Here is a 71124-nt window from a genome sequence, read left to right on the forward strand (position 1 = left end):
AAAGAAAGAAAGAAAGAAAGAAAGAAAGAAAGAAAGAAAAGAAAGCTAGTTCTATTGAACATAATTCATAGCCCACATAACTCACCCATTTCAAGTATAAAACTCAGTGGTCCCTGAGCATATTTCAGCTATCACCTCCATCAGTGTTTGTGTATCTATTTTTGTTGCATTGTTTTATTTTTGAGACCAAGTCTCTCTATGTAGCTCTGGCTGTCCTGGATCTATGTACACCAAGCGGTCACCAAACTACCCATGCCCTGCCCACAAGCACATAGATCACCCTAGTAGGCGCTCTGTCTCCATGGATTTGCACTCTCAGGGCATTAATATGTAAATATACATCAGTTATACGACCCATGGTCTCTTTGTAATTGGCTTTCTCACTTAGCATTACCTTTCAAGTTCCTCCACATTATGGCAGATGCCACTATCTTTTTGGGTTTTATTACCAAGTTATATTCCATTGTGTGAGTGTATATTTTATTGGTCCATTCCCCCATTGTTAGACCTTTAGATGTCTCTGGAGACTTACCATGTCTGTAATGTTAGCTGTGTTTGTCACAGTAGTGTCTGTGGGCCATGCATTGGCTCTAACTCCTATCCGTAGCAACCACCCAGGAAGGAAAGTCCCTTTCTACCATAATGACAAAAGAGATGAGACGTGGAGGTGAAGTGGCCATCTAATGTCATACTAATGAGTGACAGAGCTGGGATTCCCAGTGCTCCTCATGTCCCCTGAATCCTCCCTGCCTGGGACTCCTGCTTCCTCCCAATTGGCAATAACGCTGTAACAAGGGGAAATCCATTCACCCAATGGCTATTCACTCTCTGTGCAGGCTGGTTTTACATCAGCTGGACACAGGCCAGTCAACTAAAGGGGAAACCTCAAATGCTTCAGTAAGACCAAGCTATAGGGGATTTTCTTAGTTAGTGATTAGTGGAAGAGGGCCCAGCCTATTGTGGGTGGTGGTGCCATCCCTGTGCTGGTGGTCCTGGGTTTTATAAAAAAGCAGGATGAGCCGGGCATGGTGGCACATGTCTTTAATACCAGCACTCAGGAGGCAGGGGCAGGTGCATCAATATGAGTTCGAGGCCAGCCTGGTCTACAAAGCGAGTCCAGGACAGCTAAGACTACACAGAGAAACCCCTGCCTTGAAAAAAAAAAAAAACCTAAATAAATAAATAAAAATAAAAAATAAAAAAATCAAGGTGAACAAGCCATGGGGAGCAAGCCAGTGAGCAGCACCCCTCCCTGCCCTCTGCATCTGTTCCTGCCTCCAGGTTCCTGTCCTGTTTTCGTCCCTGCCCTGACTTCCTTCACTGATGGACTATGATGTGGAAGTATGAGAGTCAAATAAACCCTTTTCTCCCCATCTTGCCTTTGGTTGTGGTGTTTCATTGCAGCAGTAGTAACACTAAGACGCGCTATAACCTTTAAATGACACCCTGTACATAGCAAGCACAGGTCAAGCACTCTATCAGGTACAACCCAGACTCTGCCTCCCAACCTTTTGCTGCCCTAGGCAAGCAGTCTGACGCTGATCACCAAGAATGGTGTGACCAAGTGACGGAGACTCCATGTTGCCGGAAAGCCCAAGGAAGGGCTTGTAACGATTTGAACACAGTGGGTTCCCAAGCAGAGAGAACAGACTGCCTGCACAGAGGAACCAGTGTACATAGACACGGAAACCAGGGACCTCCGTCTATGGAATGGGCTGTGAGCCTAGTTTGTCTTGTGAGCTTTTAGACCAGTGCTTCTCAACTTGTGGGTCACAACTCTTTTGAGGGTCGCATATCAGATATTTGCATTATGATTCATAACAGTAGCAAAATTAGTTATGAAAAGGCAATGAAACAATTTTACGGTTGGGAGTCACCACCCCATGAGGCACTGAAATAAAGGGGCATAGCATTGAGAAGGTTGAGAAACTCTGCATTGGATGCTTTTTGAGATGAATAGTAAGGCCAAGTCCACGCCCTTGAACTCTGGCATCCATCTTCAGACCCAGGTTCCTAGACTTCTGCGAGTGGTTCTTTTAGAACCTCACCACCAGAAGAAAAGCTGTGCTTTTGCAAATCCCTGCTTTCTCAGAACCCAAGACAGCATGGTAAAGGTACATGAACACTTGTTGGATGACTGGGTGGATGGATGGCTCTCTCAGATGACCCTCCCTCTTCCTGTTGTCTTTTCCCAGCTTCCCTTTTTGCAGGGTAGAATAAAACTTTTGGAATGTTCTAGATTTTCCCATCTCACCCACCTCCATCTCCCTACTTGCCCTTCTCACATCTGGTCCTGAGTAAATTAAAAAGCAGCAATCACGTGCCTCCACTTTCCTTCTCATCATCCCCTCAGGGACAGAAATGATTGACTGCCCCTTGCAGGTGAGGGAGCTGTGACTATGTGGCTGTGGGGCTTTCCCAGGGGCTGCTGACAGAACTGAGGCTTATCCTGAGACCACCTACGTACAGCTATGAATTAGACACATAGGGTATTGACTGAGGCTGAAGGGTATGAAGCAGGGAGAGACTCTGAGAGCTCATATCCCAGGACCCAGGAGCTTGCCCCACACTTGTGCCCCTATTCTGTGTCAAGCTGCCATGCTATAGGATGCAGTCAGACCCCCCCCCACCCTGCACACAGTCCTTAAGAGTGACACCTCCCCACAAACAACCCATGCACATGGGCAAGCACATGCTTACACAAACCCACAAAGGTAGAAGCAATAGTTGCCTTAAATATAGAGACTTTATTGTTGTATAAAATTGTTCCCTTGACAATTTGTTTATTTATTTAATGTGTATGGGTGTTTTGTCTGCATATATACGTCTGTGCACAAGCATGCAGTGACCATGGAGGGACTAGAGCTACAGTGTATGAGGTGCCATGTGGGTTCTAGATATCAAACCCAGGTCCTCTGGAAGAGAAGCCAGTGCTCCTAAGAGCTAAGCCATCTATCTGTCCAGCCCTGAGACAATTACAAATACATACATACATATGTGTGTGTGTGTGTAGTCCTAAGCCAATAAATACCTTCTTTCCCAAAGAGGAGACATTGCTCAGACACACACACAGGTGGATAGGCTGTCCAAAATCTTTCTGGCTAACTAATCAGCTGGTTCCCGAGTCCTTTAGGGTAGCATGACTCTGTGACATATCTCCCCTCCATTGCAGTGAGCTCTGCTGAGGCCTTGTGTGGGGAGTAACTTCCTGCTCCCAAAGTAAGAATTTACATGAGGCTTTGCTTTGGGTCGGTGTGAAGGTAGGCCACTTGGTAACTGACATTCCCTTCTTGGTGAACAAAGGTCCTGGACGGCATTTAAATGCCTTGTTTGTTTGTTTGTTTTAAGAAAAACTATGGCTGCCTTCTACAGCTCTCCTGGGTAGGCAAAGTCTCTATGGACTGTGGATCATCAAAGGCAAGGAATGATCAGGAAACCATCAAGGCTAGAGAGCGAGGGCTTCAAGGATGGGAGGTCACAGATGGTTTTGTCTTCTCAGCACGGTACTCGAGGTACACCAAGGAGGGATGGACCAATGTCAGAAAAATGGCAAGTCCCATGGACACCTGGGGAGACAGGAAGGATGGGTCAGGCCAGTACCTCTGAGTTGCACCATCACTAACAGAATACTGAAGTCTACAGCCTGTTTTCTACCCAGACCCAAGGTCGCCTGAAGAACGTGTGGTTTATTTTCATAATTTTCTCCTCTCTCTTTCTTAACCTTGAAAGTCTAATCCATCTCCTAACTGCGGGACTTACAGGAATGTACCACCACCCATGACTCATTCGGTGTTGGGGACCGAACTCAAGGCCTTGTGCATACTAAGCAAGCACTCCACCAATAAGCCACAGGCCTGCCCATTCTATGAAGCAGAGAACAGTGATCTAGAGGGCACTCAGTGACCTGTACAGGGTCATGTGACACGCTGGGGCGGCATCTGTTAGGCTGCATCTAAATGTTGAGTTAGGGCTCCTGATGCCTTAAGTGTAGCCTAACTTAAACACCTGATTTACACCTTGATCCTTAAAAAAAATTACATTTGTTTGTGTGTGTGTGTGTGTGTGTGTGTGTGTGTCAAGTGCCGCAGAGCACATAGGAGGTCAGAGGACAATGTGTAGCAATTGCATCTCTCCTTCCACTGTGAGTCCTGGGTACCAAACAGAAGTTTCCAGAGTCGGCCGTAAGCGCCCTTCCCACTAAGCCCTCCTTCCACCCTGATGATCTCTTTTTCTGAGGCAAGCAGAGTCACGAGTGGTCAGAACTCTGAATCCTAAGTGCGAAGTACACCTTAGCTGACTATGCCTTTGAGCATCTGAGTTTGTAAAGTCATTTAATCTTTGGCCCTCAACTTCCCGCCCCACCCAAAATCTGGAGAGTCCTGACTACCTCCCAAGGCTATGCGATTAGCATCCACTAGCTATGAGGCCCAAGGACTAATTAAAGTGTGGACTAACTTCCTGTCCTCAGACAAATGCAGGATATGCTGTGGTCATCAGGAAGAAGGCAAGGTTGGCCTGCACTAACTGAAAGCAGGAAACTTCTTAGCTTGAAATTCTGAGAGGATTTTGCATCCTGTCCTGGAGTAATATATATTTATGTCATGTTCACAAACAACTTTTTCTCCAGAACTATCAAAAGCACAGGGCCTCTGGGAAGTGGCGCTGTGTTAATCCTGTGACTGTAGGAAACACCATCTCCAGGCAGTTTTCTGCCTGTGACCCTAATGTGAGAAGTGCAACCCTGAATGTTTGTTTCCACGCTATTGAAGCCTCTACACATTCAGGCCTCCTGAGCCGGCTTAGGGTGCCCCCTGCTGGAGCCCTATGCAATAGGTCCAGCCTGGGTATCCTTTCTCTAGTCAAGGACCCACACACAGGCTGGACAGAACCAGGCTCTGCATGGTACTCACATAAACAGCGTTGCTCTCGGGGGAGACTTTGAACAGGGGAAACTGCAGCAGAGACACGATAGCTGACAAGGCCATCACCAGCCCAAAGAGCTTTCCAAAATGCTCTGAGGGAAAACTAGAGAGAAAGATGCAGATTTCAGTGAGGTTTTACAGCACACACACATACTCTGAGCAGGGGCCAGCTCCCCTGTCCTAGGCCTGCCCTTCACCCACTCAAGCAAGCCCTTCCTTCTCCGACTCTGCTCAGTTCTTCTAACCATAAGACAGAGAAGGCATTCTGGGCTCTAGGGGAACAGAGGGACCAAGGCCCAGGCTGTGCCTGGCAAGGTCTCAAGGAAAATACACACGCAGGTGCTGTCAAAGGAAGCACAAATGCAGTGTCACGGGCACATAAACGGGAAAATGTTCTTCTACCCTTCTCTGGGAGAGTTAGAACAGATAGCAGAGGGTAATAAGAGTCCACCAAGCAGTGAGAGACGCTCGCTGGACACCCACGCCCTGGTGTGCGAATGCGCCACCCTTCCCACCTGTATCCATCTCCAGTCACCACCACTTCCACATGTGGCCTCACCTGGCCACCTTCAGGCCCATCTACCCCCAACAATGCCCTTACTGCCAGCCCACTTCCCTTCTCCCCAAGCTCACTCACGCCAGTGTGAGGAAGGCAGCATTGCACCCATAGAGGAAGGAGCGGCTGATCACTTGCAGGATGAAGGTGACGTACTGCAGCTGGATGACAGGAATGGAAGCACACAGGGTGAAGCCCAGGGACAGCAGAGACGTCAGAGCCAGCGAAGGCACCGTGGAACAGAGAGTTGCAGCCGAGGAGGAGGAACCTGGTGCAGAAGAGGGGAGAGAAATAGGTGCCTGGAGCTGAGCCCAAGGAAACACCGAAAAAGCTAAGAAAGATCAGAACCCTCTAAACAGAACCAGGTCATGTCTCAAGACCAACTCCTCAGTGTTAACAACTGCCCTCTTACACGGCAGTCATAAGTGTCTGCTCGACTCAGTTTCCAAGGGCTCGCTAACTCACTCAAAGATGCAGTAGCCTCTGAGCAGGTGCCACACGCACTCTTGTCCTGTGTAACCCAGAACCAGAAAGGATGGTGGTGATGATGATGATGATCATTTAAACCACAACTGGTAATAGCAAAGGACTGGAAACAATCCAAACTCACCAACAGAGGGGCATAGTACCAATTACAAGCCAGCCAGATAACATAGAGCTGGGCAACAGTTATAAGGGTGAGGAAGGTCTCAGAATAAAGACAGTGTTGTAGAAAAGACAACTGCACAGTTGTGTGAACGGTACTCTGCATTTTATCTAAGAGAGGGGCGCACATAAATACGTGCTTATGTAGGTGATTATTGTACTTTAAAGAAAAGCAACAAAACCGCCCACTGAACGAAACAAGGCGATAAAGGGGAACATGAAGCAGAGATGGAACTAAATATCTTGTTTCCCAGTTTTAGGTTTGAGGAAACGTAAATGCTTAACTCGTGAATGTTTTCAATAAAATTCAAATAGGAAGGAAGGAAGCAAAGCAATCCCAAAATATGAGAAAACAGAAACAACAAACAACAAAAAATGGGCTGGGTCATGGTGGCGCACGCCTTTAATCCTAGCACTTGGGAGGCAGAGGCAGGCGGATCACTGTGAGTTTGAGGCCAGCCTGGTCTACAAAGCGAGTCTAGGCTAGTCAACGCTACACAGAAAGACCCTGTCTCGAAAAACCAAAAAAGTTCAATGAACATAACTCTGTGTGTGTATGTGTGTGTGCATGTGTGTATGTGTATGTATGTTTGTGTGCATGCGTGTATGTATATGTGTATATGTGTGTGTGCATATATGTGTGTATGTGTATGTATATGTGTGTGTATGTGTGTATATGTGTGTATGTGTATGTATGTGTGTGTGCATGTGTGTATGTATATGTGTATATGTGTGTGTGCATATATGTGTGTATGTGTATGTATATGTGTGTGTATGTGTATATGTGTGTATGTGTGTATATGTGTGTGTGTATGTGTGTGTATATATGTGTGTGTGTGTATGTGTATGTATATGTGTGTGTGTATATGTGTGTATATGTGTGTATGTGTGTGTGTGTGTGTATACACAGCATGTGCACATATGAGTATGTGTGTATGGTCACTGAAATACAAGAAAGGCAGAAGCACTCCTATAAGACAGGATGACATGAAGGCAGGAAAGGAAGCTATTTGGGGGAGGGAAGGGACCAGCAGGAGGGAGGCGGGGCAGAGGGAGCAGTAGAGGAGAGAGGAGAGTAAGAATGGTGCATATCGAGCACAGGAAATGCCATAATGAAGCCCATCACCCTGCACGCTGACGTCCAAATTTAATTTTAAAGAGGGTGAGCATACAGAGAGAGAACATCAGTGTGAAGTCTCCAAATACTGTTTCTCACTAGAGACCCAAGACCAGCTGGAGAACGGCCACTCTGAAGTGTGGCGCAGGGAACACGCCCTGTTGGACAGACTCAAGCCTCTCATTGCACTAGAAGGCAAAGGCACTGTCTAAAGTTAAGTCATGTCTGAGAGTCCCACATTTTAGACAGTTTAAGTTCCTAGTGGCCAAAGACAGGTCAGCGTGAGCCTGAGGAAGAGTGGTGAGGGCCACTGAGATGGCTCAGCAAGCACAGGCGCCTGTCACCAAGCCTGGCAACTTGTGTTCCGTTGCTGGGATCCACACTAAGAGGAGAGAGCTGAGCCCCACAAGCTGTTGCGGGACTTTCACAGGTACACCCTGGCATGCACTGTACCCACACCCAACATGAATAAACAGAATAAAAAATTGCTCAGCTAGGTGTGGTAGCACATGCCTTTAATCCCAGCACCCAGGAAGCAGTGGCTGGTAGATCTTCTTGAGTTCAAGGCCAGCCTACATAGTGAGGTCCAGGCCAGACAGGGCTACATAGAAAGAGCCTGTCCCAAAATCTCAAACAAAGCAAAAACAAAAAGCAAACTAACAACAACAGCCATAAAAAACCCCAAAAAACTGGTGAGGGCCGGATTTTGGTTCAGAGAAAGAGCACTTGCTGAGCACATGAGAAGCCCTGAGCCCCATCTCCAGCACAGAAGAGGAAGGTGGACAGAGAAGGATCACGGTTCTCTAACAAAACTGTCATCCCTCAAAAGAAAAAAAAAAAATTCAGGGAAGAGTCTATGTCATGGTATACACATATGAAACTCTCAAAAATAAAGTTTTTTAAGACAACAACAACAAAAAAAGGTAAAGCTTTAAAAACTCAGACACAAGCCAGCCATGTTGGCGCACACCTTTAATCCCAGCAGTCAGGAGGCAGAGGCAGGCAGATCATTGTGAGTTCGAGGCCAGCCTGGTCTACAAAGCAAGTCCATGACAGGTAAAGGCTACACAGAGAAACCCTGTCTCAAAAAATAAAAATAAAAACAAAACACAAAGAAAACAAAAAAGCTCAGACACAAAATAAGACCACTGAGCTTCAGTGTGTATCCAGCTAGACTCTACGGACACAGAAATTCCACTTGTCTCTAGTGGGACAAGAAGTCGCTGTGTCATCCTGAAACTGGTTAAGGAAAGGAGAAAGGCTAGAGGTTACTTCCGCGTGAAGAAGTGGTGGTGTCTTCTGGAGGAACTGTAGCTGCTAAAAGCTGGAGCAGTGATGGAAATAGCGCCCTAATCAAATCATGGCTCTCAAATTGATCACGGTGGCTGCGAAATCATCAGCTGCCTGAGCTGATGGGAAGCACTGTTAGGGATGGATCACACTAAGTTCTGACGCGGCCGATCCACCTGAGCGTCAGAACAGCAGACAGTAAACAGCAGGGGCCCGCAAAGGAACCAGAGAAAGGCCACAACTCCATTTCTATTTACTCTTGCCAAAGGGGGAAAAATTTGAGTTTCCTCCAAGCTTCGAATCTGCCTATTTACAAGAAATGCCCAATCAAAAGAACCCATTCATGAAATACCCAAAGGATGCCAAGTCCAAATGTGGGAAATCTGACAGGAAAAATATCTCGCTTTCTTCAACAAATAAACAAAAGGAGGGGTACTGACGTAAACTGCAAAGGACGGGAGTTGGAGGTGGGGCTATAACTCGGTTGTAAAGTGTTTGCTTAGCATGCACAAGACTCAGGTTTCTATTCCCAGTACCAGAAAAAGGAGGAGGAAAAAAGTCTGTTAGCTGAGCGTTGTGGTGAGCCTGTGATCCCAGCACTTGACAACAGAAGAATCAGAAGTTCAAGGCTATCCTCAACTACACAGTGAGCTCAAGGCCAGCCCTGGTTACACAGTAACTTGAAGGCTAGGCTAGGCAGGATGAGACTCTGTCTTAAATAAGTAAATATTTAAAAATAGAGATACAAAAGACACATCAATTGAATTTTGTCCTGTCAACTTTGTGTGGACTTTGTATGGAGACACTGAAAAAAAAATCAGTCATGAAACAATGTACTGAGGACCACCAGGAAGAAGTGAAAAACAGTTGCATATTAGAAAATATTAAGACCTGGTGCCATACACCTGTAATCCCTGCACTCGGGAGGCAAAGGCAGGTGGATCTCTGTGAGTTTGAGGCCAGCCTGGCCTACAAAGTGCGTCCAGGACAGCCAAGGCTACACAGAGAAACCCTGTCTCAAAAAAAAAAAACAAAAACAAAAAAGGGCGGGGGCTGCTGGAGAGATGCCTCAGAGATTAAGAGCACTGGCTACTCTTCCAATGGTCCTGAGTTCAATTCCCAGCAACCACATGGTGGCTCACACCCAACCACGTGCACTGAAGTCTGGTGCCCTCTTCTGGCATGCAGGGGTACATGCAGGCAGAACACTTGTATACATAAAAAATACAAATAATCTTTATTTAAAAAAAAAAAAAAAGAAATTATTGGGAATTTTCATGGTGATATTTATTGAAGAGAAGTTGTTTTTGTTAAGGAGAGCCTATGAAATAGTTGCAAGTAAATACAGTGCACTGTCTAAACTTGGTTTCAAAATACTACAGTGGGGTTAGGGTGCAGAGGGCTAAGAGGAAGATGGAGACAAAGCAAACTGGAAACGGGGCTCTCTCCCTTTAGCATTTACCCCCCAGCTCACCCGAGTGAAGCATCCCAGCACCCTCTGCGCTACCGACCACACCCACAGTCACATTCTAGCTCTGAGGCATGGCAAGCAGCCTGAAGCTTTCTTTTGCTCTCTCCGGCTTTTCCCATAACCCTCCTGCACTGTGCGCCCTGCTTAGCTCGAATACCTTGCAGAAAGGATCCAGATTCCTGAAGGCCTTACCCTGCCAGCTCTGCCATGCCACTGTGATCTCCTTTTCCTCCCTTCTTTGTCTCTTCCGTCCTGGTTTAGGTGTCAGCCTTCCCTGACAACAGCTCCGCCTCACCCAGGACAGGTAATGCGCCCTTTCTTAGTGCCCATAGCCCGCTGCCGGTTCGTGCTACATGCTCACAGAGGCTCCCTGACTCACAGTAGAGCTAAAATCCAAAAAAAAAAAAAAAAAAAAAAAAAAAAAACCTGTCGGAAGCCAAAAATACCAGCAAGTTGAAAATACATTTAACATACCTAGCCTATGGAGTTATCAGGGCTCAGTGTATGCTAGCACAAATATGCTCAGAACATTTCACATCCAGCTGGGCAAAACCACCTAACAGAAAGCCTACCACTATACAGTACAGTGTTGGATATCTCGTGTGATTTGCAGACAATGAGAGCAGGAACACAGACCGTCTGTGTGGGTGTGGCTTTGCCTCATCATAGAATCGGCGCCCGATCAATCACAAAGCATCCGTACTTTATACATTGTAGCTACCTCATCACCTTTCTCTACCCGATGAATTCGGAACAGCTTAAGACGACAAGATGAGCCTGTTTCATCCATTGCTAAGGCCCCATGACCAAGGATTGGATGGATGGATGAACAAGAGCGGAGAGAAAGGTTAAAGGCAAAGATCAGATGACAGGGGACGGCTGTGAAGATGTCTCCCCCTGGCTACCTGATCCCAGTCTCACCTGTCTTTTTTGCTTCCTTCTGATACTTCTGTTTAAGGCAGTCCATGAGCAAGCCATTCCAGGGGGCACACAGCACCCCAAAAAACTGGGTGATGGCAAAGGCATTTGTGAAGGCACTGACTGGTGAAGGCACAAAAAAAAAAAAGAGAGAGAGAGAGGCAGGGTTGGGTGTGAAGAAATTTCCAGGTTAACTTACAAGACAAGATCCTCCCATCCTGCCTTTCTCTTCTCTAGCCCTCCTCCCCAGATCCTCAGAAACAGGGCCCCCCCTTGGGGTACATAGGTAACTTTGCTAGCATTAGCACCCGCTCCCGAGTCCCTCAGGGCCCCACATTCCTACCAAAAGACTGCTTTGAAGCCCACATACCTTGCACTCTGTCCCCACCAGCCAAGTTGGTCAGTAGAGGGTTGAGGGTACCAATGAAGAGGTAGTGCCACAGCTGTATGATGGACAGCCACACCACATGCAAGACGAACCGGCGAGAGAGCACACAGCTGAGAAAAGAGTGCTGCTGCTCGGGTGCAGAGTTCTCTGCTGGAAAAGGAGGGACTGGCCATGAATGACAGGGAGAGAGGAAGGGCTGGATGAGCTAGCATGGCCCTTGGCAGGAGTCTCAGGCCTAGTTCACCTTCCACTCTTGTCTTCTATGAGCCTCCCAAAACAGCCCCGCCCCCACCCCCCACTGTGCTGTGTCATCTTATCTGTCTACCTTGGATGGCTCTCCTGCAGTTCCTCGGTGTCCTGAAATCTGATCTGTCTCTCCCAGCCTGCTCAATGACACTTTTTGCTTTATTACTTTCCTGATCTTCCTCAGCCGAGATGGTGAAACACGAAGGACAAGGAGGACATTGGGACAAAGCGAGAGCTAGTGATGGGCAGCTACTGCTCTCATCTGCTGTGTCCCCTGCCTTTCTTTCAGTCCCAGAATCCCTTATTTCCATAGGACTCCCTTGTTATCCCTGTCCAGGTGGGAGTGGGAGTTAACTGTTGCGTTCCTCACCCAGTTGACCAAATAACTCATTCTCCCTAAGTGTGCAGGCTGGCTACGGCGCTAGGACACACAGGATGCCCAGAGGCAGCTTGGTTCCACACCTCTGTAACCTTGCAGGTTCGCTTTCCTCTCGACTATGTGAGCCTTCCACTGTCCTCTTTCTTACTATTTTTATTGTTTGAGATGGGGTCTCGCATAGCTGAAATGGCCTCGAACTCCCTATGTAGCTAAGGTTGACGCTGAAACTCTGGTTCCTCCTTCCACTCTGCCTCATGCTAGGATTGAACCCAAGACTTTGCATATGCTAGGCAAGGCCTTTATCCTCTGAGCTCTATCTCTCTTTCTTTCTTTCTTTCTTCCTTCCTTCCTTTTTTTTCCTTAACAAATAAATTTTATTGTGTGTATTTAAGGCATACAGCATGCTGTCATCGGGTACATATAGATAGTAAAATGGTTACCATAGCAAAGCAAATTAACATATCCATCATCTCACATTGTTGCCCATTTTTTTTTCCTGTGTGCCAAGAACAGCTAAAATCTGCTCGTACAGAAAAAAAAAAAAAAATCTCAAATACAATGTAATTCTATTAACTGCCCTGCTCTGGAAACTGCTTTCTCCTGCCCAGCTGCTACTTCTGCCCCTATGACCTGCCTCTCTCCAGTCGCTCCCTCCCTCCTCCTATTTTTACTTCTACAGCAGCTAGCAATGATTTATAATATTTGTAACCAAAGACCCAGAGCAGACAGAGGAGGGAAAGGAGGAAGTGATGGAAAACGGTACAGCTCCAGGAGACATAAAGAAATGGAGACACACATGCCAGCCTTGACGCCCTAGGAAAGGGCAAGACCGGGCAGCGGAAGGTAGATCGCAATGTGGAGAGAGCTGGGGTTTGTGGGTAAGGCAAGAAAGAAGCACTGGAAAGGCACAAAGGCTCTGCCTTCTCTGAAGTGAAGGGATTGACGAAATGCTTTTGGGATCTTCCTTGCCTGGCTGGCCTCCTTCTGAGGCCCTAGGAAGACTTCCTGGAGTTAAGAGCAGACGAGAAGTCACCAAGGTACAGGCAGGAGTGCCGGTGTCTGCAGGGGACATAGGTGAACCAGAACTTACCTTCCTTTGATGAAAGAAATTCCTTTGACTGCAGCTCCCTGGCCTCATGCTCAGCCACTTCCCTCTCTTCCTTTCTGGTGCCAAACCTGGTGCACAAGCTGTAGAGACAGAAGCCCAGGCGGCCAGGCCAAGGACGATGAGCTGGACCAAAACAAGACCAAAGGGAGCAGTGCAGAGAGTGCTCATCGCATTTCGTAGGGAACCACTTTTGAACAACCTTGATGGCCAAGTGGCAGCCTAGGCCAATTAAATCAGAACGTCTACTGGCTAATTGCCAAGTTCCCATTTTTCCCACTTTAATTTTTTTATTGTAGTGGTTTGACTTATTCTCATACATAGACAAGTTTGGGGTGCCCCGGAAGTATGCAAGGAGGGAATGGGTCTTGTAACAAGTCTCATCTCTGGCTCTTCCTCACATGGCTCCAGCTTACCCCTTGGAGCCTCATCTTCTCAGATGGAAAACAAAGGCATGGCTATCAGTGGGGAATGTGGCTGTGAGAATGGAACCAAAAAGCACACGGGGTATAACAAATAGTGAGCAAGCAGCAAATGAGATGCCCCCATGACTCCCGACAACCGACAACGGACATGATCGCAACACTACACCTTCTCTGTCTCCATCCTTGGCAACGGGACTCTGCCTATTTCTCATTGTCATCTAGGCCAGACACATAAACCACTCTAGCCAAGACAACGTAACATACAAAAGTAACACATCAATTCCAAGTCAAAGCCCAGAACCATGTGCAATTTCTGCCCCCATCTCTGAACTCCAGAACCACTCTGTGTATACACCCAAGTAAGCCTGCTGGAGCACTAGCCTGTGACACAGACATCCCTGTCACTTCAAACCCAATGTAAGCGAAGCCACGGCAGACCAGCCAGCTCCCTGCTAACACACAGATGATCAGAGGCAGATGTGATAAGATCCTCCAAGTCTGGCTCTAATGTAAGAAGCAATGGAGAGGTGGCTCAGCCATTAAGAGGACTTTCTGCTCTTGCAGAGGATACAGGCTTGGTTCCCAGTACCCATATGGCAGCTCACACCCATCTGTAACTGTAGTTCTAGCTCTGACATCCTTTTCTGACCTCCATGGGCCCTAAGCACACATATGGTACATATGCATTTACACAGGCAAAATAGTCATACACATAAAACAAAAATAAGTAAATCTTTAAAAAAAAAAAAAAAAGAAGAAGAAAAGAAAGAAAGAAATGCTTAGTATCCTTGTTGGGCAGGAGTAGCTAACTAATACACTCTTCTCCTGTAGCAGGTTTAATCTTCCTTTTTCCCACCTCAGATCAGACAGGGTGTTGGCCAATCATGCTTACCCATAGCTGTAGTTGGGAGGCAGTGGGTAGGGAATATGTCCCCAGGGCATCAAGAGGAAGGTACGCCCAACATGCCAGACGCTGCAGACAGACAGGAAGAGGAAGGAAGCCTTGAGACGGATGCCCCGCTCATAAAGAAGCTGTGGAGAAAACAGCAACATGTCAGAATAGCACAGGTGCTCACAGGAGCGTCACAGAGCGCAGTCAATAGTAGAGAGAAACCAAAGTGCCTCTGGATGGAAGAAGGAATGAACATAAAGTGGTACAGCCACTTGATGGTATGATATTCAGCCTTTAAAAGGGAAGAATATCATGGCACACACCACTTCAGACAAACCTTGAAACATGACACCAAGTGAAGATCGGCAGTCCCTCCCCCCCCCAAAAAAAAACCCCAATTCTGTATCATTCTACTTACAAGAAATTCTTGGGATAGCCAAACTCATAGAAAGTACAATAACAATTGCCAGAGGCTGGAAACAGGGGTGAGAAGCCTGAGAAACTTGTGTTTAATGGGTACAGGGTTCCAACTTTATAATGTGAAAATTTCTGGAGATGGTGCTGGTTGCTCAATAGCATAAACGTAATTAAATTACCCGTACACTTAAAAAATGGCTGTGGTGCCAAGTGTGGCCTCTGATCCCAGCACTTGGGAGGCAGAAGCAGGTGGATCTTTGTGAGTTCAAGGCCAGCCTGGTCTACAAAGCAAGTCCAGGACAGCCAAGGCTACACAGAGAGACCCTGTCTTGAAAAACAAGAAGAAAAAGAAGGAGAAGGAGGAGGAGGAAGAGGAGGAGGGAGGAGGAGGAAAGAAAGAAAAAGAAATGGTTATGGCTCAGCAAGATGGTTCAGAGGTTAAAGATGTTTGCTGCCAAGCTTAATGATCTGAGTTCAACACCCACAACCCACATAGTGGATGGACTCCTTCAAATTGTCTTCTAACCTACACACACACACACACACACACACACACACACACACACACACACACACCGATCGATATTTTAAAATTTTTTTGATAGTAAATGTTACGCTCTATGTAAAGTATAAGAGGCAGAAGCTGAAAGACACATTTCCGAAGCTTGATCAGAGCCTCCTGCCTGCCCTCCTAAGCCGCAAAAGGATCTCCCGTCCTCAGGAGCCTTCACCCAGGGCCCAGTAAGCAGCATGGGAACCACCTTGTCCTGACCCTACCATCTTCTGGGACCTTCTCACATGACTTTCGGAGATCTTTTAGCCTAGAAGTGTTTCTTCCCCAGTGGCAAGAAGTTCTTGTGGGCAGCTCTTCACACAAGAGTTCAGCTTACAAAACATATCTGTGGGGAGCTTAGGAAGGACCCTCCCTGTGTTCTCCTGGGTGACTGACGTAACAAAGGGAACCTCTGAATTCCTCAACTTCCACGTTAGAAACCACAGATTGAGACAAACGTTTTCCTTTCACAGAGGGTGACTCTGAGGTCTGGGGAAGCAAAAATGGCTGCACAGGAAGCAACTGAGTCACAATTAGTTAAGAATTCTACTCCTGCTCCAGCCCTTCCCTCCCACTGCCAAAGAGAAGTCTGTGCATCCAGGTAAAGCCCTACCTGGATAGGGCAGGGAACCTTGAAAACTGCTCTTGTGTAGGCTCTGATTTAAAAAAAAAAAAAAAAAAAACTACTTGATTTGGGGTTCTTTAATGTGTCTACTTCCCTTCCAGCCCACCTACCCTAGATAGGAGAGAAAGAAGGCTAATAGGGGCAGGAGAAATAGACATTTTTAGACTCAGTTCCTTGGGCCGATCCCATTCTTTGTCACCAGGATTCCAGCAGCAAGCAAAGCAACAGAAACAAGCAGCAGCAGGAGCAACAGCAGACACAGCAGCCTCTTCGAAGTCTACTCCTGAGGATCTCTATCTTGAAGCAAGCGTCTCTATCTCGAAGCAAGCGTCTCTATCTAGCAGTGAGCATCTCAAAGTGGAGACAAAGCAGAGCATCTCAAAGATGAGCGATTGAGCTGGGTGGTGGCGGTGCACGCCTTTAATCCCAGCACTCAGGGAGGCAGAGGCAGGCAGATCACTGTAAGTTCGAGGCCAGCTTGGTCTACAAAGTGAGTCCAGGACAGCCAAGGCTACACAGAGAAACCCTGTCTCAAAAAAAAACAAAAAAACAAAACAAAACAAAACAAAAAACAAAGATGAGTGGTTGAGGAGGCCTGGTTAAATAAATCTAGCCGACTCCATGACTGGCTTCAGTTTCTTGCCTGAGCCTCCATTCTTAAGAAATGAGCTCAGCAGTTACTGGGAATCCCACAGATACTGGGAAGGCCTAGCCATCTGGCCTGAGGAAGATAAGGTTTCTCAAGGTTAGTTTACTGCAGGTCTAGAAATCTTTTGTCTTATCATTAACTCATGGCCGCTGGCTAAGGTTGCCCGCATCTTTCCAGTCTGCTCTCACATCTTCAGTTTGAATGCTCCAGTCATATTAAAGGTCACCAAACCCTCCCTTGGAATTCCCTCTGAATGTCTTTAAAAAGAGCCTGCAATCGTCAGTTTGTCTAAATGGTGATCCCTACATGCTGGACTTCTGCAGAAATACTGTTTTTGCTTTTTGCATGCGTCTTTGGATTCCTGGTGGTCTTTGAGGGGTCTAGCAATCTGGGCCTTAACACAATGAACAGCCAAACAATAGGAAGAGATACAAAAGCCAAGTCTCTGGGTTTGTTTGTTTTTGGTTTTGGGGTTTTTTGGGGTTTTTGGGGTTTTTTTTGGGGGGGGGCTCTATCTATCTCCTTTCAGAGTCTATACCAGGATGTTTACCAACTGGCATAGACTGTGCCCCGCCCCCCCACCTCACCCCGACCCCACAGGAGGCAGCATGTGCCCTCTCACAATTCTGTTTCCAGCGGACAAACCTCACACACCCTCACACAAGTCTGTCTGTTTCACATCCCACACTTGTGATCAAAACAAAAATCATGTCTTCATCCACTGCCCTCTTGTGCCACCAACAGAGGGTCTAGAGAGCCCTCGGGACTCAGACCCTGTACCCAGTGTGTTCATGGGGCTAAGTGAGGTTCATGAACCCACAGGTGGCCTAACAAAAGCCTGGAGAGAGCCCCAGGTTGGAGAGTTTGGGACCCAGCATTTTTCACTCATATTGCTCAGTCACTGGGTCCCAGCTTGTTGCCTCACAACTTAAATGTGGTTTCTACAGTGTCACCTATTACACCTTCCTTCCCACTGCAGGCTTCAAAGAGGAAGAACAGAGAGAGACAAGGAAGAAGGCTTTTGTTGTTGTTATTGTGGCAACCGGGTCTCAGGTAGGCCAGGCAGGCGTCAAGCTCTCTGTATAGCGTAAGATGACCTTGAACTTCTGACCCTCCTCTGCCTTCATCCCACTTGTGCTGGGATTGCAAGCATGCTACCAAGATCAATTATGGCGTTGAACTCTAGGCCTTATGCATGCAAAGACAGGTGTTCTAAAAATTGAGCTCGTCCCCGACATAAAGGTTTTCTTTCTACTCTGCCCTCACCCTCCTTCAAGGAGGAAATGTCCCTCAAAGTTCTACTCTACACATCCGCTTTATTTCACTGCAATGGCTTTTACGTCATGCCCACCTCTACCTGGTCACTGGTAGTAGAGACAGAGTTTACCATAGTTAGCTTAGACCAACCAGAACTTATCCCACGGTTTCCAGCAAGATGTTAGCCAGACAAAACTGATAGCAATGACTTAAACACTAAAATCCTTAGCAAAGCCAGGAATGGTGATTCCTGCCTGTAACCTAAGGCAGCCTAAGGCAAAAGGATCAAGAGTCTGAGCTAGCCTCAGCTACAAGAATCAGTCCAGCCTGCCCTATACAGTCAGACACTGTTCTCAAAACCAAATGAGCTGAAGTGAGATACCATGGCACACGTCTATAAAACCAGCACTTGGGAAGCCAAGGAAGAGGATGATGAGTTTGAGAGCAAACTAGACTGCACAGTGAGTCCTGGGCCAGCTTAAGAGGCCTTGTCTTAAATAACAATAACAATTTAATTTAATAAAACAAAAAACAAACAAAACCATTAGCAGAATGGTTGTTAATGGGCTACTAATATCCCTGCCAACACTTTGTTCCCCTGACACTCACGGCTAGCCCTTGGGAGAGATAGGCCCCTGGGTAGTCTCTAACGCCCTCACTAGCCCTTTCCAGAGTGGAAGCATGCATCAGCAAATGCAACCTTTTACAGAGTCCCCAGTTTTCATCCATCCCTAACACAAGGGATAACGTGACCACGTCCTCCTTCCTCACTGAACAAAGAGTATAAGCTCAGTGTAAAGAGGGAGCTTAGTAGTCACCAGCTCGGCTCTAGAAGCAAACAGGCCTAAGCGCCGGTTCAAATACCCTAGTTACCCACACAGAACCTTTGGCAAGTACCATGTTCTCCCTAAGACTCAAATGTGTCACCTGAGGAATGGGGTTTAAACAGTGCCTACCTCGAAGGTTGGCAGAAGTCATGCAGGGCTCACAGGACAAGTGTCGAGAGTAAATAAGGGTTTGAGTGCTTAGTAAAAGTGGATTAATAGCATCATGTGTGGGAATGTGTGTGCGAAAGTGTATGGAGGCCAGAGGACAGCCCTGGGTATCGTTCCTCAGGAGACAGGGCCTTTCACCGGCCTCGGGATCTGCCAAGTAAGCTAAGCTAGTCCCAGAGCTTCACCTGTGTCCAACACCCAACACTGGGATTGCAAGAGCACAGCAGGACTCTCAGCTTTTTCACGTGGGTTCTGGGAATCTAACTCCGGTACTTGTGCTCACACAGCGGGCACTTTGCTGACCAGGACACCAGCCCCAGCTCCTGGCATTTTTTACCTTAATGATGAGGAAGACGGCTGAGGAAGAGTCAAATGCTCCGTTGTAGAGGGTAATGATGGTTGAACGGTGTTTGCCAAAGAGATTTCCAACCTGAAGAGGACAAGACAAACCTCGCCGACTTATTTACTCACCAGACAACTATTTTCCCTCCTCAGCACCCAGCATGTGGCGGGCATGATTAATGTCCCAACCCCCCTTTGCACCCCAACTCCTCCCACCCTGGTTTGGGTCAACAGATGGTGTGTGCCCCTCCCCTGGGTGCCTAGGAAAGGGAAGGGGGCACAGGCTCACACCTGCAGGTTGGTGATGAGAAACAGGATTCCTCCCACGGCGAGCATAGGCATGGCGAGGAAGAGCAGGACAGCAGAGTCTAGAAGCATGAATGGCACAGGGTGACTTCACTGTCGCTGGAAACCCCCAGAAGCTATGCATTCGCCTCTCTCCTCCAAGGTGCCCCAGCTCCCACCACCTTCAAACTCCCAACACCACCACAGCAGCTCCTGGAACTCTTTTCTGCTGGTACACTCGGAGGGCCTGGGGGGACGGTCATGTGACTCTCTAGTCCTTCCTGCTCAGGTGTCCTGAGACCTCCCTGCCCCCTTTCTCTTCAGCAAAGATGGTTCTGTGTCTGTGGCAGGCCACAAAGGCCTGCTCCATCACCTCTGGAGAAGAGGATTCCGGAAGCAGCCTCCAAATCTAGCCTCAAAACCACTGTATAACCACGACCTCAGCTACCTTCTGAGTATGCCTGACTCTCCTCACTTGCTACATAGAAAGGAGAGGCTATCCTGCCTCACCGACGCTCTGTGGAAACAGAAAGAATCCCCCTTGACCTCTTCCTCTGGCTGTGACATTTTGAGCACTTCCTTCATGGCAAGCGTGGCACTTGACATGAGAAATGCTACATGAGTAAGCATGCACCTGGTTCTGAACAAAACAATGACAAAAAACAAGCAAAACCAACAGGGAAGCAACAGGCCTCCTAAGTGTTGGATAATCTCTAAATGACTCAAAGCCACTAAAAATGTGATTTATTTCTTTTATGTTTTATTTATTTGTTTAATGAGATAGGATCTCTCTGTGTGGCCCTGGCTGTCCTGGACTCATTCTGTAGACCAGGCTGGCCTTGAACTCACAAGGATCTGCCTGGCTCTGCCTCCTGAGTGCTAGGATTAAAGTGTGTGTCACTACCACCTGGCTGAAAAGTGATTTTAAATAGGAATAATTTTTCCAATAGGTAATCGAAAGCTTGCTGGTATATTAGGTTTGTGCTAGCATCCTCCTTTTTTTTTTCTCCTCACATTGTGTGTGTGTGTGTGTGTGTGTGTGTGTGGTATGTGCACGTGCATACACTGGCATGTGTGTGCAGGCCAAAGGACAATTTGTGGGAGTTGGTTCTCTCCTTCTACCATGTGGGTCCTGGGACTCAAGCTTAGGTCATCAGACTGGGTGGCAAGCACCTTTTCCCACTAAGACGGCTTGACAACCTCTTAAGTTAACTTCCGTGCTACGCCTGGGGAAGCTCTGGAAGGACGATTTTCGATGACTCACACTGTTTGCCATTCCCTTCCTGTCGTTAACAAATGTACATCTCTCCTAATGAGCTGAAGATTGGAGATCAGTTTCACAATAAAATCACCCTAGCCTCAATGCTTCTCCCAAAACAAAAGTCCTGTTTTATGGAGGAAGAGGGATTTTTTTCTCAGCTGGAGTGGCAGTTTGAATGGGCACAGCCACCACAGGCTCATATATTGGGATGCTCAGTCATTGTCCAGTGGCGCTGCTTGGCAGCGGTTAGGAGGCGTGGCTTGGTTGGAGGACGTGTGTCACTGGGGATGGGCTTTGGGGTTTAGAAGCCCAAGCCAGGCCCAGTGGTGTCTCTCTTCCTGCTGCACAGATGTAGAGCTCTCAGCTACCCCTCCAGCACCGTGTCTGCCTGCACGCCGCCATGCTTCCCACCATGCCGATAAGGGACTAAACCTCCGAAGATTGTAAGCCAGCCCCAATGAAATGCTTTCTTTGACAAGAGCGGCCATGGTCATGGTGTCTCTTCACAACAATAGAACACTGACTATGGTAGCTGGAGAAATGGATTAGTCAGTAAAGAAAGCCCTTGCCCTGGGAGCATGAGGATCTTCGGCTAGCAAGTACAACCTAATCACCAAGCTTAGCAGAATCAGCAAGGTCTAGGTTAAAAAAAAAAAAAAAAAGTGAGAGATGCTGCCTCAAAAAATGCAAGGCACCTGAGAGGCCCAAGGCAGTCTCCTGGCTTCTGCTTAAGTGTGAGTAAGGCAGCCACACACACTACACGCACACTCAACTCTACACATCAGTAAAATGAGAATAAATAGCAGGGGGTTATTGCACAAAGCTCACAAATGTAAACACACATATAAGCAATATAAATAAAGACACTTATTGCTCAAAACTTACAAACATGACTGGGGCTAGATTTGTTTGGACCAATGCACTCAGACTCTGGGTTTGCTAAACAGGGGTGGCGCCCCCATCATGATGCCAGCTGGCTCCAACACAGCTATTACACAACATATTTACAGAGTTTTCATTTCTCAAGCCCCAAAATGAAGCCACCTAATCTGACCCTGGAGAAGAATATTGGGAGTTACCTCTTGGCCAGCCTGAACCACATGCTTCTAGGCCCACTTCCCACCCTTTTTTTTTTTTTTTTTTTTTTTTAATCTGTGGCCTCAGGCAAGTCACCAAGCTCCCATTTCATCTCAGTAGTCCACTTAACAAAGGAAAGGAAAACAGGCAAGACTGGAAAGCCCCGACTTTTTTTTTGCCCTGACTTTTATAGTAATCACTGGAAGCAATTTTTTTTTCTTCATGCAACAGGGCTGTCGATTTTGATTCTGAGTGAAGATATTCTCAAAATTATCATGCGTGTTTAAAAAAAAAACCCGAGAGAACATTTTAATACTGTGTAGACATAGTTCTTTCCTCAGGAGGATTAATTTTTAACAGACAAACAACTCTTGGGGATCCTTTCCAAATTGTGGCTCTCTGTCGAAAATACCACGGGCCCTTTGCCTTCCGCACCTGGGCCATCCATCATCCGGTGCCGCCCGAGCTTGTCTGTCCCACCCACCCATCTGCACTTACCTGCAGAGGTGAAGGCGATGAGCAGTGTGGCACAGGTATAGAGAAATCTGAAATACAGAAGCATCCAATTAAAAGAAGAAACATGCGGACCAAGCCGGAGTCCGCCAGCCTGACGTCCAAGACGAGGTGGAACCTGACTGCACTGTCAGCCAGCAACTCCAGAGGCACGGCCACGTCTGAGAGGCTCAGCCCCAGAAAAGCCCTGATTGATAGACGGAGAGGTAGGCGGCCCCGAGGACAGCAATACGATGGGAAACCTCAGTGGTGGACCAAAAGAACCTTGTATCACCTGCGCGAAGAGTTGATTCCTTTAACTGATGTGGGAAGACCCAAATGGACTTGGGTGGAGCTATTCCACAGCAGGGGAGCCTGGACCACGTGAAACAAGGCAAGTGAGCTGGGCACCACCACTCATCCATCCCCTGCCTGACTACAGATGCGATGAGAATTGCTCCCTTGAGTTCCTGACGCTGTGACGTCACTACCATGACGACAGTAACCTGGAACTGTGGGAAAGAGCTTTCTCCCTTATGCGGCTTTTGTCCGAGTAGTTTATCCCAGTAACAGGAAAATAACTAAGACGATGCATTTTGTTCATCCCAGGGTCTAAGGCTAAGCTGGGAAGTCTTGGATCATGAGCTCAACTGACAGCATGATGTGTTAAAAAAAAAATACAAACAACAACAAAACTCAGAAGCACAGTGGGCAAGGCATAGTCCCTCTTGTCCTGAGGCCAAGCCCTTGGGAAACGGGGCCGATGCCCAGTCTGCAAATCACAACCTTGAATTCTAATTCCTCCTCCACCTATGTATGACTTTGGACAAGGTGCTGCCTTTCTCTGGGCCTTGGTGGCCTCTTCTGGAAAAGGAAAGGGTTAGTTATGACACACAGCCAAGAATAGCTATAAATGTGAACTATCAGAATCATAAACTTAGTAAAAAAAAAGTTATCAAGATGTGTGTGTGTGTGCGTGTGTGTGCATGATGCGTGTGTGTGTGTGTGTGTGTGTGTGTGTGCACGTGTGTATGTGCACACACACACACACTGCTTGTAACCTGACTGCTTGGTTATTGAGAGTTCAGGTGACAACTTGGTGTCACAGTGTCAGAGAGGTTGGACATGCCTGGATCAGACTAATCTAGATTCCAAACTCAGTCAATGAGTTCGCAGCTACGGGTGTGACTTAAAAGTTGTAGTGGCTTGAATGAAATGCCCCCAGTAGGTACATACGTTCATGTACTTGGTTCCCAGTTGGTGGAAAGGTCTAGAAGTCATTGCCTGGTTGGAGCAGGTGCATCATTGGTGGCTAGCTTTGAGGTTTCAAATGCCTAAAACCACTCACAGTATACTCTGCTTCCTGCTTGTGGATCCAGATGTGAGCTCTTAACTGCTGTCCCAGCTGCCTAAGGCCTCGCCTTCCCTTAACCATCACAGAGGCTTGAACCACAAGCCCGATTTAGTGTTTACTTTTATAATTTGCCTTGGTCATGTTTTTTGTTTGTTTGTTTTTTATTTTTGTGGTTTTTTTTTTTTTCACAGCAACAGGAAAGTAACCAATATAGAAGTAAACACTTGCCTGGCTTTACACGAAGCCCTGGGTTCCATTCCCAGCAGTGTTAAAAAAAGAAAAACACAAAGTTCAAGTGATTCCAGGAACAATCCCAAGGTTCCAGGGCCCCCTTAGTGGTGGAGGACTTTGCAAAGACAGATAACAAAAATGGTACCATAAAGCAGAGGAAGTTCAAAGGTCACGTGGTGGGAAAGAAGAGACAACAGGAAATGAAAATTCAAGTTCTCCCCAAAGCTTGAAGTGTAAGGCTCTTGCTCTGCCCTCTCCTCCCTCTCATGACACACATGCTCCTGCTCTAGGCTCTATCGGGGCTCAGCAGACCCCAGCCTATCAGTGAACCTTGCTCTGAGCATTATTGTAATCAGGAGGCGGCAGAACCCTGTAAATGCAACACAAGGTCTCTCACTCCAATCCAAGGAAAACCCAGTTTTGATAGAGCCTCCTGTCTAGTCAGAGGACACCTGAAAGGCCACCATTGTGGTCATCCAGAAAACGATGAGCAGGAAAGAGCAGAAACAAGGCCTGCACTACCTCGCTGTGAGGCCCTGCCAGAAATGAGGCTGGGGATCCCAGGGACAAGGAGAGCAGATAGCATCAACCTTACAATTTGTTACTTTTGTAATCCTGGCCTCTCAGGAAGTCGAGCATGTAACAGGTTAAGACGTTACCGACTGCAGAGGAAGGAGGAAAGGAAAGGGAACCAAGGGAGTAGGCAGAGGGTGGTGCTATGGAAGAGTCCACGCCCGGTGATCCAGCCACCATGGGAGGGTTTCTCCCCCAATCCAGCCTCTGCCCAGGCTTACATGGCTGTAAGGCGGGCCACTGTAGTCTTGAAGCGGTCGAAGATGTAGCCGGTGGGGAAGGTCATGAAGTTGTTCATGAAGGATGCCAGGGTGAAGATGAGTGAGAACTTCTCATCCTGAGCTTTGGAGCCTGGGGACGAAAAGTTCTTAGGAACCCCAGTTTCGGGAGCCAGAATCAGCATCACCCCCAACCTTCCTACCAAGTTAGTACCCAGACAGCTTTGGGGATGGGAAAGCTGGCCATCAAATTGCATTAAAACGTACAGGTCGCTGGGCGTGGTGGCACGTGCCTTTAATCCCGGCGCTTGGGAGGCAGAGAGGCAGAGGCAGGTGGCTCGCTGTGAGTTCGAGGCCAGCCTGGTCTACAAAGTGTGTCCAGGCCAGCCAAGGCTACTACACAGAGAAACCGTGTCTCAAAAAAACAAAACAAAACAAAACAAAAAAACCAACCAAACAACCATTAAATAAATAAAATATAGAGTTCTCTAAAGGCCCTTTAAAAGCTGGTGGTCCCTTCCTTGACACCTCCACACAGAGGGCTAAGAGGGTGCTGACAGTCCCTCCCCTCCCCTCATAGAAAGGCTGGCAAGATGAGGAATGACTGGACTCCTCTCTACGCTTTTCCACCTCCCAGGAGCCAGGCACAGCCTGGTTAAAAAGCCATCTCTGTCCTTACCAGGAGACTCTGTTGAGTTGCTCATGACCAGGCAGTCCTGTGTGCAGGGCTCTACAAAGTAGTTTTCTGCTTTGAACACAAACAACAGTGACGTCCAGCCAAAGAGGACACCCGCAAAACCGATGCATTCCAGCAGCCCAGTCAAGAGAGTGGCCAAGTAAAGGGGCAGGCCCTGTCTGGCCATGGTCTGAGGTAAAGTGGGTCCGCAAATTCTATTCTGAACTTCTGAGGTGGACCACTGCCGGTGATGTGTGGGAAATTCCTTTGGCAAACCCTGGACTTCAAAGAGCCTTCTTGTTCCAGCTGTCTCTGAGTTGATCAGGGAGTACCACAGGATGCTTAGACTGGATCCTGGAAAAGAAAGCAGAAGTAGCCTGGTACAGGCAGCGTGTGGGAAAGGCAGCGGAGGACAAGGGGTCCTCAGAAAACTTTCATACATGACCAGAGAATGTGGCTTAGCCATAGACTATTACCTGGAGTTCATTCCCAAACATGGAAAGAAAAAAACAAGCAAACATACCTCCTCTCATTCACCGTTTCAAACACATCTCCTCTCATTCACTGTTATCTGTGAAACCATCCATGGATGAGGAGATAAGGCAGGTCTCATGGCAAGCCATAGAGGGGGAAAAAAAAAAAACATCCTGCCCACTGTTTGAGGACATCACAAGCTGAGGTAGGAATCCCTGACTTGAAAGTCTGAATACAGAGCATTCGCAGGCCATGAGGGACCATGTGCGCCCACCTACAGGCAAGTGCTGTGTCTAGCAGCTGGAGCTCTTCAGTGCGACATAGCGAAACAAAAACTTCTGCTCCAAGGTCGCCCGCCTGGTTGGTCACTAGACAAAAATATTCCACCGGGACCCTTGCCTAGGACCACAAGCACCACCACCACCCCCAGCCCCCGACAGTCACTAACTTCCACCAGGCCCAGAGGTCGCTCCCCATCCCGCAGCCGCTCCCTACCTAGATCGCTGTCCCCAAAGCCGCACCCGCCATCAGGCCACTGTCCTTCACCATGACCCCGCTGCCCTGCGCTGCACTGTCTGGCCCTGCCCCGCTGACCCAGCCCTGCCCGACCTGACCAGTCCGGGCGGGTGTCCTACCCGCTGCCACCAGCCGGCGCCAAGCCCTCCTGCCCCGCAGTTCCCGCCTGGGCCGGGTTTCCCTCCTCTCATCGCCCCTCCCAGTCCTCTGCTCGCCTCCGCGGGCTCGCCCCCTCCCGCCAGGGTTTGGGGCCCGCCCCCCGTCTCCATCACTTCCTCCTTCTTTTTCTTTTTCTTCTTTTTCAAAAACCTCTTCTTTTTGTTTTTTTTCCTACCTCAACAGCTGTCTAGGCTTCGGACTGGGTGTCTTTTCCTCTCTTTCGACTATCTTTAAGCCTTTAGGTAGCCCTGCCTCTGCCGTCCCTAACCAAGCTGTTTTTAACATAGTTCCAGGTACTGGTCCAGATATAGAGATCAAAGGGCATAGCACGTAGATGCACGTACATCGTGTTTCCAGCTCTTTACCTTGTCCACCTGGGTGGACAGGAACGTACTGTTTCCCACTTACCCATCCGCTCACTCCCCACCCCAAACTTATCCCCAGAGCTAGCTGCCAAGAAAAATACCCAGAAGATGTTCCAGCACACAACAAGAAAATTTGCTCAACCATGTTCATAGCAGCCTTATTCATAATAGCCAGAACATGGAAACAGCCTAAGTGTCCCTCAGTAGAAGAGTGGATAAAGAAACTGTGGTACATATACACTATGGAATACTACTCAGCTATTAAAAACAAGGAATTCCCGAAATTTGTGGATAAATGGATTGAGCTAGAAATGATCATAATGAGTGAGTTAACCCAGAAGCAGAAAGAATCAAATGGTATATACTCACTTATATCTGCATACTAGCCCAAGGGGCATGTCCCACGAAAGCCTTCACTTACCAGAAAACTGGGACAGAGGGGAAGGCATCCTATTGGGACTCTAAATGAGAGACGCATGGGAGAACAGCAAAATAAAAGGATCCAGAGGGTCCTAGAAATCTACAAGTAGAACAATATGATAGGCAGATTTGGGCCCAGGGGTCCCGCTCAAACTAAGGCACCAGCCAAGGACAATACAGGAGGTAAACTTTAAACCCCTTCCCAGATCTAGCCAATGGTCAGAATATTCTCCACAGTTGAGTGGAGAGTGTGATACGACTTTCTCACGTACTCTGGTGCCTCACATTTGACCATGTCCCCTGGAGGGGGAGACCTGGTGGCACTCAGAGGAAGGACAGCAAGTAGCCAAGAAGAGACTTGATACCCTATGAGAATATATAGGGGACGTAATCCCCCTCAGGAACAGTCATAGGGGAGGGGAATAATGGGAAAATGGGGGGGGGGGAGGAATGGGAGGATACAAGGGATGGGATAAACATTGAGATGTAACAAGAATAAATTAATAAAAATAAAATAAAATAAAATAAAATAAAATAAAATAAAATAAAATCAGGCGGGTGGAGTCAGGACCTAGGCGCTTATGAGAAGACATCACTGGAGGGAGCCTTGACTTTCACCCCTAAGGACCCTTTGCTTTGCTCCCCCATCCCTGCTGAAACCCCCAGCCCAGGTTCTGAGAGATGCTTCCTGCCAGACTGCATTGATTAACTATTCATTCATCACCCCATTTTTTATTAATCAAAGACATTTATAATTGCCCATCGGAGCTTGTGATCAGCATGAGGTAACTGGCCTAACCAGCTGTGTTGCTCACTCCAGCCCAGAGCAAAGGCACTGATGTCTTCCTTGCCTGTGCCACAGTTTTCTCCCTTCCTTTGAAAGAGAGCTTCTTTTTTTCTTTTCCTTTTTTTTTTTTTTTTTTTTTTTTCTTTCCTTTCTTTCTTTCGAGACAGGGTTTCTCTGTGTAGCTGTCCTGGACTCACTTTGTAGACTAGGCTGGCTTCGAACTCACAGTAATCTGCCTGCCTCTGCCTCCTGGGGGCCACGCCTGGCTGAAAGAGAGCTTCCTGGCTCAGCCATCTTTCCAAAGGAAAAAACCAGAAAAGAATGAAGATGGCAGGAAGGCCAGCACCAGGAAGTGTTTTCAAGATAACCACCAAAACCAAGTATCAAAAAAGGCGGGCGCTGCCATTGTACACCCTAGCAACTTCAAATCTGGCAGGATCACTAGCTGCCCTGCCTGTCCTCAAAGAGGCATGAGGTGCATATGAAGTCCCCGTAGAGCAGACGCAGCAGGTCAACTGCAGAGGAATGAGGTTTCCAGTTTGTAGTTACCTCTGGCGCAGAGAAGGAGCTTCGGGGGGGGGGGGGGATCCTAAAAGGAATTTGCCTAAGATCATGCCACACAGTGTTTAAAAAAAAAAAAAAAAGCCTAATCCCCAAACCTCTGCCCTTATAACTCACCCAGTCCTTAACACCAGATACTGAGACATTGCAGAAAGCATGTCAGTTCTTTAAAAATTAAGATTTAAAAAAAAAAAAAGAGGGAAGGCTAAGGATAAGGAACTAAAAATACAACAACTCAAAGACAAAAGGAAGCACAGAGCTAGATTTTTCTGTTTTACTGCAAGTCGCAGAGACACTGCTATGAATGCAAGTCCAGCTTCTGCCCAGGGCTCGCTTTCCTGAGGACCTGGTGGATAAGGAAACAGGAAGAGCCAAGGAAGAAAGGAAAAGGTCAAAGCCAAGATAAAGAGAATTCAGAATGCAGATCAGCAGGAGCAGCCAGGAAGGCACAGCTCACAAGCAGGTCAGAGTGCAGGACTCAGGATAAGCCACTGTAAAGTAAGCAGTTCCTCTCTCTCAAGCAGGAGCCCTTGCCTTATACCCCACTGGACTGTGCAGAAGGCTCCGCCTCTAGCAACATGGCAGGCCTACAGACACTGTCAAGTGCGATTCCAGCTAGCTGTTCTGATGCTGCAAGTGCCACAGATGCCACAGGTGCCGCAGGTGCCGCAGGTGCTGCAGGTGCTGCAGGTGCCACAGGTGCCGCAGGTGCTGCAGGTGCCACAGGTGCCGCAGGTGCTGCAGGTGCCACAGGTGCTGGTCTGATCAGCCTACAGCTGCTCTCCAACAAGGATTTTTTTTTTTAAACATCAGAAACCAGTGACCAGAGACCCACAACCCCAGCCTTTCTCTCTCCATCTCCTTCCTTTTTACCCCGTTTGTTTTGTATCATCATTTTTGATTGCTGGGCTCAATGAACACATGCAAAGCACCAGGCTCTGTACCAGTGCCGGAAGTCAGGATCTCCCCAGTGCCTTCCCTCAAGCACCCCTCAAGCCCTGGAGACAAAAAAAAAAAAAAAAAAAAAAAAAAAAAAAAAAAGCCAATTACTACAGTAAGAGAATGTTCTTCCAGGGAGAGGCCAGAATAGCACTTTCAACCAACAACATGGGGCCAGGACAGGGCCTAGACAAAGCAAGAACATTCTGGAACTAAGAAAGACACTCACGAGGGCAGTGGCAAGACTTAGGCCAGAGCACATACCTGGATGAAGGTATTTGGACTTCGCCTGTATCAGTCAATCACATCCTATTGATTTCATCTCATCTTATCTCTCCTGCCCATCCTTGGCTCCTGCCACAGCCAGACACTTATCACTCACTAAGGCTTTATCTACCTCTGTGCTGGCAGCCCATCAGGATTCCCACTTGATAGCACTACTTAACTGATTATACTCTTTCCAGTTAACCAGCTGGTGAGGGCTAGCCTGGGTTCTGGAGATAAAGAACATGGACATCACGTGGCCTTACAATGGCTAAGCCACACAAGACAAAAATGAATGAACTGCATCAAATCAAATCCCTGAGGCTGGGGCTCAGCTGAGTTTTTGCCTATAATTCAGCATGAATCCTGGGTTCTAGTCTTATCACATGGATAAAGGCACTCACCTGTAGTCCCAGCACTCAGACGAGCAAGTAGAAGAACCAGAAGTCCTTGCTACACAGCAAGTTCAAGGCCAGCCTGAACTACATGAGATTCTTTCAGTAAGTAATTAGATGATAGATAGACAGATAGATAGATAGATAGATAGATAGATAGATAGATAGATAGAATGGATGGATACTCCTGATACAGACAATGACCAAGTCCTCGCTCACCCCACCCCACCTTCCAGGGCAACCCCACCTCCCCTCTAGTGATCTCCACTGGGCGAACCCTCCACCTCCACCTCCAGTTGCTCATCCCTGGGGAGGGTTCACAAACCCTTTTTTAACCCCCTTTCCAGATGAATAAGCTGTGAGCCTTTTCATATAAAAGGTTCTGCTTTCTGAAGTGCCAAGCACACAAACAAGCCACTGTTCTTGAAGACACAGAACTGATAGGATGAACCAACACATCTATACACCAGAAAGGGATTTATTAAAGATTTAAAGTGGGTTCCCACCTACAGTAACCAAGAAAAGTCCCTCACCAAAACTTGGGTTTTAATTACTTCCACATGTAGTCAAAGTGACACCCAAGACTAGCCATCTCTTCATTGCCTTTCAAAAATATAGCCTTGTGAGAATCCAAATATTTGGCTTTCCCACCTACTGTCTCAAAAAGTGGTTTGACGGCCTGTTTTGAAATGTAAAAATTCAAAAGGTAAATGCAAACATTTTCCTTTTTGTTTCCAATGGAAAGAAAAACTCCCATTCTCCTGAGATAATGCAAGGAAGAAAGAAAGGAAGGAAGGAAGGAAGGAAGGAAGGAAGGAAGGAAGGAAGAAAGAAAGAAAGAAAGAAGAAAAATCAGTAGCATGTTGACAGGCAATGATTGATCTCCCTGAGTTTCACTCCCCTCATCTATAAAATCAGTCAGGTTCTGGTGTAGATTACAGATGGCTTATGAAAATTGCCCAGTTAGCACACTGACCAATATTGCTGTTAGCAAAAAATTGTTTAATTACAGAAAAAAATCAAGAAGAAATTAATAAAAAAAAAAAGAAAATGAGATTATATTTTAGAAGGACTATAACACTTTAAACATAATAAATAAATACATCTTTTTTTAAAAAGGACTATAAAGTGCCCCCAACCTAACAAAGGAATAAATGGGAGGTGGGGGGGGTCACTGTGCCAAAAATAAGCCAACTGCTTTTAAGGAGCCCCATCCTATGGAAGCAGTCCCCTAAGGTAGACAGACATTTGTGCCTTCCCCAGAGAGAGGGACCATGTTGAGCATCCAACTGACTGTATGTAAGCTACTGGCAGGGAATTGATTCACAAACCAGAAAAGAGAGGAAGAGGAGGGAACCATAGAGCTAGGCTCTTTGGGATCTCCTAGTGCTTTCAAACCAGCTCTGATTAAGGGTAGGGCTGTGAGGAGACCTCCAGGCTGTAAAAGATCTTCTGCTCAGAGGAAGATGGGTGTGAAAGGATGCCCAAGGAGGCACTCCATGGCAGGACCCACAGACCAATCACATCACCTACCTGCCCAGCCCTTGTGGCTACTGTCAGTGACAGCTTCCAGTCACAATCAGTTTTGGGGAGAGAAGCAGGAGCGCCCAAGGCTCGCTGCACCTCCAGAGCCGCCTGCTACGCAGTCCTCTCCACTTAGCTCCTTCTGCACTTGCTGCGACAGTTTACCTGACAGACACGGCCTAAAGGAGGAAATATCTATTTGGAGGCCTGTGGTTTCTGAGGTGTTTCCGTCCATCTTCAGGGAAGGTGCATGTGGCCAAGTCACACATCTCAGCTCATCAGGAAGCAGAGAGAGCTAGACCACAGCTCAAGATGTAGCCTGGCACCTTAGGACCATGACTGCAGTGGCCTCTGAATGCCTGCACAGCTAACCCTTGGCAAGCTCCTCCCTAGATGGCTATCTGCAAGCAGGACACCCCTAATGCCCTATAGTTTCAGGAATTTCCTGCTGAAAGACTTTCACGTACAGTTTGCCTATTTGCTTCCTAACCCTTCGGTGGTGGTGGGTGGGGCCTCAAGGCACTTTCCTATTGTTCAGGTGTGATGTGGCGCTTTTTTATTTTTAATTATGTTCATATGTGTGTGGGTGGACACATGCACGAGAGTGCCAGGGCCCAAAAAAGCCAGAGGCACGGGCTCCTGCTGCCCCTAGACTTCCAGGCAGTTATGAGGCACCCAACATGGGGCCTCTTGATGGTACTGAGATCTTGAGCAGCTTCCTATATACACATTTTCATCCCTTCACTCGCCAAACTGCATTTTCTATATCTCTTTGCTCTGGATCTCATTGTAAACTCGGGTAAAAGCCGCCACAACCATGGCCCAGCTTGGATGCTTTTCAGTCAGGCAACTTTGTCCACCAAATACAAGTTTTTCACTTTTGCACTCAGCCTTACTCAAATGTTTAGATTATAGGCAGAACATAGCCAGATTCCTAACCAGAACATAGCACGAATAGCTTCTGTTTTAATTTTTAGTAAGATGTGTTCCCTCCTGAAGGCTCGTGGGTATATCCCTTACAGTGTGCACCTCTACTGGCACTCTCATCTTCAGAATGCCACCAGAATTGCACAGTAAGCACTACAAATGGCATCCCTGAGGCCCTCTGCCTGCATCTCCACTCTCACACAGTCCTCCTGAAAACTGCTTCTAAAAACCTAAGAACCACGGATTTGGGTTTCTTACAGTAACAGTCCCACCTCCAATGCTGATTTTCTGTGTTAGGTACTTCCCGGGTCACTGTGACAGAAGCAAAAGAGCTGTGTCTGGGTTAACACTCTCAGAGACTATGCTGCATCGAGGCAGAGAAGGCACGGTAGCCATCAAGGCAAAAAAAAAAAAAAAAAGCATGTGATGGAGGCCCCTCACATGAGGATGAGCCAAGAAGCAGAAAGTACTGGTTGGGCTATACTCTGAAAAGCCTCAAGACCTACTTCCATCAGCCAGCTCTCACCTCATAAAAGCTTCAGTCTTCAAATATTCAGCCTAGGCTGGAGGTCAAGCATTGAGGGCATGAGACTATGGGGAACATTCCAGATTTGAGCCAATACATGTGTTCATCAAGCAGCCGTTTACAGGTAACTACATTCCTTGTTTTGGTGGCAATGGTGTGGTTTGATTTGGATTTTTCAAGACAGGGTTTCCCTGTGTAGCCCTGCCTGCCCTGGATCTCACTCTATACCAGGTTGGCCAAGGACTCAGAGATCCTCCTGCCTCTGTCTCCCGAGTGCTGGGATTAAAGGCATCTGCCACCATGCCTGGCTCAAGTAAGTAGATTTTATCAGAGCCAAATGACATCAGACACACCGGCAACTCTAAGAACCAGGCTGGAGCACACTGTAGGAAAGCCAAGGTGTACATCAGTGATACCCTAGCCACTGCCCACCAACCATGTACAGGAGGTCTCACAATGACTGTCCCTGAAGGCTCGTGGGTTAAAGGCGTGGTTCACAGGGCAGCAGTATTGGGAAGTGATGTTACCTTAAGGAGATAGATCTCATGGAAGATCCGCAGGTCTCCAGAGCTGTGTCTTCAAAGGGATTTAAAAGTCCCAGGCCCTTCCTCTTTCCTTCCTGGCCATAAGACGAGCAGTTTCCTTCAGTATAGTTGCAACCAGCTGCCTCACCAGGTGGCCTCAAAGGACTTCCTCCACCTCGGAAGAAAGCTCTAAGCTCTGTGCTAGAGTGAGCTTTCTCACACCCTGTTGCTTGGGCTCTCTTTTGGTTTATTCTCAAAGTATCATCGCCCTGTGTCTCCCAGTTGGCCTCTAACTCCCACCTCAGCTTCCAGGGCTAGCATTCACAGTGGGTGCTGGTGTTCTTGATCGGCCTTTCCCTTTTTAAACAAGGGCAAGATGCTCACACATCCAGATGTAGAACCTGGATTTAGGAGCTGATGCAGGACCGAGGATGGTCGCAAACTTCTGGTCCTCCTGCTTCCATTTCCCAAGTGCATTCATTGCAGAGGTGCAGCAGCCTGGTTTTACCCTGTGGCAGGGATGAGGCCCCAGGTTTTGTGTTTGCTAAGCACTCTACCAGCTGAGCCACATTCCCCACCTTTCCTTTTTATAAGTTAATTACCTCAAGTGTTTTGTTTTAGTGAAGAAGAAAAGGCAGCTCCTCCTGTAGTTGGGCACTGTTTAATAATAACACTATCAGGAGAAGTGTCTTATTTAGCATTTATTATATTGTACCACTGAGTCCCAGAGGGATTAAACAACTTTCCAAGATGGCAGAGTAGGGTACAAACCGGGTGCTCTGACTCAGCCAATACCCTTTAGCAAATTCTTTATCTTTTTTTTTTTTTTAAGATTTATTTATTATGTATATAGATCTCATTATAGATGGTTGTGAGCCAGCATGTGGTTCCTGGGATTTGAATTCATGACCTTTGGGAGAGCAGTCAGTGCTTCTAACCTCTGAGCCATCTCTCTAGCATGCAAATTCTTTATCTTATGTGCGTGTGTGTACACCTAAATGCATCTATGAGCACTACATGTGCACAGGAAACTGCAGAAGTCAGTAGAGATTTGTCAGGTCCTCTGGAACTCGAGTTATAAATAAACGGGAACTGATATTCAGCAATAAACTGCTCAGTCTGACTCCCTTCCGAGATCTACACAGACCGTAAGTTCTGGGAATGGAAGTATCAATGGCTAGTCATAGATATAAAGGGTGCATGCTGCTTTCTGAAAGCATTGTTGGATAAGCCATGGGACCATTGCTGAGGCCTATGTCTTCCAGACCCACTCACAGAGCTGGAGCAACTAAGGTGACGCCATCTTGTCCTGCCCACATTTGTGTCTGCTTAGACTTCTTAGCCCTCTACTCGGCCCCCCAAAGCCACATCCGCCTTGGCAACACATTTGCTATTTCCATGACCCTGACCATGGTCCCGTTATAGTAAACAAAAGAATTAATGTTTGAGCCAGGCGTGGTGGCGCACGCCTTTAATCCCAGCACTTGGGAGGCAGAGGCAGGTGGATCCCTGTGAGTTAGAGGCCAGCCTGGTCTACAAAGTGAGTCCAGGATGGCCAAGGCTACACAGAGAAACCCTGTCTCAAAAAACAAAAAAAAAAAAAAAAAAAAAGAATTAATGTTTATGCAAACAAAACATAAGCTAAGATAGCTGTAAAGGGTAGAAATGAAAAGCAAGTGTCATGTTTCTGAAACAGCGATTCTGCCCCACCTAAGCAGAGATGTCAGGGCTGATCTGTCCACTCACCCTGGGTCCCTCTGGCTAAAGTTAGAGGACCTCACACCCTTAATTGACTTCATTACTGTAGTGGTCTGTATTTTTCACAGGGGTTGTTTCATTTTCAGTGGCCCCAGAGAGATCACACACACACACACACACACACACACACACACACACACACACACACACACACTCCTTTACTCCCTCTGAGACGCCAGGCTTCCCACCATTGTTGCCAGCCAGTGAGTCCAGGATACCACCTCAGAGTGGCCACAGAACACAAGGCCCTCAGCTGTGTGGCTCTGTGGGAGAGTAGGGACCAAATCTCTCCCGATGCTAATGTCTGCTATTTCTATTGGCTTCACTTAACCTGCCTCACTTAGCTGCGATAGGACATTCTGGGACTCCTTTGCCTTAAGCCTGTGGTCTACATTTATTTCTGGCCCACCAATCCTGGATACCCTTGCTGACACTTCTACCTTCTCTGGGGAAACATGTAGGATGGGACTCCAAATAGCTCTAAGCATGACTGCCCATCCTTTCCTACCTCTTCCGACATGTCTTGTCCCATGTCTAGAAGAAAGTTTGCAGTAAAAACCAAGAGAGGACACACACAGATCTGTGGACAAGCATGGGACAAGAAATCAGGGGACCCAGGACTGACTGCCCAACTCTGTCGCTGAATCTCACTAGCATCCTCACTACAGGCCTGGGCCCCAGTTGCTGAACTGCTGCTCTTCCGTGCACAGGCTCATTCTGAACAGGAATCTCTGGTGAGTTTCAGTTGTCTCCAGGCATTGCCCTACCAGCCCCGAGAACAGACCTCCTGTTTGGGAGCTGAAATGATCCTACAGTGACTCAGAAACCGCGAGCTGATGAGCTCTTGCAGATTGTGCACGGAGCTCTTCTCAGCTGCTAAATAAACCACAGAATGGGCTGTGACTGCACTCAAGGAAAGATCCCTCCACTACAGAGAACATTCTGGCCTGCACATCCAAGGGTCAGCACTCCCAGAACAGTCTCTGGGTCCTGAGGATGTACCCAGTGCCAAATGAGACTCCTTCTGGAAACGCCCTCTGTGGAAGTACCCTTCAGGGCATTCGTAATAGCACCAATGACGGCAACTATTTACTAAGTGTCCTTGGCGAGCCTGGCCTCTGGCTAAGAGCTTTGTGTGACACAGTCCGCCTATCTGGAGGCTCTGCTACCAAAGAGCCAACCAACTTCAGCTCAAATACTCAGTGTGAGGGATAGGGGGAGTGCATCCGTACAAAACACGTAGGGACTGTTTGCTTTGTCATTGTGTCCCCAAATAATTCATTGCCACATGTTTTGTTTTGCCTTGTTAAGTCAGAATCTCACATAGCCCAGGCTGGCCCTGAGATCACTGTGTAGCTGTGGATAGGTTGGAAGTCAAGATCCTTCCTTCTGCCTCTGGCTCCAAAGTGCTGGGATCACAAGTGTGCACTATGGTGCCCAGCTACTGTTAGCAACCATTTGCATAACATTTACATTGTGTTCAGTGCCTCGAGCACAGGGGCTGGGGAGATGGCACATCAGGTAAGAGTGCTTGCTATGCAATCATAGGAACCTGGATTCAAACACCCAGTACAGAGCCACGTGCCTGGAACCTCGAATGGGCAGGGCGGAGTCAAGTGGATCCTGGAAGCTCGCTGGCAAGGTAACCTTGTCAAAAGAGCAAGCTATCAGTTCAGCGAGAGACCCTGTTTCAAGGGAGTGAGGTAGAGTGATAGAAGAAGACCCCCCGCCTTCCACTGGCCTCCACATTTTCATATCTACAAACACCTATCACTCACATCAGATGCATGCAACACACACTAACACACTCACACACACGTCACCATCATCGTCGTCGTCAATAGTCTAATGATTTCAAGCATGTGTTTAGCTTAAATGTAAATACTATACTATTTTTACTTACTAGTCCTTTTTGCCTTATGTTTGAGAATTTCATATATGTATACAGTGAAATAAATCCCTTGGGCATCTCCGCGTTTAGAGATCCTGGGTGGGACAAGTCCCGAAATCAGCTTTCCCGGATACTTCAGGACATTTGTAACTGCGCGACGCTCACGCTGTCCCATCACGAGCATTTCCATTGTGAGAACTTCTAAAGATAAGGTCGGTGAGGACCAGAGAGCCGCAGAAGCCTGGCTAAGTCACTCACCCAATGAGTGGAAAGAGACACCCGCTCCAACTCAGGCAGGCCTCAGGGACAGTGTTCAAGCGCCATGCTGGAATCCACCCCTGCTTTGCGGTGTCATCCTCCACCTCCAGGAAGCCATCCCGGGTGCCTGTCCCCACCCACAGGTCCCACACATTCAGCCCTTTTCATAGCATTCCTGGAGCATTTCGCTTCCCCCGCACTGAAGGTATTTCTCCTCCACTCCTGCCCTCCCCCTGCCCCCCACACCCCCCCACCCCCTACCCCTGCCCCTGGAAGGTGAGTTGTTCTGATTAGGTGTAGAAGAAGCAGCTCACAGTAAACAGGAGACTGATGAGCCCGAAAAGCAATTTGTTAATTTACACTGACAAACGGAAGCCCCCAGCGGGCAGGAATTCTGAGGTCGGCTGGTCAGCACAATCTCTTTCAGGAAGGACAGACTTTTGGGAAAGAAAATCAATACCAGGAGGTTCTTTATTCAGTACAAAGTCAGTAAAGGGAGTTGATGGATTGACACGTGGCTGAACCCTGACGCGCCTCCAAAGCCTCCTGCCCTGCCAAGGACCAAAATATCTAAGTCAGAGTGTCCTGGGTGTCATCTCTGGATGGCTCTGGATTTTCCTGGAGCCTATGGGGCACCTACCTTTTAGCATGTCTCCATTGTGAGGGACCCCAGCTGAATTTCTCAAACACTTGTTTGTTTGGGTTCATTTCTGCTGTTTAACTAAACTAACAGCAAGTTCCAAAGGCAACCTACAGAGGAAGAGGAGGGCCGGGGGAGGAGGAAGCAACTGCTCTCCATGTTAGTCCTGCTGCTTTTTCGGGAGCCTGTGCGTTTGCACTATCATTCTAGCCCCGCATTTCCGTATGATGGGGGGTCACAGATGGAAACCCCGCTGCTGGAAGCCAGGCTGCCTATGCTTGATCCTGCAACTGCAGTGTATACGCTGCGGACACATCTTAAGTTGAGGGTCATAGTAGCACCCACCCCAGTGTGAATCAAGAGAATTCGATGACTAAAGACACGTGGGGCGCTTAGAGCTGTGCCTGGCATCTGGGAAGCAATCGATACTTGTTAGTGATGATGAATAATTCATTTCATAGATGAGAAAGCTGAAGCCCAGGGAGATAGTCAGCCAAGATCATGCAGCCAATGATGGGTGAAGGTATAATTCTGTCTCACAAAACTTCCCTCAGCTACCACAGCCTTCCCTCAGACAAGCTCCTTTTCTTTTTTTATTAACACATATTAATTGTACATACTAATGAGACCGTGAATTTCCATACATGCACACAATATGCAGGGGTCATTTCCACACACCCTTCTCCCACCCGCCCCCCGCCCCTCCCTGCAGCAGCTGTTCCCCAGTCTCTAGGAACCACTTGTCTACTTTTCAGAATGACTTTCTTTTCCCATCCATGAGAGAGAACGTCCTGTCCTTGTTTTCCTGTGCCTGGATTGTCTCCCTGGGCATGATGGCCTCCAGTCCCACCATCCCACTGCAAATGGCAGCACTGAGTGTTTAAGATTTGTAGCTCCAGTCAGTTTCTTGTTCTAGAGTTTTCTGAGAAGCTAAGGGAGAACTTGTTTTGAAAAATGAAAATAGCCACCCACCAACCAGAATGGGTAAAAATCTAAAAGAATGAAACAACGGGGTGAGGCGAGGCTGCAGAACAACCAGAGGGGATATGTAGGAGCCGTAGCTGGGTAAGTGTCTGGCAGTTTCCAGTGGCGTTAAATTAATACCCGCTGAATAAGCCAGGCCCAAAGAGGAAACTAGAACCAGTCTGTGTCTGAGTGTGTGTGTGAGTGTGTAACCCTGCACACACATGTATGTGTACATAAGGGTGTGCCTTTCTGTGTGTGTGCATGCATGTGTGTGTATCTGAATGTATGTGTATGAGTGTGTATGTATGTGTCTGAGTGTGTGTGTGTCTGAGTGTATGCATGTGTGTATGAGTGTGTGATCCTGCACACACATGTATGTGTACACAAGTGTGTGTCTGTCTGTGTGTGTGCATGCATGTGTGTGTGTCTGAATGTATGTGTATGAGTGTGTATATATTTGTCTGAGTGTGTGTGTATCTGTGTGTGTCTGAGTATGTAAGAGTGTGAGTCTGTGCTCTGCACACATATGTATATATGCACAAGTGTGTGTGTCTGTGTGTGTATCTGAATGTATGTGTATGAGTGTGTATGTATCTGCCTGAGTGTGTGTGTGTGTCTACCTGAGTGTGTGTGCATGTGAGTATGGGTGTGTATGTGAGTGTGTGTATCTGCCTGAATGTGTGTGTCTGTGTGTGTGTGAGGGTATGAATATATCTCTATTATTAGAATGACTTAAATAAAGACTGTGGTCCAGCTTGTTAACAATGGCTGTCTACCAACAAGAGGTCCAAGCCTATAGTAGTTGTTCAGTCCACGAGGCTGGATGTCTTAGCTGGCCTTCAGTACATATTGAAATGAAGATGTACACTTTAGTGCAAGGGAAGGAATGGACTCTCACTGAGAGCAAGGGCAAGCAGGCAAAGAGAAAACATTTTTCTCCCTTGTCCTTTATATAGGCTGACATGAGAGAGAATGTGGCCCAAATTTAAGGCGGCTCTTCAGGCCCGAGTGACCCAATTAATTAAAAATTCCTCACAGGTGTGCCTAGTGGCTTGAAGGGGGGTTGTTTTGGGGTTTGTTTGGTTGGTTGGTTGGTTTGGTTTGGTTTGGTTTTCAACACAGAGTTTCTCTGTGTAGCCTTGCTTAGCCTGGACTCACTTTTTAGGCCAGGCTGGCCTTAAACTCACAGTGATCCACCTGCCTCTGCCTCCCCAAGAGCTAGGATTACTGGTGTGTACCACCATGTTCAGCTCGTGGCTTGGATTTTTTAGTTAATTCCAAATATAGTCAAGTTGACAACCAAGAATTTACATCCTGTCTCTGTCTCTGTGTTGTATGCTCACAGTGTGTGTGTGTGTGTGTGTGTGTGTGTGTGTGTGTGTGTGTGTGTGTGTGTTTATGGAGATTTGATCTAACTTAATTATGGACATTGACTCAGCCGTCTCACGTGGATTACCTCATACTGGAGCTTCCTCAAGTCAGATAGCCATGACTAGACACAAAGTCAGGGAGATGTAGATCAGGCTACACCCCATAAGCATGAACGGGAACCCCAAGAGGATGGACTGAAGCCTCAAGCCCCTGTCAGGTCTTGTTCCTGCGTTGCATGTGCGGTATCTTGCAGAAGCCAAAGGCCTTCAATGGAAGTCACCTCAGACACTCCTGACTCAAGAGCAGACGCTAAGCAGAAGGGAGCCGGCTATGGCCACATGCCAGTCAGGCCCGCCAGAGACTAGGCAATGTGTGTTTGAGCTACAAAATGACTGCTGCTCCCTTCCCACCCTCCAAATGCCCTCCAGAATCTTCCTTGAGACCCACCCTCACCAGAAACACGCAGGAAAGGAAATTCTACCTCTCCAAGTCTCCGCATTATGAGCCTACTGTCCCTGCCCTTTGGCCAAGCAATTCCCCTTGAGATTCACCTGAAAGAAGCTAGTGTGTGTGTGCCCACCAAGCAAGGGCAGGAGCGTGCTCTCAATAGCTGTATTCAGAAGAGCCCCAGGCCACTCGTCCACCAAGAAGAATATAAATGAGCAAATTGCCTTTATTCAGCCAATGGATACTATTCCACAACACAAAATCTTTCGTTAGTTCAAGGTCACCCTTGACTACATAATGAAAAGAGAGACTAGTCTAGGATACAAAAGACTCTGAAGAAAAGAAGCAATGTCTGCGCAGTTCCATTTGTGTAAAGGTTAAGATGGGCAAAGCTGAGCCAGGCCGTGGTGGCGCATGCCTTTAATCCCAGCACTCAGTAGGCAGAGACAAGCGGACTGTTGTGAGTTCGAGGCCAGCCTGGTCTACAGAGCGAGCCCAGGACAGGCAAAGGCTACACAGAGAAACCCTGTCTCTAAAACACAACACAACAAAAACAAAAACATGGACAAAGCTGAGAGGGGCAGAAGAAGGATGATTAGCTACCTCTGAGGAGAAGGCTTGTCGTCCTCAGCCAGACGGCCTTCAACAGCTATTACTTTCTCTTTCTTGTGACTAAACACCTGACAGAAATAACTCTGGGAAACAGCCACGTATTTTGGCTCACAGCTCAAGAACACCATCCATCAGGGTGGCAAGCACTTACAGAGTGGGTTCCCTTACATTTTAGAGGAACAAGTAGCAGAAAGGAGACCAGGCTTGGGTTATAGCTTCAAAAGGTCACCCTCTTGTTTCCAGCTTCCTCCAGCCAAGACTGTCCACCTCAGCTTCCATAGTGGCCTCCCAAGGCAGCACTCACAGCTGGAAAACACCTGCCCTTGAGTTACAGGCAATACACCTGCGCTCTTAGTTTGAGTTATTATTGCTGTGACAAAACACCATAACCTGCCAAGCCTGGCGGCGCACGCCTTTAATCCCAGCACCAGGGAGGCAGAGGCAGGCAGATTGCTATGAGTTCGAGGCCAGCCTGGTCTACAAAGAGAGTCCACCAGGCCCGGCCCTCTGCAGCCTAATCATATAGAGGTGTTTTCTCAACGGAGGCTCCCTCCTCACTGATGACTTTAGCTTGTGTTAAGTTGACGTAACCTGAACCAGGACACCTGCACTTATGTTCAACAGATCGTGTTAAATTTCTGAGGCAGTGTAAAGAGACAGAAGGCAGAAAAGAGACAGGGGCCTGACCTTCAGCAGACAGGACTGCATTTATTAATGCACACAGTGAGGGGCAGCCTCTCTCCCTCAGAAAGATGAGGAGTCTGCCAGGAAGAGAGGATGTTACAGCCCTTTATAGGGGTGGGGCAAAGGGTTTGACAATGAGGAAACTGTTGCAGCCATAATCTATGTACCTCCCCTGCAGCCTCTCCTTCCTGAAATGGTTTGCCCAAGGCTGACCCAACAGACATTCCTTTCTAGAATGGCCCAGCAAGCTCAGCTGTCATCTTATAGGAATCCTCTTTTATGTCCAAGGCACTCTGTCAGACTGTACCTCTGTAGTTAGCACTCTGAACCATACACAAGGCTTTGGAGCCGGGGAGACGGCTCAGTGGTCAAGAACACATGCGGTCCTTGCAGAGGACCCAAGTTCATTTCCTTTTCCCCTCCACAGGCACCTGCACTCACATGCACGTAATGCACGTACCCACACACAGACATATCTGCATAATTAGAAGTATAACTTTTTCAGTTTTTGAGATGTGTTTTTATGTGTATGGGTGTGTTTACATGTATGCCTGTGTACTATGTGTGTACAGCGCCTATGGAAGCCAGAAGTGGGTGTTAGCTCTCCTTAGAAATGGAGTTACAAACAGTTGTTAGCTGCCATATGGATGCTAGAAATCAAACTCTTAACTGCTCAATCATCTTTCCAGTCCTGTGTGTGTGTGTGTGTGTGTGTGTGTGTGTGTACACACATGTGCCACAATGTGTACATAGAGATCAGATGCATGGTGGCAAGGGCCCTTACTTGTTGGGCCATCTCACCAACCCCCACTCACCTCCTTTTGAGACAATGTCTCTCACTGGCCAATCAGGCTAGACTGACTGCTCAGTCAGTTCTAGGACTCCACCTGTCTCCACCTCCCCTCTGCTGGGATTAGAACATAAACCACCGCAATAGCTTTCTTTCTTTCTTCCTTCCTTCCTTTCTTTCTTTCTTCCTTTCTTTCTGTTTGTTTGTTTTTCCAAGACATGGTTTCTCTGTGTAGCCTTGGCTGTCCTGGACTCACTTTGTAGACCAGGCTGGCCTCGAACTCACAGCGATCTGCCTGCTGGGATTACAGGCATGTGTCGCCATGCCTGGGTCTTCTCTCTTTTTTTTCATGTGGCTTCTGGGGATGGAACTCAGGTCTCTGTGCTTGCATGGCTCTCACTTGACCAACTGATCCCTTGAAAAAATAAGTTCTTGTACAAAAAAAAAAGTATCACATAGAACTCCATCAAACGAGATGTTCCTTCCCAGGAACACACAGAGTGTATTAATCTCTGAAGCAGCTTTTGGTTATAACATGCCAAGCAGATTAATGCTGTCCTGCTGTTGTGGACCGTCCCTCTGGGAGCCGCCAAAAAGTGAAGCCCCTTTGTTCTCAGCACACTTTCCTCTACCACTCAACCGCCATCTCCTGCTATGGCCAGAACTGAACCGGTACCCAAAACCACTGCTCTGTCTTGAGGGGCTGCGTCTTGTTAGGGCTGGAGAGGCTCCCTCTGTGGGGAGGAACTTCTCCAGGAAGAACTCATGGCTATCAGGGGAGGCCTACACTCAGATGACCCAAACTGTTTCAAAATGTATGTCCTTCCCTCCCATCCTTCTTTCCTTCCTTCCTTCTTTTTTTTTTTTTTTTTTTTTTTTCTCTTGTAGCTCAGTCTGAACTCGCTAAGGCTGACCCTAACTTGATCCCCCTTCCTCTACTACCCAATGCAGGGCTTTACTAGCATTAGGAGAGTGAAAACAGAATTTGGATACAAGCTAGATAAGCACTCCACCAACTGCGCATGTCCCCGGGCCCCTTTCAGTCTTCCCTTCTGTATAAATGGTGTCAGTGAGATGATTTTTTCATTAAAAGTGCATGCTGTGCAAGCCTGGTAACCTAAGTTATCTCTATAATGCACGGTGCACCTCCCATAACGCATACACCCACACACACCAATAACACTAAATAACTTTTTATAAATTTTATTATGTTTATTTGTGCAGGGGATTGTGGTGTGTGTGGTGTTTGTATGTGGTGAGGTGTGTGTGTTGTATTAAAATGGAAAACAGTTGTGAATGCTTCTGTGGAAGGGATAGCATCAGGGCAAACTCAAGACCCCACTCTTTCTTTTCTTAGCTTTCTTCTAGCTGAGTCTCAATCTCCACCCTTCAGAGATTCCTGTGGCTGTTTCTTCTCTGGAAGATGCTCTCCCTCCCTCCCTCCCTCCCTCCCTCCCTCCCTCCCTCTTTCTCTCTCTCTCTCTCTCTCTCTCTCTCTCTCTCTCTCTCTCTCTCTCACCTTCTCCCCCCCCACCATTTACAAAGCTCTCTGCAATTTGCAAAGCAAAACACCACGTCCACTTTGCCTCCTCCTCACCCCACTCATCTGAAGAATCCTAGCAGATTCTGGGCAGGTCTGGCCTTGGAGTTCCCTCTGTGCCTACAGACACTTCCCAGGTATGGAAGAAACATCATTCACCCACAGCTGAAAAGTATCTTATCTAAGCAGAAATGACACTTAAGAGGTGCCGCTGCTCAACTGAGCAATAAGGAGGCTCAGACACAGAACCTGAGCAGGCAAGAGGGGCAGTGTCAACATCTACTGCTGACACTCCATGTGCCGGTCAAGCCAGTTAAGGCTAAGTATGCTCCAATCTCGAGGGGCCTTTGGGTATAACACCTAGCAACAACCTCTCTTCCACCTTCCGAAGCCAGACACCCGCTCAGTGGCAGCACGGGTGCTGAGCACAGGAGACCGTAGGCATCCTCAAGGCTCCACCTCACGCACTGGGCTTCCTCCTGCTCTGCACACTGCAGCTGGGGCAGACCTGGCTTATCCTCCCCTCACTTCAGAACCTGGACCTGTCAGGGTTTCTTCCCTTCCCACACAGGATGAGGAAAAAGGTCTTGGGCCAAATCTAGAAGTTTTAGATGAAGCTGCCTACCAGCAAAGAGGTCGAAAGCAAATGAGTTTAGGAGATGGGCTAACAAGATGGGCTGCCACACTGACTCACACAGAGTTGCAGGTGCTTTCTGTGACCCCAACTAGTTCACCATAGATCTTGTCTGCTTTAACTATGCTTTTGTGTTGAGGAGGTGCTTGATTCCTCAATTCTCTCTTTGTGTAAACACACCTGATTTGGGCAGGGTCCTCTAGTCATGTGCTAAAAGAACTGTTGAGTGATTGCTGTGTGCTAAGGACACCACTTCAAAGGACCACAGGCACAGCAGCAGCATCAGACAGGCATGTACACACTGTTATCACCAGCACTTGATGAACAGAGGCAGGAGGATCTACGTGAGTGCAAGGCCAACCAGAGTTCCATAGGAAGGCCCTGTCAAAAACAATTTTTTGAGTGGGGTACTCAGTGAGGCACACCTGTAATCCCAGCACTCGGGGAGGCAGAGGCCGGCAGATCGCTGTGAATTCAAGGCCAGTTTCATCTATAAAGTGATTCCAGATTAGGCAAGGCTACACAGAGAAACCCTGTCTTGAAAAAAATTTTTTTTATTTTGTTTGTTTGTTTGTTTGAAAAATGTTTCTCTGTGTAGCCCTGGCTGTCCTGGAACTTGCTCTGTAAACCAGACTGGCCTGGGGCTCAGAGATCAACCTGCGTCTGCTTCCTGAGTACTGGGATTAAAGGCATATGTCACCACTACCCAGCTCTTAAAATAATCTTTTTAAAAAGCCCCAAATTTCTGTTTATACTCAAATAGGGTAAGGCAGACAATAAATAATAAACCTAAAGGATAGATAATGTATGAAGCATATCAGGAGGTTGTGGGTGTCGCATAGGAATTTTTCCTGTCACTATGACAATGTGCCTGACAGAAGCAACTTAAGGGAGGAAGGACTTATACTCCGGTGTCATCAGGCCATCGTGGTGAGGAGAGCCTGGTGGTACAAGTATGCAGGGCAGCATTCACATCTCGGTGGGTCAGGGCATCGAGAGCTAAAGCTGAACCAGAAGTAAATATAACCTCCGAAGCTCAACCCCAGTGACGCGCTTCTGTTAGCCAAGCCACGTGTCCCAAGGGTATCATAAACTCTCAAAACAGTGACACTAGCCTTGGAACCAAGTGTCAAATATTAGAGGTCTGAAGGACATTTCACATCCGAGCCAGAGAGAGGGAGAGAGAGAGACAGAGAGACAGAGAGACAGAGACAGAGACAGGGACAGGGACAGGGACAGGGACAGAGACAGAGACAGAGACAGAGACAGACAAGGACAGGGACAGAGACAGACAGACAGAGACAGAGACAGAGAGAGTTGGAGCAGGGCATGGGGTTCAGGATGAGGTGGTTCTGTTGAAAAGCAGGCAGTCTGAGTCAAACCTTAAGGGCAGCAGGCCCTGTCATCATAGTGTCACATAGATGCACCTGTCATAATTTCTAGCCCTGGACCTATATTTGCATCATAAGTGGATGGGACTGGGGATTGTGGCTCAGCGGTAACGTCCTGGTTTGATACTCAGCACTGCATAAACTGGCTGTAGTGCTTCCTCCTACCCACAGATCCAGCACCCAGGAGGGAAGGGCAGGGGGATCAGAAGCTAAAGGTGATCTTCCACTATATAGCAAGTTTGAGGCTAGCCTGGCGTACCTGTGGCTCTGTCAAAAGGAAGGAAGGAAGGAAGGAAGGAAGGAAGGAAGGAAGGAAGGAAGGAAGGAAGGAAGAGAAATAAAATAATCAAATAAATGAAGGTTTTGAATATATGAACATTTTTTCTTTGTCTCATGTCCAGGCAAGACTTTAGGGGAGTAGGGTAGACATTGCATTTCACCTCCATTTCCCTGGAAACTCTTCCCCTTCTCTCTTTCTCTCTCCACTGAAGCAGTAATGTTGTTTGTGCTTCCATCTCATTGGGAAAGCCTCCTTGACGGGTCCAAAACAATTGTGTTAATAACACGGTCCTTTCCAAGCGGCAGTTTCATGAGCCCTGACAAAAGCAACCTCCTGTACACTCTCCAGTGGCCAGCTCTGGTGGGTTTTGACTCAAGTAATCCCAGACAAAGGAAGGAATGTCCTCATTCCATGGCTGGGTCATGTTAAGGTTTGAGTAGCAAATGTCTGCCAGAGTCGTGTGCTGGAGGGTTGATCTGCAGCTGGCAGTGCTGTTCTGTGAAGGGATAGAAACGTAAGATCACACGGACAGGAAGGAGGTCCCTGGTACAGGGTATCTTTGGGAGCCATTTCTTGCCCGTCCCTGCCCCCCTGCCTTTTGTCAGCTCCCTGGCTGTTATGATGTGAGTGGCTCTGCTCTAACACATGCTACTGTAGTGCTCTGCCTTGCCAAGGTCCCTGAAGGCGATGGAGCCAGGCCCCGAAGGCGATAGAGCCAGGCAGCCACTAGACTGCAACATCCAAAAAACGTGAGCCAAAATAAATCCTTCCTCATTTGTTTTCTCTGGTATTTTTGCCATGGTTACAAAAAGCCTGACTACCTCAGGTCACTTCGTCAATGTGAAGGGGAATCATGTCTCTCGGCTGTCCTAGAAGTCAACTTATAATAAGGACAGAGCCAATCTGGCTCAGGATGAAGCCACACTGCGGGCAGGGCTTGCATCTTCATGGTCTCATTAAGCCGTTGACTTGACCAATCCTCATGTCTCTAACTCTGGAACTGTGGCCAGCTGCCTTCCAGAAAAAGCAAAGGACAAGGCAGAGAGGATCCTCAGTCATGCAGTGCTATAGGAGTGGGGTTTAGGCCCCAACACCCCAACTACTCCTACCATAGTGTACAGGTACTAAGGCTCCTCCTGAAGCCTGGAAAGTTCTTCATTCTTACGTGGATGACCGAAGCAAGAACTTCTTCTGTTTTTAATTTTAAATGTTAAATTATTAAAGAGATAATACATGCACCAGGTCTCTTTTTTTTTTTTTAAGTGCAAAAGGTTATGCAGTAAAACACAAGTACAAGGTAAGGGTCACAGCCTGGGGATAGAACAATTGGAGAAAGAGTATTGTGAGGCCCTAGGCTTGATCTCCTACGTCCCTCTTAACAAAGGGAGGGGAGGGAGGGAGAGGAAAGGAGGGAGGGAAAGGAGGAGAGGGAAGGAGGGAGGAGGGGGGAGGGAGAGCGGGGAGGGAGGGAAGGACGGGGGGGAGGGAAGGAGGGAGGGAGAGGAGGAGAGGGAAGGAGGGAGGAAGGGGGGAGGGAGAGCGGGGAGGGAGAGAAGGACAGGGGGGAGGGAAGGACAGGAGGGAGGGAAGGAGGGAGGAAGGGGGGAGGGAGAGCGGGGAGGGAGGGAAGGACGGGGGGAGGGAAGGAGGGAGGGCACTCTCAGCCATCAGGACAATATCAACAGCATCCGAAGTCTGTGCAAGATGATGTCGAAGGAGTTGGACTCTCTGTGACCGTTGCCGCTCACACCATGTCCCCCAAACCCACCAAATCAGTGTGGGATTCAAGTAGTCAGCTGTGCAAACCTAGTGTCAGGACCAGTCCCTGGCCTGCGCTCCAGCCCAAGCCATAATGCTGGCCAGCTTTTGTTACTGCTTCCTCTGAGTCCTCCCAGAAACAGTCTCTGCATATAATGGTGCAATGTGGGTATAGCTCTTGTATCAATGTTTCATCCCACTTTTTTCTTTTACACAGGTGGTAGCATACTGTTGAATTGTTCCGTCTCTTATTTTCTTAACGGTATCTTTAGTCTTTTCTAGTGTGTTTGTGTCTGTGTCGTATGCATGCTCCTGTGTTTGTGTACGTGAGGGATGCCTTTGCACACGCATGTGCATGTATGCCAAGGCCAAAAAACAACATCAGGTGTTGTTTCTCAGGAGACATCCACCTTGGTTTTTAGATTTGGAGTCTCTCATTGGCCTGGAGCTCTCCTAGTGTTTCCTGGGGATCAACCTTAAGTCATTGTGTTTACAGAGCAAACACTGTACCAACTCAGCCATCTCCCCAACCCTTAACTTGATATTTTACACTTTTTAAAAATTGCACGCTGGCATGTGTGTGTGTGTGTGTGTGTGTATGTGTATGGTGTGTGTGTGCATGGTGTGTGTGTGCACGGTGTGGTGTGGTGTGGTGTGTGTGTGTGTGTGTGTGTGTGTGTGTGCAGATCTGTATGTGCACCATGTGGAAGTCAGAAGAGATGCTGGATGGATCCTCTGGAGATGAAGTTACATGCCATTGCAAGCTGCCCAGTGTGGACACAGGTCCTCCGGAAGAACAATACGCTCTCTTAACCAGTGATTCCTTTCTCCAGTCACAAATTAGTATATGTAATTCTGCCCCACAAAAGAACATAGATTGCCCCCATTCCTCCTTTTTATAATTTGTATTAAGTTCGGTGACAATTTTGAGCTACTTGCATGTGAATAGAATTTGAGTCTCTAATGTGTCACTGGGTTGTTTGCACAATAAACAGCTACAAACAAGGCTGCGTTGCTCTCAGGCCACAGATATCCACGTGCACATTTCAAGAATAATTGCAGGATCACTTCCTAAAATGTGAATTTCTAGATCAAAGAGTATGTACATTTTAAAGTTAATAGCCATTTATCAAACTAACCTTCAAAGCAGCCATACCAATTAACACCCATACCCATGATAGATGAGAGTGCCTCTTTTCTCCACGTTCTGGGGAGGCAAGCAACTCATAGATCAAGTCTTGAGGGTGCACAGAAGGAACCTGCTGGCCCGTTACATGACCCTTACCATGAACCAGACCCAGGTGCAGATCAGTGAGATGAAGGCCCTTGGGAACCCAGTGGTGCCAGACTTGAACCCTGCCGTTTTGTTTTGCGGGTTTTTTTGTGTGTATGTTTTCAAATAAGGTCTCAAATATCCTCCAAGCTTCTCTGGAGCTCAGTGTGTAGTCAAGGATGGCCTTGAACTTCTAATCCTCTTGTTTCTGCCTCCCTGGTGCTGAAATCACTGGCAAGGGCCGGTGTACCCGCTTGAATACCCGTTCTCTGTGTGATTTGAGCAAATCCTTAGCTCCCAGTGGGCCTCATATTCCTAATGTGTAAAGCATAAGTCCTTTCAAAACCACGTCTGAGCCGGGTGATGGTGGTGGTACACATCTTTAATCCCAGCACTCGAGAGGCAGAGACAGGTGGATCTCTGTGAGTTCGAGGCCAGCCTGGTCCACAGAGCTAGTTCCAGGACAGCCAGGGCTACACAAAGAAACCTACAAACAAAAAACATATCTGGTCATTATAAAGAGCCAGTGCACAAAAGATGTGCAGAAAAAGGGTAGTGGTGCTGCAATCAGGCAAGTGTCCGAACCCAACTTGTCTCTGTGACTGATGTTGATTTCGATTTTTTTTTTTAAAAGATCTATTTATTTATTATATATACAGTGCTCTGCCTGCATGTACACCTGCCACACAGAAGAGGGCATCAGATCACATTGTAGATGGTTGTGAGCCATCATGTGTTTGCTGGGAATCGTACTCAGGACCTCTGGATGAACAGTCAGTGCTCTTAACCTCTGAGCCATCTCTCTAGCCCTGATCTTGATTTGATCCAGGCAAGAACTGGGGAAGTGTTGTCTCTGAGGAAGAGGGTGCAGTTCTGAATGCATCTTGTAAGAGGGGCCAGGGAAGCTCAGGCTGAGGGGAAGGGCAGGCCCTGAGTGAAGAGTGGGGCAGTTAAAGGGGTGTGAAGATAGTAATACTGGAGTGAGACTGAAACTCACTGTGTGACAACAGATTTTACCCAAAGGAAGATACACAAGATCTTTGTTTTGGTTTGGTTTTGGGGGTTTTTGTTTGCTTGGTTGGCTTGGTGTATTTTGGATTTTCAAGACAGGGTTTCTCTGTGTAGCTTGGCTGTCTTGGAACTCACTCTGTAGACCAGGCTGGCCTCAGAGATCTGCCTGCCTCTGCCTCCTGAGTGCTGGCATTAAAGGTGTGAGCTGCCACTGCCCAACAAGGTCACTGATTTTTAAAGCAATGTAAATGTTGATATTTTATTGTGCAGTGAAAAATAGAACCAATCCACTTAAGAAATAATTCCAGAGTCCTTTAGATGAAAAATAAAATCAGGTGGAAGGACTGGAAAGATGGCTCAGCAGTTAAGAACATTCACTGCTCTTCCAAAGGACCTGACTTTGGTTTCCAGGACCCACACCAGACAGTCCACAACTGCCCGAAACACCAGCTCCAGGGTATATGATGGGATTCAAGGCCCTTTTCTGACTTCTGTGGACACACACACACACACACATGTGCTCAGACACACGTGCAGACACGCGTGCAGACACACGCGCAGACACACGTACACATAAATAAATAGAGTGAGTAAATAAGAAAGACACATAGCATTGATCTCTAGCCTTTTTTTTTTTTTTGAGACAGAGTTTCTCTATGTAGCCTTGGCTGCCTCAGCTTTGCAGACCAGGCTGGCCTCGAACTCACAGCAATCCACCTGCCTCTGCCTCCCAAGTGCTGGTATTAAAGGCGTGCGCCACCACCACCCAGCTATCTCTAGCCTCTTACATGCATGTCCCCACACATGAACATGTACACACACATCACACACAACAAAAATAAATAGGTAGGTAGAAAGAAAGGAAGGAAGGAAGGAAGAAAGAAAGAAAGAAAGAAAATGAGAAAGCTAGAAAGATGGCCCAGCAGTTAAGAGCACTTGTTGCTCTTTCAGAGGACCCAGCTTCAGGTCCCAGCACCTTTGTAGTGACTCACAACCATCTGTAACTCCAGTTCCAAGAAGTCCGACAACCAGGCACCCAGGCAGGCAAAACACTTATAGACATAAAATAAAAATAATAATATATAAATAATGGATGGTTTTACAAAGAAAATGCTAATGAAAGAATTTAAATATTTTAAAGGTGATTTGATTGAATTTTAAAACTAGTGATTCATATTAGATGGTATATGAACCACAGCTATCCTCAAAATCATGATGGCAACATATTAGTGCCTAGAGTTCCTTAAATACTAATACATAATGCCAATTTTAGAATCCAACATGAGTTCTATGAGTCATATAGACTAGAGTTAAAGGCCCACTCTTTTGCTTGGCAGGTGGGCCAGCCATGCCAGAACCCAGATACCTGATCTAGAAAATAAGAGTGATGTTTTTATGTCACAAGATTCAGTGATGTCACAAGAGCACAAGGTGCTCACTTCATTTCCCGGAATGTATGAAGTGCATAATAAATGTGCCCAGCCGGGCGGCGGTGGCGGCGCACACCTTTAATCCCAGCACTCGGGAGGCAGAGGCAGGCGGATTGCTGTGAGTTCGAGGCCAGGCTGGTCTACAAAGAGAGTCCAGGACTGCCAAGCTACACAGAGAAACCGTGTCTCGGAAAAAAACTAGTGTGCCCAATTGTAATTACTGTGAGCACAAGCTTAGGAGTTGTATATTTCACTGGCTATATAAGAGTGTGTTATTATAGAACCTATTCAGTTGTGGAAATACATATCAACAGTATCAACAAAGAAGACAGTTAAACAAAAGAGAGAAGTCACCCATCACTCTCCCAAGCACCGTCAATAATTTTCCTTTTTGCATATTCTCCTCTTGACTTTCTAAATGAGTACTTATTTTGTATGCCTGCAATCAGTATTCATGCAAATTTTGTGCCCTGCCCTTTATCAACAAACATGCTATACACGGTTTCCATGTCTCTGCATATCCTTGATTATTACCATTTCTGCGGCTGTATAATATCGTGTTGACTAACTAGATCCGCCATGGTTTTCTTAACCATCTCACTGCCTTGCCTGGAGAAGTGAAAGAGAAGAAGGATGCTAGTGGCATGCCTAGGGGCTTTTTTTTTTTTTTTCCTCCACCTATTGAATTCCGTTCTTCAGACCAATTCCCAGAAGCAAGCTTAGCGGGTCAAAAGATAATAACACTCCCAGGGCTCTTGTTACATTTACTTGATTGTTTTGCAGACTTTCACACTGCTTCCAGAGACTTTTCAGGCACAGACTTCACCCAGCATTGCCAGCGCAGGATGATGATGTCTGTTAAATTCTGCTAATTTAATCAGTCTGAAATGCTACCCTGACTCGGCTTTCATTTCCATCTCTTTGATCACAAACGGTTTGAACTATTTTCCAAGTATCTGTTTGCTCCCTCCCTATCCAACTGGGTGAAGCAGGCAGCCGCATCCCTCACCTCTTTGTCTATTGAAGTCTTTCGATTCATGTGCTAGATTTGAATGAGAGCCTCAGAGTCAACAAAAAAGAATCGTTAGCCACTGAGTCTTTTGAGCGGGATGGTGCATGGTCAAGACTACACCTTAGGAAGATTAATTCTCAGATTGATTGAGGGAAATGGGCTGAGAGGCAGAGACATCTGTCAGCAAGGGATTGTAATGGGGGCCTGGACCATCTAATAAACACCACAAGCAGGACTTCTAAGTGCTGCCTCACTCCCGCCTCCACTTTAAGTTTTCATATTCTGATAAACACCTACATAACTGACTCTTGCCTTAGCAGAGTGTTTGTGTGATAAGTCAGGGACGTTCATGCCGCTTACTTCCGGGTGCATAAAATGGATAGAATCAGAGAAAATGTAGACTCTCAGCTAGGCAAGTGAACAAGTTCACGGGCTAAGGAGACAAGAGCCCTTCATCCAGGAGGGCGTCCAGTCAACACAGTGGGACCCAACTTTTGATTAAGTAAGCAGCCAAGCAGCTCAGCATTGCATGGTGCTTCAGGGGGTGAGTATATAGCTGGATGCAGGGCCTGGTTCTGTGGCTGCTCAGTCACGTCTGCCTTTGATGAAGTCATGTGACTCCTTGGCATCGCTGGCCCCAGCATGTACAGAGCTGGGGTGCAAGTGCAAAAAGAAATACTATTAAGCTGGGCGTGGTGGTGCACGCCTTTAATCCCAGCACTTGGGAGGCAGAGGCAGGTGGATCATTGTCTACAAAGCAAGTCCAAGACAGCCAAGATAACACAGAGCAACTCTGTCTTGAAAAAACTAAAAAAAAAAAAAAAAAAAAAAAAAAAAAACAAGAAGAAGAAGAGGAGGAGGAGGAGGAAGGGGAAGGAAAGAGACACTATTAAGATAGATTGAAAATTCTTTCCCCATGCAACAGTTAAAGCAAGCAAGATTTCCCCCTCAAAGTTACCCTTCCTTCCCAAGCCACAGCCACCATTCCTGCATTCTGAAAAGAAACCTGGTATTAGAAATCTAAATTTGAATTTAGAATGATTGGATTTTGCAGGGTTCTATACCGAAATATACCATGTCCCAGTCTCTTCTGAACTATAGTTTCACCCCAAATGAGTCCTCAGTGACATGCACATAAACACCCCTATCTGCAGATCTAAGGTCCAGGAGAATTCTCTGTTAAATGGCCCCTGAAGCTAAGCTTCTGTTATGGGAACACACAGACAAGAAAGGTGGGCTGGAGAAAAGGCTCATGGGTATCCTCAAAGGAGAGTTGGGCCACTTGAGAAAAATACTCTGTAGTCCCCCAACACCACATGGGGGATACAGGCTCTAGGAGGGCACATCTCCCTGGCCTTAAGCAGTTCTGATCCCAGGAAGGGATATTGACAGGAGAAAGGCCAGATGAGCTCTGAAAGACTCTTCTTGGCACAAGCACAAGGCGGCTCCTTTTTCTTTGAGCTTGTGTTCCATCTGCTAAAAGGACTACAAACAAAACCCTCCCTAACATAATTACTCTAAGTCATCCGATGCACAGAAGTTGGAGGCCTGAAATAAGTACTTAGACACAGTTAGTAACACGAAGTGGATCCTCTGGGACGACAGTTGCAGGTGGTCCTTAGCCCCAGTGCGGATCCTCGGAACTGAACCCTGGTCCTCTTCAAGAGCAACAAGTACTTTTATCCACCAAACCACCTCTCCAGATCCCGTACTTGACCTTTACCTATTTTTAATATATTTATTTATTTGACTTTTCGAGACAGAGTTTCTCTATGTAGCCTTGGCTGTCCTGGACTCACTCTGTAGACCAGGCTGGACTTGAACTCACAGCGATCTGCCTGCCTCTGCCTCCCGAGTGGTGGGATTAAAGGTGCACGCCACCACACCTGGCTCAAACTTGGGTTCTAACTCTGCTTCTTACCCTTAGACTGCGGAGTCTAGTCTCCAGGTCACTCTAGGCTAAAAGCACAAGTAATGACATTACTTATCAGTATTGAGCAACAGAGTCAGAGACTCTGTTGGATTCTTTCATGCTTTGTCTCATTTAGTTTTCAAACAACTCTATGACCTGGAAACTAAAACTACTTCTCCATTTTCTACTTGAGAACCCTGGAGGCTTAGGAGAGTTGAACCACTTGGTGAGGGTTGCAGAGAGAGACATGTACTGTGCACAGCCTCTGTGTTTGTGACCACTGAGCGATTTCATAGTATACATTTACTGAACAATGTTCTAATATTGAAGGTGCCAGAGCGATGAGGCTCTGTCAACTCACTATATATGGGGCCACCAGAGGGAAGACAGGCCCCAGTGACACAATGAGAACAGTCACACTCATGGAGGACACAAGGCCCATTTGTGCCAACATCCCACCTCTCCTGCAAGTCCTTCTAGAAACCTACTTTTCTCCAGACACTGGCTTGCTCAGGAAGTAAGTCTGTACTCATCAACCCCTTTCTAGAGATCTTTGGCTTCCACTGGGACTGCAGACCCACGTAGAGCCACCAGAGGGCGGGCCAGCTCTGTGGCCAAGAAGTACCCAGGGCCTGGCCAACTGTCTAGGCAGAGATGGGCCTGTAGGACCAAGCCACAGTCCCCTATTACACTGTGCCATCAGTCTACTCCTAGGGATCTCCAAACATTTAACTGCAAAAAGTCTGCTTCTAGTGGGACAGCCCGTACCCTCCCCGCAAAAAACCCGATGGCCTCGAAACAGTTATGAGGCCCTTAGTAAAGTAATTCGGTGATCTGTACATTCTCTAAGTACAAATAAGGAAGGGAGGCCTAAGGGAGGGAGGGAATGGTCCGGGGTAGAGAAAGCTGGTGTTTCAAACCAGAGAGAGCTGTCAGGAAGTACAATGAGAGGAGACACAAGGGGTGGGAGTAGCCCACAGGGAAGACCAAATGTACAGTGGGATTCTGGGAAACCGATCCTAGCCACCAACCCACCCACCACCACCAGCCTTGCTCGGCACCTGTTGGACACACTGTATGAGAAGCATTTCTTGCCCTCAAAACGCTGGCACTCTAGAAAGGGAAGTGGTGAGTCAACAGATAAACTACGGGAAACCCGGACACCTGTACATGGTGGTGGCTCAGGGAGCTTGTGACTGTCTAGGGAATCCCAGCTTGGGCTGAAAGGCAGACCCGGTGGTGCTAAGGACCCTCTTCCCTCACAGCTCATCCCAGGATGCAGCTCCCCTTCAAGCTTTAGTTGCCTGCCTGTGCTGGGGGCCATTGTCCCCTCCCACCCCTCTGAGAAGAGCTGCGGCCCAGGGAGTCGATGAAGCACACCTGAGTCAGCCCGCCGCCCACCCGCCCCTCAGCGTCTGTCTCCGCATCTTGTGATATTTCGCTCCCTGGGAGCCAGCCCCATTGCGCTCCGGAGGCAGCTCGGCAAACAAACCCAGCGACAGATTGTGCCGCGGCTCATTCCGGGGAAGGACGCCAAATCCCACCCTGCTACCCCCAACACTCCTTCCCCGCCGCCCCCTCCAGCACTGCCCCCCCCCCCGGGAGCGGGCCCTGCACAAGGAAATGCAGTGCCCTATTCCTGCCTTATAAAAGAGAGATGGGAAGCCCAGATATGCCCCTTTCTGTTTCTGTCTGACCTGGAAAAGAAAAATGCTGGAAAGAAAAATTCAAGGACTGCCAAGCTGCGAGTCCAAGAAGCAACAACAACAACAAAAAGACAGAACCAGCAGGGGGCACTCCAGCTTGAGGGGCAATAAGCCTAGGAGCCACAGGCACCGCCCCCATCCCACCAGGAAACAAGAGGAAAGCACAGTGGGGTGTGTGTGTGTGTGTGTGTGTGTGTGTGTGTGTGGTGACAAAGAAGAGGAGGACACACAAAGAAAGACAGGCAGGGAAGACAGAAGGCATATGCATATTTGGGGAGGAAGGGACAGAATAGAGATGGAGATCATAAAATATGAATAAGAGTTGGGGGAGAAAATTAGAGAAATCGAATGAGTACGAGAGAAGAATGACAGATTATTAAAAGGCGCATGAAATGAATGGGAAGAATATTAGCTTTTATAAAGTGCCAACTGTATGCCATGCGCAGCGTTGGGTACTGGCACAGATAAAGCCAGGTGTCCGGACTAAGGGTTCCTCCACTCCACTCGCGGGAGTGGCCACCCAGTGCTCCCACGCTGTCGCCAGCAGGGTCCGACTGCGTCCAGATGGCCTCGGAACCCGCAGTAAGCACCACCGCAGCAGTCCCCACCCTGCCCGAGCTGCTTGGCAACGGTCCCCAAAGGGGCTCCCCCAAGTATTCTTCACATAGTGGCTCTCAAAATCCGCGCAATCGGTACTTTGGGTTGGTTGGCCAGGGATGGACAAAAGGCGTCCGAAGCCTTTAAAAATAAGGCGCTTAGGTCAGGGGTTGGCTGAGACTGTCAGAGAAGAGGCTAGGAGAGGCCTCTAAGGCCCGCCCCTACGAGGTCCCTATCCGCCCCTCTGTAAAAGGGGGAGAAGTTTCTGTGAGGCTAACAGTCAGCTTCCACTTTTAGGTCCTCTTCTGCCCTCTGGCGAGGGATGAGATACCCCTTTGGGGCATATCACGTAAAACAAACAAACACACACACACACACACACGCGCGCGCGCGCGCGCGCACACACGCCCAAACTTACACCAGTTTGTAAAATCTTTAAGGTACATACGACACACTCCAGCACATATACCCTTCGCCTCCCATCCCAAACTCACGTGCTCAGAATTTCCCACACTGCTCTCGTGTGCCCCACCAGAGCCGAACCCGGCAAACCACACACACACACACACACACACACACACACACACACACACACACACATCCGACAGGAGTAAAGAGCCAGCACTCAGCCACACCTGCCTGAGCATCTGCGCGCGGGCACGCGCCTTACGCTTATCACACAAACTCCTATACACACTGTTATATAGCTGTACAAGCTGTGCTTGGAGTCTGGGAACCAAAGAGAAAGTGAAATCTTGGAGTCTTCTAAGGGGACACAAACGGTCGAGAGGGACAGGACAGGAGGAGGGGCGCTGAGAGGGAAAGTACTCAAAAAACTGCCTATCTTCTGGGAAAGTTGGCAAAAGAAATCCCCACCCCGAACAAGTTTGGGGGGCGGGGTTCTTAATACTACTGTTTGCGCGCGCGCGCGCACACACACATACAGACACACACACACACACACACACACACACACACACACACACACACACACCAGGAAGGGACTTCTTTAAAGGCGAGGCGCTGCGGAGGCAATGGGAACTTGGCATTCCCGATCTCCCCAGGTTGGGAGGGGACCGAGATGGAGTGGGCTAGATGGAGAACTACTCCCGCTTCCTAGTAGCCAACAAAGGGTTAAACCGGCAAGCCGGGAAGCGAGGGAGGAGCCAGTGAGTGCGGGAATGGGGGTGGGGGGGGGAGGGAAGCGCTTCTCCGCTGTCCCCACTCTCCCTCGGCGAGCAGCCGGGATGCACCGACCGACCGACTGACTCCTTGCGGGGCCGAGCTACTGAGCGGGCGCGGACACTGGGTATCCAGGGCCAACCCAGCCCTCTCCATTCAGCTGTGCCCCGCCCCGTCCCGTCGGGGCCGATGGCTCCTTCAGAGGCACGAAGTCCGGGGGGCGCAGGGTAGAGCTCCGTAGCCCCGCCACGTAGCCCGAGGACTACCCGGGTCCTTCAAGAGTCCCGCGGAGTCCCCGCCGTCTGTCCAGCGGGATAAGGGAGAGAGTGGGAGCGCCCCCCCCCCCCCCCCGCCGCCCCCTCTCCCGAGCGTCGAGACAAGATGCTGCCCGGGCTCCGGCGCCTGCTGCAAGGTAGGGACACTGGCCAGCGAGAGGACCCTAGAGAGGGGCGGCCCCTCTCCTTGGGCACGAGGGTGGGGCAGTGAAGGGGGTGGGGTGGGTAGGGAGCAAAAAAACCGCTTAGCGCGGGAGCCGCGCCTCCGCCCCCAGAGCTGCCAGCCGCAGGAGGGCACTGGGCTTGGAGCCTGCGGGAATGTGCGGGGAGCTCGTGACCAAAGGGGGAACGCGGAGGGCAAACTAGGCTGGCTGGGAGGAGGAGAAAGAGGCTCAGGTTCCTCTGTCCCAGCTCCACCTGCTCCGGGGGACGCCGAGGACTCGGGCCGGCTAGGGAAGCGCCGACTCAGCAACTCCTCACGCTCGGTGTGTCTCAGCACTTTCCAGTCACCTGGGAAGACAAGCCATGTGGGAAGGGGGCTGTCTGAGAATGTAGGGGGCCGGAGAACGATTTCCCAATGGCCCTGCCTAGTCGGACAGATGGAGAGGCTAGAAGGAGGCTAGTTCCAAGCACTGAGTGACAGCCAAGGGTGTGGGCTGGAGACTGGGGGCGGGGAGGGTAGGGGTCGGAGGGAGGAGGGGAGTCAAGATGAGAAAAGTGTCTAGGGAGGTAGAGGTGAGAAAGAGGAGGCGGGGGCGGGATAGAGGAGGAATAAAGGTTAGACGACCAAAGAGCTTAGGGGAAACCGGGGTCCAGGGGAAGACCAAGGAAGAGGGAAGAGAAGCGGACCAGTTCAGGAGAGAGAGCTAGAGACTAGGGATAGAGAGCTAGCATGGTGCGGGGGTGGGGGTGGGGGTATAACCGGAAGGGTGAGGACTGGGGCTCTGGGAAATTGGAATGGTGGAAAGAGGATGGGAGGACTAGAAGCCAGCGGAAGCTGGTGATGGAGGATAGATGTAAGGGTCAGGCACAGGAAAATCTGGTTACCAGGGTCGGCGGCAGGGATCCCTACATGGTAGAATGGTTTGAGATGGATTAGAGTGTCAATTGAAGCCAGGGGGAGAGAGAGAGATGGAAGAGAAGCAACGGGGTGCCCAGGAAGGAGACAAAGAGGCTCCTGGTAACACTTGCACGTGGAAAGCCCTCATTCCAAAGCGCCTGCCTGTTCTATGCCTTCTCTCAGGGAGTAGCGGGTGGGGTAGTCCAGCGGCCCTGAGTTCAGGGTCTGGGTCAGCTGTGAAGTCAGGGAAGGGGGTGGGTGGCAGCCTCCTTGGGGCGGGTACCTGGGCTGGCTCAGTGCTGCTGCCGTTTATATCTCCAAGACCCGACGTCGTCGGATCTTGCGGGGCCCCACAGTAGCTGCTTATTTTGGGGTGTTACATTCTGGCAGAGTGAGAAGCTGTTTGCAGCAGCTTTAAACCCTCCAGTCACCTGCACCAGTGCCTCCCAAGGCCCCTGCGTCACTGGTATGCCATCGCCCCCACGCCACTCCCAAGGCCCCCACCTCCTCAGCCTCTGCCCCCTCAGCATCTGCCGGGCAGGCCCCTGGCTCTTCCCTGAGGCAGCGTTTGAGGTATGGTGATGGTGTTTGTATTGGGACTCTGCACCCTCCTAGAGCCAGAGGTCTGCCTACCCGTTTCCTGGGTCATCTCTGCCCCATTATGGTACACCCTGGCTCCTGCGTTGGACCCTGTCCCCACTCCTTCCTCCTCAGTTTCTTATCCCCAGGGGCCTCTGGTCTGCCGCTTGGCACAAGCTGAGAACTTCATGTCAGATCCTGGGTACTCCAAGGTCTGGCAGCCCTTGGGCTTTGACCATGATCCTTTGGTGAATGGATCCTTTTGGCTCTGGGTGCCTTAACCTTCCGGTGATCAATGTCATGTTGTGGCCTCTCTCCAGTCCCTCCTGCAGTCAGATCTGGGTATGCCTTTGGTCACTCACTCACTGGTAACCTCTTCTTGACTCTCAGTTGTGCTGTGCTCTAGAGCAACCTGAGCCTAGAGCCCCTGGAGCAGAAATCTATGGAGAGAGCCTAGGTCGCTTCCCCACCTTGACACTGAACAGCCAAACGGCTAGTATTGTGATCATCCCAAGCCTGAACATGGGGCAACGCACCCCTTTACCTCTAGGCCAGCACCTCATATCCAGGGGATGTGATGGGGGAAGGGGCTCTGAAGGAAAGAGCAGAGTGTGTGTCTTCTGACCACAGCCCAGCACCTGACCTTTCTGCTCTGTATCCCATATTACACTGGACCACATGGTGAAGTCTCCTGCCCTTCCTAGAGAGGCTGAGACCTTTGTGCTGTTGATCTCACCAGGGCCTATGACAGGTTGGGTCCTGTGGATAAAGAAGGCAGCATGCATACATAGAGTCCTGGGCATGCAGTAGGCACTCCGTAGCAGATTGATTCCTTCTTCTCTGGTCCCACACACCATGCCTCTTGGGGGGCTTACCTGCTGACTTTAGAGGGATGAGTCCAGAGGGTGAGGGAGGCCTGCAGAAAAAAAAAAAATGCTTCCTCTGCCGTCACTGCAGGGGAAGGAAGAAACCAAGGATTGTAAGAAGGCCAGACAAGGGGGTTCTACCAACCATAAGCCCTCTTTTTCCTGCTCTCTGGACCTCAGTGATTTCCTGTCTCATAGGTGTTTGTTCTAGATGTGCCTGAGGAGGTCCAGTCCACTTCTGATACACTGTGCCTGCCCGGGACATGCACAGGGGAACCTAGAGTATAGCTATGGTCCTCAGGGGAGGGCTGTGAAGAGATGTGAAAAGCAGGGCTTGGGGGGAGGGGATCTGGGAGGAAGTAGGGGGGTAGGGTAAAGGAGAGGGGAGGGAGGAAAAGGTGTTCTCCCAGCCCCCTACCTTGCCTCTGCCTGGAGTGCCCACTCCAACCCAGCCTGGGGGCAAAGAAGCCCAGAGCCCCCCATCTCCCCCTCCCCCTCGCCTCCTGTGAGAGCCGCAACCTGAATTATGGATGAAGCTCCTTGGGTTACAGCTGCTTTGCACGGCAGCAGCGAGGGCCAGAAATGGCATCAGAGTCACTGTTACGCAGCAGCAGCTGCCGTGGAGCCCCCACCACTACCATCACATCACCGGGGTCCCTCCTCAAAGGGCCTGCAGGGAATACCACTGAGACCGAGGGAAGTGAATGCTGAGAGAAAGGCATGGACTACAGGGCCAGGGAGGCAGTGGGGCCAAAGAAGAGAGACACATGGGAAAAGTGGAGCCAAACAGGGAGTTTGAGCAAAAAGGATGGAGGGGAACCTTGTCAGCCGCTGATGAGCTTGACCTCGGCTTAGAACCTGGGGCCAAGGGAGTAGCCCCTCCTGAACCTGTGGCTTTCTGGGTTTGTCCCCCTCCCTGCTTTGTCTCCTCAGATAGCAGTCAGTCAGCCATGAAAGCTGGAGGAAGAGCCTCCCTCGGAATGGGGGGTTGGGGGGGTGGATTGGCAGCCTTGCAGCTCACACTCTGGTGAGCTTGTGGATGGGGGTGGGATTAAGGGATCAGAAAAGGATTTGGCTCCTTTGGTGTAAAGTCCTTGGTGAGGCAGAGCTCAGAGAGTGACTGACAGGAAGAGTGCCCTACTGCACACCAGGCCAGGCTTTTTCTGGCCCTTGTCCCGTACCACTTTAGTGTGTGACCTTGGGTAAGTTACTTGCCTTCTCTGAGATCCAGTTGTCATTTCCATAGGACTTACGTGACTCTGACATCTCCAGTTCTAAACCCCAGCCCTCCGTGCTCAGGGACCCCACCCAGGGTCCCGCACTGAACTTCCATACCGGCTCCTTCCTGGTTAAGATCAGGGGTGACAGACGTGCTCCCAACCCCCACGTGGTTCTGAAAAACTCAGGAGGAGAAAAGTAATCGTGAACCGCCGCACGGGGGAGGGGTGAGAAGGACCGAGAAACGCGGAGGTGGTGTGAACGAATGGAACAGCCGCGCTGTGTCACTGAATATTACATCACACCCAGCCTACACACGCACGGGGCCCCGGCACTCACACACACGGAGGACCGCCAGCACACGCTCGCTCACTCAAACGCCAGGAGGGGCCATCGACACACACAAGTAGGCTGGGTTGGCCTTGGGAAGTGGCTGAATGGGAAGAGCTGGGGAGCACCCTGGCAGGGGGCACCGGGAACGCAGTCAGGCCGCGTCAGGCCGCGCAGAAGCTCCCCAGGAAGAGATACAAGGACGCATGTCTACCGGGCTGCATGGCACCTTCAATAGTGCATACTCGACTCACGCTGCCCCCTCAACCCCAGATCACAGGCACACCTTCATACACACAGACACCTCAGAGACATCACACTCAAATCTCAGCTCTCAGCCTTAGGAGTTCTGGCACTCAAAGCTACCCACCTCTCAGATGCCTGCCGCCTGAGCCACTGGGACCCCCTCACCCCAAACCAGGCTGTCCTATGTCTGATTTCTGAAGCCAAAGGAATGGCTGGCTGCTGGCCTTGCGGGTGCAGGCTCACCTCTCCCAAGGCAAAGCTTCTCAGGAAAGTGTCAGAGGCTTCATGGAAACTCTGCTTCCCAGAACAAAGGCCAAGCCGGTTATAACTGGAACCTCTATCTGTAGCCCTGAGGGTTAGGGGCTTCTTGTTCCTTGGTGGGGCAGAGAACACAGGCACCGTTCATTTTTATCCCCTGTACCCGCTTTCCTGTCTGCATGGCGAGAACAGCCTATACCCACGCTCTATGAGTTACTTTGGGGGGGCGGGGGGAGTAACGAAGACTTTGAAGGAGACAGGAGACATTGAATGTGCAGAGGCAGAGTTGGTTCTGCAGCCCCTCCCCCCTCTAACCACTTCCTAGCCGGGACAGGCTATGGTTCTTCCAGAGCTTGCAAGGAGACAGGGGGAGGAGGGTGTGGGTCACCAGGACACCCACGGGCCTTCTAGTCACAAAGGGCCTCAAGTTAGTGTCTGGCTTTCTCGAGTGGGTTGGTGTTGCTCCCAGGGGACATTTGGCAATGTCTGGAGACATTTTGATTGTCATAACTGGGGGCAGGGTGCTGCTGGCATCTGGCGGATAGAAGAGAGTGCTGAAGTTTATCACTCTAAAAAGGGTTGTCCCAAAGAACCCTCAGCCCCGCTTCAGAGCAGAGGGAAGGAAACCCGGACCCTTACTTAGTCTTTTGACCCTAACTCCAAACAAGGTCAAACACACAGCAGCGAAAACAGGCAGGAATAAACGGACACCTGGTCCCTCAAACAACCTAGGACACATAGTGCTGTCTGTAAGCCCTCCTGGTGTTTGAGGCTGCAGGCCCACTTGTCCCCAGGCAAACCTGAGAGGCTTTCTGGGGATCCTGACAGAGGGAAGAGGCCAAGCCAGCTCCACATTTATCTGTTCCACTGAGGGCTAGAGGACAAAGGACAGGGTTGGATGAAGGAGGGGGCCCCTCACTCTCCCATACAGTGAGGAACACAGACATCTGTTCCTGACAAACCCTAGCTTAAAAAAAAAAAAAAAAAAAAAGTTTGAAGCCTCTCTCTGTACCTCTCTAACTTCCATTTGCCTCTCTGCCTGTCCATCTGACCCTCTCTGCTCGTCTCCTGACTTGCCTCCCCAGTATGTCTCCCTCTGCCTTGTACAACCCCAGTCTTGTAGCTGTCGACGGGTGAGCCCATGGGGTGAGCCCATGGGGTGCTCGCTTCACATGCACAAGGCCTTGGGTTCGATCTCCATAGACTGTGCGTGGAGACCACCCACCACTGTTACCTCGGTCCTCGGAAGGTGAAGACGGGAGGATCAGGAGTGCAGGGCCATCCCTGGCTAAACATTAAGTTTGTGGGTGACAGAAGACCCTGTCTCAAAAAGGAATGGGGTGGGGCGGGGTGGTTGTGTACCTCGAAGGAGTTTTAGGGTGATGCCATGGGAGGGAGCCCAGCCTCCTGAGCCTGAGAAGCCACATGGAGACCCCTGCCTGCCCACCCGGTGAGCCTCACTCTGCTCTCCCGACAGGTCCTGCCTCAGCCTGCCTCCTGCTGACTCTCCTGGCCCTCCCTCCCGCGGCTCCCAGCTGCCCTATGCTCTGCACCTGTTACTCATCCCCGCCCACCGTGAGCTGCCAGGCCAACAACTTCTCTTCGGTGCCGCTGTCTCTGCCACCTGGTACGCAGCGCCTCTTCTTGCAGAACAACCTAATCCGCTCGCTGAGGCCAGGCACCTTTGGGCCCAACCTGCTCACCCTGTGGCTCTTCTCCAACAACCTCTCCACCATCTACCCTGGCACCTTCCGGCATCTGCAGGCCCTAGAGGAACTAGACCTCGGTGACAATCGGCACCTGCGCTCCCTGGAGCCCGACACCTTCCAGGGCCTGGAGCGGCTGCAGTCACTACATCTGTACCGCTGTCAGCTCAGCAGCCTGCCTGGCAACATTTTTCGAGGCCTGGTCAGCCTACAGTACCTCTACCTCCAGGAGAACAGCCTGCTCCACCTACAGGTGAGCCAGCCGCCTCCCCTAGGCCTCGCCCACCTCCCCTCTACACCTAAGTATCCCTCCTGCCACCTTCCCTGACTCAGTATCTCCATCTACCTGTTTCTTTGTCTTCTTTCTCCGTGTCTGTCCACCCAGAACAGTAATCCTGCTTGCCTCTCCCTGTGTGTGTCTCTCCAACCCCTACTACCTCTGCCTGTCCGTCTCCTGACTTGCCTCCCCCGTGTGTATGCCTCCCTCTGCCTCTTCTGTCTGTCTCCCTTCATGAACCCACTCAGCACACTCTGCAATGTCTGTTTATCTCTCCTTTCTCCAAGAGCCTCCGCCCAAAGGCCTTTGCGTGATCTTTTCCCATCTGCCCCCGCCCTCCCACTTCTCACGCAAGCTGGACAAAGGGTGGAGTCAGTGCTGGGGAGGGGGTTGTCTCACAGAAGTCACACTGTTCCCTGATCAGTGGGTAAGAGCATAAGAGAAAACTGTTACTCTTTCTAGATCCTGCCCCTTGGACCTGTTGTCTCAGGTGTAAAACTCTGTTACATGGCTGGGGGCAAAAAAGATGCTCTGGAGGAAAAAAAAAGAGGCAGGAATAAGAATAATTGTTATTTATTGTTATTGCTATTGATCTAATTATTATTTATTATTGTTGTTATGCCTGACAGTTAAACCCTCACATCTCATTTCCCCAGGAAGCAGAAACAGACCCTCCTAACAAATACCTAGGACCACACTTTCCCTAGTAGCAGAAGCTCTGGCTAGAAGCGGGCACGCCCCACCTGAGCTCAGAAGACACACCCCTACTTCCCAACCAGGGCTTGGTCATCAGTCTGTGGCTTGGAAAATCAGTCCCACCTGATGCTCCTCATCATAGCAATAGTGATGGTAATTTATCAATGTGTTGAGCATCCATATGCTATGTTCTAAATACAGCAGCCTTGGAAACAGTATTCAAATGGAGAGATGGGCAGGAAAATGCATAGTGACTGGGATAATGTGTCTCATTATAGTTGAATAACGGCGATCAACTTAAGAGGCACATAGCAAGTAGACATTGTGTTGGACACTGGGCAAAGCACTTCACAGACATCAACACACTTACAACCGTGTGGCAGCTTTCAAACATGGGCCCCAGTTTTCCTATCTGTGAAATGGGAGCAATATGAGCATCCATTGCTCAGGAGTTTTATAAACACTAAATCCATGAATAATTTGTAGTGCACTTAGACTAGTGCTTGGCATATATAAGAGCTATATAAATGCTTGTTAAAATGCCATGGTTTTTTTTTTTTTTTTTTAATGAGCTTTATTTAACACTGGTCTCAGTGAAGTGCCCCAGCTTGAACTTCATCTTAGAGATCTGGGTCAACTCTGAGGATTATTCTGAGGCCATGGATAGGATCCAAGACACACCTCCTTTTTCTCTTCTTCCTAAATTTGCCGGGAACCACATGGCTACAGAGTGCACTCAGCCACTTCATCTCATGCCTACAGGCCTTGGTAGGCAGAGGTTTCACCACAGAGTGCACAGTGAGGGAGTGCACAGTGGGCATCCTGTGGATTTGTGGGACATAAGTCCCTGAAGCCATTGTCCTTATGATTGGGGTCTTACTGGGCTAGCCACCAAGCTAAACCTCAAAGTGCCTGTCAGCAGTGACAGACATGGCCAGAAGGGACACAGAATGGGAGAGTGAGTGTGCAACTACACAGCCCAGGGGAGCTGGCTCGTGACCTGCCTAGTATGACCATACTTTAGAGGAACAGTGCCGCCAAAGTACAGTTTTTCCTAGTTGTGTTTGCTTAGTTTTGTTTTGTTTTGTTTTTTTGTCGTTGTTGTTTCTGTTTGTTTTGGTTTGGTTGATTGGTTTTCATTTTATGATAAGGTTTCGTATATTCCAGGCTGGCTATGAACTTACTATGTAACCAAGGATGATGGGGACCTTCTTTCTTTCTCTTGAAATTTACTTACGCTGATGTGGATGGGTTGTTTGCCTACATGTACATCTGTGCACCACATGTGCGCAGCACTTGAAGGGGGCCTGAAGAGAAAGGCAGCTTCCTGGAGCTGTAGCTACAGACGGTTGTGAGCTGCCACGTGGATGCTGGGAACTGAACCTGGGTCCTTTGGAAGAGCAGCCCGTGTTCTGAGCCATCTCCCCAGCTCTGACCTTGAACGGCTTAACCCTCCTGCCTCTGATTCCTGAGTGCTGGAATTACAAATATGTACGTGCATGTCTGGTTTACAGCGTTGAGGGTGGAACTGTGGTCTTTGTGTACGCTAGGCAAGAGGTCTACCAACTGAGCCATATATCTCCAGGGCTGTGGGTTCGTTTTTTAAAAACACCTCTCAGCCTCTGTGCGACTTTGGACAAACTGTTCTTTCCATTCTCGTGTCCACAACCTTAGGTTGGCACCTCAGTGATGCTTATCTATCGAGAATGTTCATAAGTAATAAGATGAAATGTTTTCAGCACGTGCCGCACTCCAAGACGCAGGCACCGTAATTATCACAGGCTGAGTCCCCTGACCTGAAGTGCTGGGAATCAGATGTGCTTGTTGCAGACTTTGGAAAATCTGTGTACAGATAATGAGTTATCCAGAAGACAGGACCTAAGTCCAAGCATGTAGCTCACCCACGTCTCCTGTACATCCAGCCTCATAGCCTAAAAGCGACTTCATACAAACGTCATAATTCTGCGCATGAAACAAAGTTTCATGGTGGGGAATTCCCCACTAGTGGCGACATGTTGTTTTGCTGCTCTGAAAGTTTTTGGATTTTAGAAGATTTGGGGTTTCATATTTTCTGATGCAGGATGCTTGGCCTTTGGGTTTTTTTGTTTTGTTTTGTTTTGTTTTTTATGCTTGTAGGGGGTAATAGGTGCGCACGTGTGTGCACTGGCATGCGTGTAGAAGTTGAAGGAGAATTCAGGGCAGTGGGTTCTCTAATTCCATCACGCGGGTTCCAACTATCGAACCCAGGTTGTGGGGCTTGGTGTCAGACACCTTTACAGGCTGAGCCAACTTGCTGGTCTTGACTCTGTTCTAATTACTCCTCCTAAGATCCGGACTTCTTTATCAGTATCTAGAAGCAACTCATTATCTGGCTTTAGGGAGGGCGGCTCCCCTCTCAGAGCCTCCATCTCCTCTTCCTAGTGGGAAGCCATAAAAATGATGCCTTCCACAAAGACAGGCTTCGAGATGCAAGTTAGTACATAGCTCAGAGTTTAATAAATTACTCTTGACCCTCAGGCCACAAGCAGCAATCCATGACTGGGGTCAGCTAAGGCCCCAGCCTAATGAACCTGCAGGTGGTCCCTGGGGTCTTTTGAACTGGAGACCATTTTGTTTTCTGAACCATCTTATCTGTGTAGTGCCGGGCATCAAGGGAAGGGAGCTCCTTCACACCCGGCCCTTTATGGAGAAGAAAAGAGGCAGTCTCTGTCTGTGAAGTGCCTGGTGGAACAAGGCGAGGTGCCGCCACAAGCAGGTGAGGAAACATGTGGCTCAGTGAGATCTTCAGGGAGCAGGTGTGACTGAGGCTGGAGGCCAGCCTGCCCCAGGAGGGCTCTGAGGGAAGCCGCTTGACAGGATGTGGCCGGGCGGTGGCGTGTGCACATGGAAATGGTGGAGGCTCCCATGGCAGGTCTGCTGAGGGCTAGGCACTGTGCCAGGCCGGTTCATTCACCAGCAGTCTCCTCGCTGAGCACCTACTGCATGCCAGGCAGCGTGCAGGGTGCCAGGGATTCCAGGGTGAATAAAAACAGTATCCCTGCTCCGTTGGAGCCCGTTGGAGGGTGGCCAGATGGTAAAGCTGCTTCTCTCCTTCAGTTACTGCGGTGGCTTACTTAAGTGTTTGCAGGCAGGATTTGTGCTCAGGCAGAGTCCTAATCTAAGCCCTCCCCTAACTTGCTGTGCCCTCACAGTCCCATCTATGAAAGACAACGGACTGCTGCTCTGGGTAGCAGGTGCTATGAGGACTAAAGGAGATGCTAACTTGGAAAGGACACAGAGTGGGTGGGAGTGGATGGCGGCAGTGAATTCACCAACCTTAGAGTTGCCAACATAGAATCCTTTTTTTTTTTTTTTTTTTTTTTTTTTTTTTTTTTGTAGTAGGGGAGGGTTTCTCTATGTAGCATTGGCTGTCCTAGACTCTCTTTGTAGACCAGGCTGGCCTCGAACTCACAGAGATCGACATGCCTCAGCCTTCTGAGTGCTGGGATTAAGGGCACGCGGCACTACCAACCGGCTGAGTTGCCAGAGTAGAATGGGCAGAGGTCGGCTAGGCTCTGCAGCAGCACAGGTGTTGAGTGTCTTGTCTCCGGAATTCATGCCCATGTTAGTTGTTGGGCTTTCAACAGGTGGCTCTGGTTCTCTGATCCCTACTCTCTCTAGTCTCCAAATAGAGATAACCATGGCATCTGCCTCATAGTGTTGATGATTAAGATACTATCAGGATCTGTGCCACACAGGGTTTGTTTGGCATTCAGAGAGAACTTGGCAGATCACCTGCTGACGCCAATGACTGTGACACCTGCCATGGATGGGCAAGCACCGTGGGGTGCGGGGTGCGGGAGGGGGTGCCTAGTGCAGAGCACACACACAGAACAGTTTTGCTGAAGGAGTGAGATGGACTCCCGGGTTCACTGACTCAAGATTAGCAAGTGCTTAGGGAACTTGACGATCAGCTGCTCCAAGTCACTTATGGCGCAGATTAAACACACACACACACTGAGGCACAGGCAGGAGCCTGGAGCTGCCCAAGGTCACACAGCCTGAATGGTTGATAAGATCAGCACCAAGGCCAGGTGCTGGGAGGCTGGAGGGAATACAAGATTAAGAAAAGGATGCTTGAGCTGGCTTGGTGGCATGCAAGCCTGTAATCCCAGCACTACTCAGGGAGGCAGAGGCAAGAGGATCTCTGTGAGTTTCTAGGCCAGTCTGATCTACAAAGCAAGTCCAGGACAGCCAAGGCTACACAGAGAACCCCTGTCTCGAGAAAAGAGGGAATGAAAGAAAGAAAGGGAGGGGGAGGGAGAGAGAGAAGGAAAGGACAGGATACTCTCAGGCAAGGTTGGGCAGTGCAAAGATGCTGCACTTAAGATTCCAAATGGATGCAGAAAGCTGTGAACCGGCCAGGCAGGAGGCAAGGGAGATGTGGTTTTTGAAATGGAAGAGGATGACTCCTAGCAGATGTTCCTAGCCCAGAGGGAGGGGGCGTGATGGGGGAGGGCAGGGGCTGTGAAAGTCAAGAGCTCATTAATGCACAGAGAACAAATTAATGGTACAGAGAGGGAGGACTGGATCTGAGAGCCCAGGGAAGTGGCTACAGCTTGGGTGGGGGAGGGGGAGGGACCCCCAAAGCTGAGGAACAAGACTGGTTTAGCCAAGAAACACAGAGGAGGGGAGATTGGAATACAAAATTGGGCTGTGGTTGAAAATATCTGGGTTCCCTGGAGCATCTG

At 48.8% G+C, this 71124-nt stretch overlaps 2 protein-coding genes across 2 annotated transcripts in view; one reads left to right on the forward strand and one right to left on the reverse strand.

Annotated features, from left to right (window-relative positions):
• Positions 1 to 3335: 3335 nt before the first annotated feature.
• Slc43a3 (solute carrier family 43 member 3) lies at positions 3336 to 25735 on the reverse strand. Its single transcript, XM_051166642.1, has 13 exons — positions 25363 to 25735; positions 24687 to 24816; positions 22314 to 22360; positions 19484 to 19560; positions 19188 to 19280; positions 14355 to 14494; positions 13019 to 13120; positions 12563 to 12587; positions 11290 to 11437; positions 10923 to 11042; positions 5560 to 5746; positions 4911 to 5025; positions 3336 to 3566 (listed from the first exon to the last, which is right to left on the reverse strand). The coding sequence occupies exons 1-13, from the start codon at positions 25544 to 25546 to the stop codon at positions 3462 to 3464; spliced, it is 1473 nt and encodes a 490-aa protein (XP_051022599.1). The 5' UTR covers positions 25547 to 25735; the 3' UTR covers positions 3336 to 3461.
• Positions 25736 to 59235: 33500 nt separating this feature from the next.
• Positions 59236 to 71124, forward strand: part of Rtn4rl2 (reticulon 4 receptor like 2) — a 15913-nt gene continuing 4024 nt past the window's right edge. The window contains exons 1-2 of the mRNA XM_051166863.1: positions 59236 to 59295; positions 65193 to 65674. Of these exons, the coding sequence (XP_051022820.1) occupies positions 59265 to 59295; positions 65193 to 65674 (513 nt within the window). The 5' untranslated portion in view covers positions 59236 to 59264. The remainder of the gene's footprint in view (positions 59296 to 65192; positions 65675 to 71124) is intronic.

This window comes from Acomys russatus, chromosome 24 (assembly GCF_903995435.1).
Source record: "Acomys russatus chromosome 24, mAcoRus1.1, whole genome shotgun sequence".
Lineage (NCBI taxonomy): Eukaryota > Metazoa > Chordata > Mammalia > Rodentia > Muridae > Acomys > Acomys russatus.

Coding starts and splice junctions, on each gene's coding strand:
- Slc43a3 (XM_051166642.1), bottom strand. CDS start 25,546: ATGGCCAGACAGGGCCTGCCCCTTTACTTGGCCACTCTCTTGACTGGG. Junction 12,588..13,018: donor CTTTCATCAAAGGAAGGTAA/GTTCTGGTTCAC, acceptor AAATAGGAGGAG/GGAGGGAGCGACTGGAGAGA. Junction 11,043..11,289: donor TGGTGGGGACAGAGTGCAAG/GTATGTGGGCTT, acceptor TGCCTTCACCAG/TCAGTGCCTTCACAAATGCC.